Raw genomic sequence first — 53,558 nt, 5'->3', positions numbered from 1 at the left:
TCACCACTTTTGAAAATAGGTGTTACTTTTGCGATTTTCATATCATTCGGAAAAATCCCCTGTTTTTATTTTCCTGTATTACCGAGTTTATGTATCGGAGGATATCGAGGGCGACGGTAAGTGAAGTCGATACACAATGCCGGACAAAAGGTTGTAGACAAATGGAATTTCAGTAAAAAATGATGAGAAATAGAGCAAAATGACTCTTCAATGTGTCTGAAAGGGGATGGAAGTTAAGAAAAACACTTTTGAAGTCGTTGCATTGCTTTTGAATTGCTTTTGAGGGAACCACAAGCCAAAAATCAGCGTTTTGATACTGGTGTAAGCCAGTTAACCAAGCCCTTGTGGTTTGCCGCGAGCCTCTTGGGAACTTGTTTTTGATCGATATTGAAGTATTTTGCAACTATTGCAGAAGTCTACAAACCTTTTGTCCAGCATTGCAAAACAAAGTCGATAGTTGATGTACGGCTCTATATCGCCTTTGCTTTTTACCGTCGTCGAGCAAAGTGGACGGTGATTTTGGAGACATGTCAGCTTTGCTTTAGACCGTCCCCCTCGATTTATCTCAAATACATAAACTCGCTAATAGACCTTATCGGAGTTTTTAATTTTTCTAAAAAAGCGATGCATTGTGGGATTGTTTCGAGTGTATTACAATAGAATTCCCTCGAGGAATTCCTAAAAGATTTCTATTGTAATACACTCGAAACAATCCCACAATACATTGCTTTTTTAGAAAAATTAAAAACTCCGATAAGGTCTATTATATGTGTGCTCATAAAAATAAATTCCAATAAAATATCAGTTAGAAATTCTTTTGTGGTCTGCTTGTTTTAGTCCATACTCCATTTTTGCATTTCTTGTACTCTTAGGTGCCAAATAAACGGTCCCCCCCCGCTTGTTAATTTTTCGAAAATTTTCCAACCCCCCCGGACCTTATTAGGACCCCCCCGTTTATTAATTTTAAAGAATATTTTCACTTGGCTAAAAGAAGTCCCCTTATTTTGCTCCAAAAAGCCTGATTTTAGCCTATATTTACCTTATTTTTGGGTTTTCATAAGTACAATTTCCAACCCCCCCGGCAATTAGGTCCCCCCGTTTATTGAAATTTCAAAAAATTTCCAACCCCCCTTTATTCGAACCCCCCCGTTTATTTGGCACCTAAGAGTATGGATCTTTCCAATGTTTACCATAGACTTCCGTGTTTATCAAATTGGCATTTGTTGGACAGTATGTCTTATGTCCAAGAAATTCACAATCACGAGGTGCTAAATCTTTCCAATTAAACTCAGTTTTAAAACCATATTCTTCATGACATGTCATTTTCAAAACAGTATTATTTTTAATCAGTTTGTAACCTATAATTCCTATATGCAGTACTGGGCCTAGTATGAGACGACCTAGAGGATTGGGTACTGCACATTGGTCCCAACACGTGTTACTGTTTGGTCCATGGCTGACTTTGCCATTACAACAAATCTTGGTACGTTTTCGCCAATGTGTCTTATATTCTGGATGGATGCGAAGATGAATCTTGTTATCACCGACTGAGAAATTATCATCTATCATTTTTTGGAGTTTTGGCACCTCATCTTCTGACATCATAACGTCGTCGTCTAAATCATACGGGACGATGTTACCTGTAGTAATAATGGAAATTATATTTAGGAATTTAGAATATTAGATATCTTAGCCTGGAGATCCATGCTATGATTTCTTATTTTATATACTGATAGCGAAATACATAGCATGGTATGGGCTAGGAGTTTGAATTTCTTAGATCCAAATGACGGTTGAAAACACAGCTAATCAAAATTTGTTATTCTGTTACTGGTCACATTCATAGAGAAAGCGCAAGGTCCTAAATTTGGTTTTTATTTTAGTAAGTGAGGACAGCGCTAAATTCGAATTTCCCGCTATAAATTTTTTGAGGCAGAAATCTTCCTCATAGGTCATACCCGTCCTGTATATAGAAGATTATAAAAAAATACAGAACGGGTCTCCTGTCTATCAACCAAACTATATATTTTAAGATTTTAACGATTATAGAGCCTTATTTGAAGCTTCTTTGTCCAGAATTCTTTCTTGACTTCCTCCATGCGCTCATCATCAAAACAAAATTGCCATACAAAGCTTTATTAACTGGTTGTAATGTAAGTGGTCCAATACAGTTGAAATACGTTGCTCTGGTTGATTCTTTAGTGGTCTATTGTATTCATGATTAGCCCGGGGTCCACTTAAAGCTTTTTGATAGACTGGATGACGCGATAAAAGATTTGTACTAAAATTTTTCGTGTCGCTCTTAGATAAATAAGTTACAGTTACTTCAATACCGAATATTTTCAGTTCAGGTTAAAGAATACTTACGATCTCTCTCCGCTCCGATCAGCGATCCATATACGATAAAATATCGAATATTAAACAATTTTGCCATATGTGCCCATGCATCAAACAATTTGGTAAGTCCAGCGATTCGATTATTATTCTTACACGATTGATCTTCGCCGTAAAGTGGACTACGTACAAGCTTCGATCGTCTTTCTTCTACTTCTTTTTGTAAGACTTTCAAGTCTTGTCCACTCTTTGAATAAGCGTATTCTAATTTTGAAGTAAAATCATTTGCAGTTGAAGGGAACACAAGTGAATCATGAAGACTTGTCGGTGCTCGATCGACCGTACCTGAAACAATAAAGGGAGAGTAGTTACGTCACTACATATTCCTATAATATTACCGCAAAACGGTTACGCCGTTACACCTATATTTTTTGAGCTGAAAGTAAAATTATTTGATATGCCTATCTGGTAAACATTTCCCAGCCTTTAATTCAATTTAAACACCAAAAGTTGTCTTAAACAGGCTCGATATCTACGAAAACTTTAAAATTCATTGCCGTAGAGTTATGCTACGTTTACGTTAGATACAATCTGGTACAAAATACGTCAATGATTATGCAGAGTGATGGAAGAAAATATAATTTCCCTATGTTAATGTTAGCTAAGCCTATAACAAGTTTGGTAGAGGAACGACTGTCAATAGTGAAGTTAATATCGATAGGTTAAGTATCTATAGATAAATCACGACGACGGACGAATTTTCTCTAGCCTTCATTCGCACCACGGTACTTTTTTACAGGCTGATCGGAAAGCAAGCTAAACTTATCCCGTGTATTATATCTGCTTTGCTTCTAGAAGGGAAAATCAAGCGGAAAATCAAGCGGAAATTCGTTCTGGAAGCAAAGTTCATTTCATTGCGGGGAAAGTCTAGCTTGCTTTCCGATCAGCCTGTAAAACAGTGGCGTGGTGCGAAAGAAGGCTAGAGAAAATTCGTCCGTCGACGCGATTTATCTATAGATACTCACTATTCTGATCTTTTTTTTGTCTAATGACTTGTGCCAAAATATGACGTCATAAATTCAAAAAAACTCGAAAAGTTCTTTCAAAAGTTAGTTTTCACATTTTTGAGTATATTTTTGGGGGACATATTTGTCGTAGCTTGGGTTTTTCTAATTCGGGGGTCTCTCTAACTTCGGGTTTTCTGAGCCTCCTACAATCTGCTTTGAAATATACAGCGTGTTCCGCAAAAAAGTATGTTTAAAAACTAAGGTAGTTCTTTGAAAAAAATGACTAAACAAATAATTTCAATTCTTGGTATAGCTGAAAGTGTAGCTATTCAGCTCTCTGTGCTTAAAAATGTTCTTCAGAAGGTTTTTTAGTTTAAGAGATATCAAGTTTTAAGTACTCAAGGGTGCAAAACTTTTAAACATTGAAAATGGAGTAAGTTACTCCAGAGTAAGCTATGATAAGTCATAACTAACGTTAATTTGCAAAAGGTAGAAATGTCTAAGACAGTTAATTTTATATGCAGCAGAAAGAAAAATGTCCCTTCTTTTCATTGCTGAAAGAATTATATTCAACCAGCTTTTCACTAACGAGAAATTCGACTCGGAAGGTGAATAAGTTTGACCATTAAAATGGGAAATTTTTATCAAAATGACATAAGAGATAGAGAGAGCTATCAATCAAAAGTTTTAGCTTTTTGCTTTGAAAATCTCTTTTCTATTCTTCTATCTTTTTAAATCTCCAACTTGGTGTGCTTGAAGCTTTATATCTGTAAAACAAAGACTTCTCGCACTGTAGAACGCTGAATAAATGTGTCTTCAGCAAATTTAGAATTTAAGTTGGTTAAGCTTAAAAACTTTTCATAATTCTATTTTACTTTTTTGAGTATACTATTTTGCAGAACACACTGTATTGAGCATATTGGTTATTTCCTCGTTTTTCGAAATTTGAAGCTCGGGTGAGAAAGTTGCTTTTGGGCTATTTGTTAAATGTAATCAAATATTTCAGTTCGGAAGGGTTCATTGACTTCCAAGCTATATTCTGAGTCTTATTGGACCATTTTTGAACTTTTGGATATCTTCAAGTCCTAAAACTAGCGTTAAAACCCTTTCAACATAAGTTAGAGCGCTTCCGAATCGTTTGTGGCCACAAGATTTCGTGGGAATTTCCCTTTTTTTTCTCAAATATTAGAACCCTGATTGTAAGTGGTTAAGGTTTATGTAGTAAACCCTACGTTAGAATCTAGTCTGGGAAGTGGAATCTTACTGCCCCCCCCCCTCCTTCAACGGTGGTAAAAGGGGGTCTCCACTTCACTATCACAACACATTTTAAATCAGTGATAAATTTTAGATCAGAAATTGTTTTAACTATTACATCTAGTAAAATTTAAATCCCAACGTCTAGAATAAATATGTTGAAGCTATGTTTTCTATCAATAGCGCAGGCAGAGTAAAAATTGTAAAATAAATATCGAAATTTCATTATCTATCTGTTGCATGGACAAAAGTAGCCTAGATATCCAGCCCGTAATTTTCTTTTTGATTTCTTATATTTACGGTCTGGTTTACCTAGATCGTGTGCATTCTGATCTGAGGATTATCTGAGGATGATTATGCAGATATTCTGATTGGTTGGGTCCAAGCAAATCAGAGATCTGAATGGTGGCGAGCGTATAGAAATTATGCGAGCCGACTTGAAGTGTCCGCCTAAGTATTTGGATGGATCGCGCAGGCGATCAGAAAGGCGTGTATGCTGCTTTGCAAATCTCCCTGATTTTTCTTCTTCGAAGCAAATAACAATAGAATGCCTAATTATCTCCCTTGGGTGTTTGACCACGCATCCAAATAAAAATAACAATAATGGTAGGGAAGAAGTGGGAAGATCAAAAGATGGGAATTTTTAGATGTTCTGGTTGTTTTCTTTTCATACTTGCTTAGATATCATGTTTTAATTTTCTTATTGACTTTGTTGCACCGTGTAAAGAACTAAAACTATAAAAGGTATATCTTTATTTTGCTTCAATTCTTCTTTTCTGTTTGCCAATTTTGTAGTGCTGTTTTGGGTTGAAAGTTTTGTTTTGATGATTCTTTTTCTCCAAAATTCACTTTGCACTTTCTGTCTAATAGACTCCACCACACTGTCTATGTTTTATGGTCAAGGCTGCCATTCTAAATTGATTTATCACTGCTGGGGTACCATCTTGAAATTATGCATGTCATTATGTGCATATATTTATTTGCAGCCATGGGATTCATGCAGGAAAATCTGTCAACATGGGTTCACCTAATTCCAAGCTTTATTATTTTAGAACTTTGTCTGGCTGAGGTAAAACTTATTTTTTCTAAAATTTTTAGCTTGGATATCCAGGCTAGTACAAAAGTGGTTGCTTGTACTATAACCATGAAGGTAATAAAGATAGATGGAGAGTCAATGCCTTTTGTTCTATTCTGATTTATCATCGGAAGCAAAGAGCTGTTTGGTTGCTTTGGGAATAAGATGATTAATTTTGGGTATACTCGTGGGAATATTTAAGATGAATGAAAAGACATTACATTTTTAACAAGTATAATATTGAAATATAATAGCCTTGTCATGAAAAATTGAAAAAAACTTCACATAATAAGCTCTAATAAGCACAATACTCCAAACTTCTAGGGGAAGCTGCCCATAAAGTCATCGATAGAGGCTAAAATTAAGTTTTTCAAAATCAACCAAACAGTCTCTTTCTGTTTCACGTTTGGCAGAGGAGCGGAATCGGCCCTTTTTTCGGACGGAGTGACGGAATTTGGCGAAAATTTAGACGGAATTACGGAAATTGGGTTCTCTGACGGAGACGGAAAATTAGACAATTTTAGTGTGGAAAAACGGAATTTAGCAAAAAAAATTGCGGAATTTCGGAATTGGTAAAAGATATTCCAAATTTGCGGAATTTTCGACAAAAATATTGAATTTCAAAGGAATTTTCGGTGACGGAATTTTGGTTCAATTTAAGACGGTTTGACGGAAATCGGAAGAAAAAATTGGCGGGATTGCGGAATCTGGTAACCCCTGAAACCCCCCTGATGTTTTTTGCTTCCAATGATGGTACATCAAAGAAAAGCCGCTTTGAATAGATTTATAAAAGATTTCAACGACCATTTAGATCATTACCGAGACGTTTTCTCTCCATCTATATCTTTATTACCTTCATGCTGTAACAAGTAATTTAGATGAAATGATCAATTTTAAATCAAATTAAATCGATCAAACCAAAGGGTTAAGGGTGGGTTTACATCTAGGAGAGAATCGATTACAGTATATGGCCCCCAAAACGGAGACGGCCCCCAAAACGGAGGTTTTCATTAAAATGAAGATTCTGACTTGTAGATTTATCAGAATTAAACGATTTTTGTTTATTTTGAAAAAATGATAGCTATACTAAAAAATGAGCATGTTTTTGATGGTTTGAGACAGATTCAAAATAACATATTTTGCGTCTAAAGGAAATATTTTAACACCCAAATTAGATAAAAATTGCATATAACTCACTCTAGCTCCTTGGATATTGAAAATAAGTTATGAAAACTGGGTATAGGAAACTTTCTACACCTAATGCCGTTCAGAAAATCCAAATATATCTGTGACTTTAGAGGCTGGGTAAAAGATATAGCATCTTGAAGGTCAACCAGTATTTTGGAGCCCTCGAATCAGCATTGACAAAACCGAAAATTCTAAATATGAGAAAAAGCAAAAAATCTTGGAATTCTATTCCTATCACCTTGAGGTAATAGTTTATAACAAAAAATTAACATTATAAATAAAATTTTTCGCTGAATCAGCAAAAACGGCAAATTCTGTCATTTTTTTGCAAAATATAGGAGAAAAATATCTTTAAAGCTTAATATTTTCAGTTTCAGTTAAGCTTTTTTTCTAAAATTTTCACAGCTTATTCCATACATGAATGGAACTATTTTCAAATAAGATTTGTTTTCAAAAACTTAATTAAGACGTTGTTAAATCAAAATTGTCATTTTGAAAATTTCTAATTTTTCAGTTTGGACTTTGCAATATCGAAAATCTTGAAATATTTCATGAAAATCATAAATTTTACATCCATAGGGTCGTAAATCTAAGGGAAAACACAAATATGTTCATAGTTTTTCCCCCTATTACGACTGGGCTTAATAATTTGATTTTAACTACACCTCCAATTTGGGGGCCCCAAACCTGCATTTTGACAACCAGGGGTATACTGTAAAGATTTTATCAAATAAATTTATACCCAAAACCCTCTAAATCATATTTCAAAACTATGGTCAAAATTTTGTATTCATATCTTAAAGATATCTCGAGAAATCGCTAAAATTTCAAACCTCCGTTTTGGGGGCCATTAGAAAAAAGCTATCTATCTTTAAGCGATTGAAAAATATTGTTGAAATTGAAAATTTTGAAAAATAACTTCCAGGAAATAAAGTAGAGATGTTAAAGGTTTTCATGCAGCAAAAATTTTTGTAAAATCTCTTTTCCTCTAGATTTGAGAGAAATTTCAAATTTGATCGCCGTTTTGGGGGCCACATACTGTAAGGAATACAATGATAATCGCACGTTTTCTTTTGATTCCATCCCAATTCCTTTTTTAAGTCATAGTTAATTTTCCCTAAGCTTTCGGAATGGTTCAAATTTTATTATAGAATGGGAATATTATGTTTTTCTACAGGGTGTCCCTAATTAAAGTATCGAACATGCGATTGAGTAGAAAGGTTTGTGTGTGTTATCGCTGAAATATAAGAACGTTCTCCATCACACAGGCTTATTACAAAAGGTAGTTACAACGTACAAATTAATCGTAATGACAAAGAAAAAAGAGGGAGAGCTTAAAATACAATTTTGTGAACACGCACATAAAACTTTCTACTCATAGTTGTGTTTCGACTCGATACTTTAATTAGGGACACCCTGTATATTCATCAGTCTATGGGTGCTTTTTCACTACGCTAGATAGATAAGTGGTTCTCATCAACGGTCCTTTTCATAAATTTCTAAGGGTTGTAAAAAATATACAATGAGGATTCGTGCTTAACATCAGATTTTGATCGCTTCATATCAGCATTCCAGATTTAACGTCGAAAATTGGTCATTAAACCTTTTGTTCTCCAAGAGAGGGATAGACCTCTCTTGGCTTAATGACCAATTAAGCAAAAAAGACAGCATAAATAAATTGATTGTCATAAAAGTAGCAGAATGTGCAGTGGGATTCTTTTGTAAAAAATTGGTCGTATGGGAAAAGTTTTTTTTTCCCCGATAGAGTCGAAGAGCAAACTTTCATGTGTATGGATTTGATAGAAAAGACGAGGAATCTTGTCACAGAAAATGTTCATTAGAAGGCTGTAATTCTAAATCCTTTGATATGCGAGCTGATGATTTTTAATAAAATTTTCTTCAAATTCAAAGGGTTGTAAACGCTTAGACAACTGTTTTGGGAGTCAGTAATGCTTTCCTATCAATTTTCTTTGTTTCAGCTAATCGATTTTCGCCAGACAGTCTCAGTGAAAAACCACCATGTTGCATAGTAACGCTTTATTGAAAAAGTCATTTGCGTAGTTGTCATCATCGTCATCGAAATCATTTTCCAATTATTTACTCATTTAAAAGGAATTGGAAAATTTCTTTACACAATTTATTTTTAAAACTTAATGGATTTTCTCATCGTTACGTCCTTTGTCTTTAGAGGTACCCAAACCTACCTTTTGTAACAATGGCAATAACGAGATCGATATGTTTATAAAAGAATTCGTAAAAGTGATTTTGAGTTTTTTTGTGTGTTGTTAATCGATTCTCCCCTACAGATGTAAACCCACCCTAAATGTCATTGCTTAAAATTTCGAAATGGGTCGTTAAAAGATCTAAAAGGCGATCTGATAAAGTTACAATAGGTGCCAAAAGTAATGGAATTACTCTAATTGCACTAATTTTCTACAACATCACGGTTCATACTTTCAATAGCTTCGTTTCTGGGCAAAGTTAGTCTGAAATAGTGTCATTTCAACGCATATAACACGGTCAAAATCTAAATGTTTTTCCTGTCAGCGTGCATTCTCAGTTTTCTTAAGTGAGTTTTGCTCTTGTGCAGAATTACGATTTTAACTTTTTTTTCAATCGCTGATAACTTTTCTTTCATAAATGATTTCGATATAATTTTTTCTTAGATAGACAGATGAAAGACTGAAATTAAAGATACCCGAAAATTTTATCATAGAAGCTAAATCTATTAGGGAGAAATTGACCAAAACACCACAAAAAAACCATGATTTTTTAGTATTTTGCTCCCCGGGTGTCTAATTTCGTTTCGTTCGCCTTTAAAGTTTCACCTAGGTATCCTCTTATTTTGTTGGGCACAAAACCACCTCGACCGCTCAAAACCTTAAGGGAACTATTTTTTGCGGGAACTAATTTTTGCGGTTCGCAGTTCAAGATTTAATATTTAATATTTGCGGGAACTTAATTTTGCGGATTTCTCACTAGAAAGAAAATTAAAGCCGTACTGTGAATTATTCGACCTTTGTTTTTTGCATTTGAAAAATTTTGTGGGAACTAAATTTTACGGTTTGGGCCTAAATCTGCAATAACCGCAAAATTTAGTTCCCGCAAAAATTAGTTCCCTTAAAGGTATTTCTAATTTGATGCGGAGATATGACGGGATAAAGGACGTTTACATCCCTTGTTTCAATTCCAAAAGCGTATTTTATATTTATATTTGACTATCAAAAGTTACAGGCATTCTTGTTTCCACTGCCAATTATATCTGGAGAGACTTTAAAAGCGTATTTCACAAAGAGTCACAAAGTTTTTTTTTTTTGAGCAGTCAAGATGGTTTAGTGGAGACAAATCTATAGAGATTTGGGACAAACTGGAGTTTTAACAAGCTCCTATATGATTTGGTTGGTTGTTTTTCCTACACAGTATTACTGTGGCTGATTTAGACAAGTGTGTTTGTGTTCTGTTTTAAACGTCCGGTCGCGTGTCTTAAACGTCCGGCCGAGAGTTTCAAACTACCGGCCGAGAGTTCAAATTACCGGCCGATAATTTAAAACTACCGGCCGGATGTCTAAACTCTCGCCTGGTAATTTGAACTCTCGGTTGGTAGTTTAAAAATCTCCCAGGAGAGTTTGTCATGTAGTAAATTTACGTAGGACGGCCAACTTATGTACTATAGTATCCTCATAGCATATAATAGACGTATTGATCAGCCACGGTACAGTATGCAGCACGTAATTGGATTAAAACAAACTTCTTTAACAGATTTGGGTTTAAACATCATTAATTCCACGAAACCTCGTGTTATGAGCCTACTCGGGTACAAAAAGAGAGAATAAAGTAAAATACGCTTGAAGTAACTGAATTGTTCAATATGCGTTTTTAAGGTTTGCCAAAGTACACTGTACGAGTTGAAATGCGAGAAAGTACACTCTAAGGGCGTAAAAAATGAGAAAAACGGAGTTTTCGGGTCAAACTTTGGAAAATCTGACCAATCTGTGCTTCAAAATGGACAAGGATTTTCAAGAAAATGACACCCCCGGGCAAAGCACTTGAAAAACTATCGTACACCTCTACAAAAAGTCAAAAAAGTCAAAAAAGTCAAATTAAAGTAAAAAAATAGTCTTGAAAAAGTCAAAAAGATTCTTGAATAGGCGGATGGGTGGAGCAAAATCTATGGGCGGTGGGCGTTTTTGGAAAAACTTCGTTGGAAAATATTGGGCGCCCGAGGGCGATGGCCGTTTTTGTCGGGAAAAAGTGAAAATGAAAGTTTGAGAAAAGTCAAAAGAAAGTCAAAAAGATACTGTAGAATACTGTAGACCTACTAGATGATTTATGAGTCGTGAAATATTGTTATAAATTCATCATAATATACCTTTCTTTGCAGCAACTTCATTAACAATCTTCTTTTTTGCCTTGTATGACTCGTGTATTCGTTCTTTTTCAACGAACTTCACATTTTTTATTGCTTTGGAAGTTTTGAATAGAGTCAAATCAACATTAGCACCAGTGTAAAAAATATGATAAAATCCCAATAATAACAATATGGCAATACCAATAAATTTTTTTGGTCGCAACATCTTTTCTACCAATTTCCTTCCCTCTGTTTCTTGTTTCTCTTCTCTTAAATCATCAAGAAACAACCATGTATTACTTAGAGGGGAAAAGTATTTAAAAAAGTGCATCGTTTGTCGTCTTTTGATAATCACTTTTGTTCGTTAAAAAAACAATATATGATACAAGTAATTTTGTCAAATGGTCTTAATGGGGTCGTTGTGCTTTTATGACCGTACACCGCAATGAAGTTATGTAACCGACTGAATATACTGGTCGTGTTCCCGGGGGGGGGGTACTTAGGCAAATGGAGAGTACGGTATGTGCCGCCCTTAAGGGTACCTTTTTTGGACTTCCAAAGTCCCGCTAAGGGTCGGAATAATCAGAAAATCAAATTTCAGTCCCAGTAAGGGTCGGAAAAATAGGAAAATTTCAACTTTTTACCCCCTGAAAGATCGAAATTTGGTCAATATTGGTCAAATTAGTCCCGTTAAGGGTCGTAAAATTCCCAAAATTTTCCTTTGTTTTCTCCTTTTTAGTCCCGGTAAGGGTCCAAAGTTCGAAAGTCGGGTGGCACCGCGGATTTTTTTTCCATCAACGAACGAAGACCTACGCTAGCGGCCGAATACCTTTAAAACTTTAATGCGCGGTTTTCCAGCGGCCGAAGACCTACGCTAACGGCCGAAGACCTACAAATCTAATGTGCAATCAGTTTTCAGCGGCCGAAGACCTACACAAACGGCCGAAGACCTGCAAAACTTTGAAATTTGAGAATCTAAATCTGAGACAGCGGACGAATTCCTGAAATGTTCAAAAATAAAATTATTCACACCGTCTTGGCTATCAAACTATTAAAGTCTTTGTTTGAAGCGGCCGAATACCCACAAAAGTATGGCATCCTTTTGTTCTACATCGGGATGTTAAAAGTTGAAATTCCATACATTGTATTGAATAAATGTGAAAGTTAACATTATAACTGCGGGGGAGTGCACTGTAAAATTCGAACGTTCGAACGTTCGATGTTGTGTTTTTTTTTCTGTGAAGTAACGAATCAAGTCTTTCTTGTTGTATTGCTAGAGCTGAAAACATGTGCTCCAAACTTTTAACAATGGTGAGTACCCTTTTTTGTATAAAACATTTTATTGGAAATTTATTTTATCCATATCATAGTACATCATATTGATCCGATTAGATCGAGGGTGCACTTACTTTTTTGCATGATTATTGCACTCTTCTCATTTGTGCCTTATTGTAGAGGGGCTGTTATTAGTGGGGAGATTGTTTTTCATCTTCCCTACACCCTAGTAAAATAATAAAGTTTTTGAGACTTTTTAGCAATTTTTGGGCAAAAAAGTTATGAAATTTCGGGGTTTGATGAGATAAAGTGATACCTAGGTAAAAAATCAGAAAAATTGCAATTTGAGCTCCCTCCCCCTACAATTTGGCACGAAAGAGTGCCATTCAATGCTTATGTCTTCGTACAATTCATCATGATTAATCAGTCGTAACATTATTAGATAAAATGTTAAATGTTTTATTTCTTATATACTTTCTTTCGTTACTCATAATTGGCCCTATGATTACTTGAGAAAAATTTCAGTTCTAAATGCACTTCATTAAATTTAAAATTTAAGGAACTCGCCAAAGACACAGAACGTCGTTATTCGATCAAAAGGATAGAACTCCTTGACTATGAAATACCTAAGACCGTGAGACGAGGAAAAACTACAGACTATGTCAGCAGGCACTCGAAAATCGAAAGTTTAGAGAACGGACTAAAAATGAACTTGTTACCATCCTTGAACGACATTAAAACAATGATCGACACTATAAAATCAAAGAAAAGTAAACTTGTCATTCTCGATGAAAAGTGTTTTTTCGATTTGAATGATCTTTACGCTCTGCCGGTGGTACATGAAATGAAGGGAGTGAAGGAGGCTGTTTTGGAGGAGAAAAAGTGGTTTGGCAAGCTTGAAAAGGGTGTGAAATCACCCCCGAATCTAAAGAGGATTGGATTTGAAGATTCTTTGAACGGTTTCAAAGATATTCTTTACAACGGCCGTGATCATGTTTATGCGAGAGAAGAGAATAAGAAGTTGGTGACCGGGTGTCTTGCATATTTGGTGGGTAGAATATGGATAGATATTTCGTTCGTTGACGGAAAAAAAATCCGCGGCGGCACCCCCCGTCAGCTCGCAACCCTAGTACCCCCACCCCCGGGTCGTGTTCACACTACAGACCTTCCTTAATAAAAATGTAATTAGGACAATCTTTTGTTGACTACAATACAGAACGTGCATTTAACAAAGAGTCGAACCCGTAGTATTGTAATTTTTAATCGATCTTCCTTAATTAAGAGTCGTAAGCTCTATTGTCTTAAGGGTAGGGTAGAGGCTTCCCTTAAAACAAAAAATTCTATAAGGAAGCATAAACAAAGAATGCGTGCAGTGAACAAAAAGTTTTACGATTTCAAAAACGAATGAACTGAGGAAAAAATTAGAAATAGTGCAAACGGTGTTGTGGATGTGTAAGATGAATGCAGTTAATGAGTAAAACCATTAGAACAAATATGTTTGCGGATTTCAAGTGATGTATGGATACCAATATCAACCAATCACAGGTGAAATCGAAACTCTCAATACAAAATCAACCAAATGAGAAGCCTAAGCAAACTCAATTACCGTGTTATAATAGATCTCGTGAACCTACAAAGAACTGTAATAAACCAGTGTATTCATCCATCATAAATCTCTTTGTTTAACTTTGATAGATTTAATTAGGTAAACTTTCCAGTGTGAACACGCCCACTATCTTTTAAATATAATAGATACGTAACATAATAATATGCACCGTGTTAGCTATAATAGAAGAATACAATATTGATAATGAGCTAAATTTCAGATACTTACAGAACGATCAAACCTAGAATTAGACTATGCTATAGTCTAAGACGAATCATTATCTAAGAAAAAAGCCCAAAGCCGAAGAAAATCCGCGAACGGATCTTTTTGCCGAAAAGAGTTTACAGTCGGTAGAGTTGCCAGTCGTTTCTTCGAAACTCTCCCGCCGATTTTTTTCCGTGTATCGCCATAACGCCATATACCGCCATTTTTCCCGCCTTTACTATCACTGTAACGGACGATAACATCGTCTAACCTAGAATTCGTGACTGAAACTCTTACTCTTCCTAAATAAACAACCAAACTTATGACGCAAATACCAGCATGGCCAAAACCACATATTTCACAATTTGTGGCTAAACACCAATCACTCGAAGTCAACACCAAAAGACAAGCTTCGAAAACACATCTCTAAGTGCACGCCAGTTAGAGCATATACGTCAGAACTGAACAAACATCCTAACCTAAAAGCACATGACATTAATAATGAATAACGTCAAATTCTACAGCAATCGACAAATTCAGAAGACTTCAATCAACCACGATAAACCATTACATTATTGATAAACTCAGATCCCGACTTACTACAAGGAAGCGTAAGACGTTCCATATAAAAGCTAAGCGCTAGGACAATGGACGTTGGTTGTTGGGTCGGTGAAAGAGTAAAGCTTTTAACATTACTGAAGTAGTTGAACTAAAATTTAAAGAAACATTGAACTGTTAATAACTGGGATTTATCAGAATTGGTAATAATTAATATTGGACTCTGTACCTTAATTGGAATTAGACAATTCGCAGTGACTCTGGTTTGTTCGTAAGCGACAACTATTATTATCTTGAAAAATATAAAGAATATCTTATGATAACTCACGTGTACTGACTACTATTCTTAGAACCCCAGCTTTCCGGAGTCGCAGATTCAAATCCAGAATCGGCGTAATAACAATATATAGAAATATGCAACACTCCCCACCACCGAATGAGTTTAAAGATACCGAAGGAATAAAGTAACAAAACTAAGTTTCTAATATAAATTATATGTACCGTAAAAACCGAAATATATAAGGACTGTATAATAAACTACTCAAAATTTTTAATTTCTTCTTTGGCGTTTTGTACGAATTTGACGCCTTGAAAATCAATCTCTTGTTTCTCGTCTTTGGCACTTTCAATAATTACAAGTTTGTTAATGGGCCGACGCAAAGGGCCATTAGTTGTCTTTACGACTGTTGCACGAATTTGATTTTCTTTACCACTAATAGTTTCTTCGACACGACCCATTTTCCAAGTATTTCTAGAGCCTGTGTCTTCGATCAAACAAACGTCACCAATTTTGATACTGGTATCAATACCACGCTTGCTTTTAACATAGTCCCGTTCTCGCAAGCTGGTTATATATTCGACTTTCCATTGTTGCCAGAAGAAGTTAAAATACATTTTAAATTGTCACATGTTAATACGTCAGCGTTGTCGTTGCTGTCCATATTTACGTTTGTTGTTTCGATCTTACGCCCGTAAATGAGATGGTTGGGCGTTAATGGTGGATGTCCAACTTCAGAATCGTAAACGTAAGTCAACAGTTTGTTGTTCAGAATGTTTTCAATTCTCTTCAATAACGTTAACAGTTCGTTATAAGTTAGTATCTCTTTTCGTAGAAACTTCTTCAAAATTCGTTTCGTGGATTGAATCATCCCACAAACATACCACCCTGCCAGGGGGCGGCTTCGATGTTGTATATAGAAGACTTTTAAACAGGTATAGCCGATTTCATAAGCTTACTCGAGATATCTCATGCGCAAGTTCCACTTTTCACCACATTTTGGTCTAAAATTAGACTAGCAAGCGTCTGTCTTTCCTTGGACACAGGAACGCGGGGACAGTGCTTATAATAAAGAGTTCTTATAAAAAATAGAAATTGCCGTGGTAGAAGAGTGGTTTTGGAAAGACAGTTGTATTATAATATAGGTATATAATTATATTAATATATAAGTCTATTGAAAGTTGTATTCAGTGAACATATAGACATGTATCCCATTGCATGTTTAATCTACAGCGAAATACAACGACGTGGTTTACTAGTCTAGTCTAAAATTGACCATAAATTGCATTTTCTGCGTGAATTATGAAATGAATAAATTATGGTAAGCTTGAAATGATTGAAAATTGCCGAAATCTGTGAAATTAAATAAATGTGAAATATTGTTCGTTTTGGTGCTGATGTTGGGGATGTACCATGCAATATGAGGTCTAACTTAAGCGCCTAAGACCATAAGGATGACGGCCTGTCGAAGGATTGTAAGGAGGACAGTCATATGAGCGTGGACTGTAAGGAGGACAGCCTTTACTCCTAACATTTTGAGCGTGAACTGTAAGGAGGACAGTCAAATAAGCGTGTACTGTAAGGAGGACAGCCTTTACACCTAACATGTATGTGCATGTAGATACTATATAAGCTAGCCACTAGGTAGGAGTATGGGGTTCCGAAGGGACCCACACCAATGGAGAGCATATTGTGTGATACATCCCAAAAGAAGACAAAAAAGACTAGTCCCTGGACTAAAAACACCTTTTGGGGAAAAAACCTGGCTGGGACTAGCTGCGATGCGGCTACTTGTGCGTCCTCGACATCGGACGTGGGCATCGTCGCCAATCATCCTGAAATGAGACAGAGAAAAAAGCAAGCAAAAACTGGTGCATACAAGTACCATGTCCCTCCCTAACTCCATGTATGGAAGGGGAGGGAGGGTGGAAGGGTAATAGCATAGAGGTATAAAGAAAACAGGAGTTGAATGTGTCGGTAATTGGTCGTTAAAGTCTTTTGATTTCTTTTATAAAATGTATCAAAAGAAATTCTAAGCTCGCCCGATGAAATAAGACTTTTTAGTAGAACTCAAGTTTGCTCTGAACATTCTAATAATCAGTATTGAAGATTCTAGCCTTTTAATATACGAAAATTAGATAAAACTTCGTCCACGAAACAAATTTATGTTCCATTTCGCTATCCGTTCAATTTTGTTTTGAAAAGATATTTTCTCAAGCCAGAAAATGAAAAGTTCTTTATAAGCACACACGATTTCAGATTCAATTTGTAGACATAAAGTCGCTGGAGAATTTTGGAGGAAAGTATCAAGCAATAGAGTTCACCTGAAAGAAAACATTGATCGAAAAATCTTATCATTTGATGAAGGATTGCCAAGTTTACAGGCCTTTTTTTAGTCCAAATATTTTCTTACACTGATCTCAGGTGAGTTAAGGCAAGTTCCAAACACATTTTGCGTGACGCGCACCGCTTCCCATTGTTCCTTAACTTTCGTATATAGCTCAAAAGAAGCGTATTAAGGAGAGGATTTCGGAAAGTGCTGGGCCGAAAATTTAAATTAAGCCAATCTCAAGATATCGGCCAAAAACTGATTTTTACGTTAGGAAATACGTCGAAAAAACACGTCAAAAAGACAAGTTAAATGAAGTCATATTTAAAAACAGCGATAACTTCGATTACATTACTAAAATTACCACCAAATTTTGACCGGAGACGTAGATTAACGATTCTAAAATATTTGTTGAGAAATTTTCAAAATTTTTAGATGACGTCATTTACTGTCGGTAAAAATTAAAATACGTCAAATATCGTCAAAATACGTTTTTCATGCAATATTTCAGAATTAACTCCAGTCAAAATTTGGTGTTTATTGTAGTAATGTAATCGAAGTTATCGCTGTTTTTAAATATGACGTCATTTAACTTGTCTTTTTGACGTGTTTTTTCGACGTATTTCCTAACGTAAAAATCAGTTTTTGGCCGATATCTTGAGATTGGCTTAATTTAAATTTTCGGCCCAGCACTTTCCGAAATCCTCTCCTTAATACGCTTCTTTTGAGCTATATACGAAAGTTAAGGAACAATGGGAAGCGGTGCGCGTCACGCTAAATATGTTTGGAATTTGCCTTAACTCACCTGAGATGTCAGAAACAATGAATCTCGTCTCATCTAATTTCTAAAGCTTAAATGAGCCAATAAGATTTAACCTATGGATAAAAGAGCTCATTAAAAATGCACGATATATGAGATTATGAGCATGCATACATCGTAACTTTTTTAATCGTAGGGCGAGCTTGGTTACAATAGCATTCTTCTCCTGTCTTTCTTTATACCTCCATGGTAATAGCTAAGAAAGGCTAAACGCGATTTCGCTCACGTATAAATAGTCATACTGGGATTTGAGCAATGGCTTCTAGAGTGCGTAGCATGAGGGCGGAAGGGTGTATTGCAGGCATTAATTTGTCTTCCTTAAAATTAACATAAGCTAACTAAAGTTAGCTCTAATTTGTCAATAATAACAAAACATGGCTCCCCTACTAGATATTGTATATACTTTCTTCTGTAGTATAATTTGCACACCTCTATATGAAAAACTATTTTGTTAGAGGGTGAACAGAAGCTCAACTTTACGGCTGTTCATTCCAACTTTCATACTTGAATAGATTGAATTTTCTAAGAATCATTCATTCATTATAAAGAGCTTGATTCAAAAAATTAAACTTCCTTGCTTGTATTGAAGTTATTTTCGCAATTTTGATTTAGTTAAAGAGATCTGGAGAGGGGCTTGGGTTGGTGAAATTCACTTCTTTTAACCAAAAAAAAATGGCAAAAAGATCCTTGTTTTCTCCTGAATTTAATAAACATTTTGTAAGTATAGTACAGCGGGCCCACGACACCGGGGGCCATGGAAAAATATGTAGAATGCAAAGCATAATGTGGGCCTGATATAGGGACAGATACTTGCTTATAAAAAACATGTATCTATCCTCTTTCCCACAGGACATGATGAACAGACAAATCTCAATGAGGATGTTATTGAAAATTGCCAAAGAACAAATGTAACATTTATTGATAAGTAAATACCTTGGTAAAATCATCCCCTGCCAGTGGGCTTTTCCCGAAAAAAATTGTACCCCTTACTTTGAGGAGATATTTTTTTAAGAAGGTGACCCTCTGGATTTTTTTCTAATTTTTCAGGACCCCCTTGGATTTTTTTCTCCCATCTCTTTGGACCACCCTGGATTTTCAATCCGATTTTAATGACCACCCTGGATTTTATCATTAAAAAACCAGACCACCCTGGACCACCTTTATTTTCCAGACCACCCTGCTGAACGTCACATCTCCTCAACATAGAGGGTACAGACTATTTCTGGAATAGCCTGAAATGCGGTTCTTTCTGCGGACCTTCAAAGTTGCAACCTTGTTTTTTTTTGGTACTTTTTATTTTGCTACTTACCTGGAGATTTGATTGATGTTTATTACGAGAAAACAAGAGGCTGTATTATGAAGCTTACCATCTTCTTTTTGAAGGAGAAGAAAGTCTTATCATCGGTCTCCAATATTTGATAACAGACGTTGATATGTAGATGTATAACCCTCGTCGTTATAATTTTCGATTCCTAGCATGACGCACAAATCTCGTACTTCCTGCTAAAAACGATTTCTGATAAGATTTCGACACGCCTTAGGGTTTTGATGTGCCTTAAGTTTTCGATGGTTTTGACGGACGGAATAATGGGACCGGTCTAATCATACATGGTTGGTATATAAAAGAATGCCGGTGTTAGCAAAATGATCATTTCTTAAGAGATTAGCCTAAAGTCGACCCGTTCCATTTATCGGCTGTACACTTTATGTACGCTTTATTAGTCTATTTCATAGAATTTGTGCATGCTACACGTTATTTCTATTCAATTTACAGGGGAAAATGCACAAATTTGTCCCTTCACAGAAAACCCAACTTTTTGTAATCATCTTTGACTTGGGAATTTTTGAAAAGTTTTCCATTGTCGCTGTCTTTGTTAAATGTACATCTCAATTTGGAAAAGGGGTTGGTCTAAAAAGCAGGGTAGCCAATGGGGTAGCCAATTGGGCTAGGTTATGGGGTACCTCTTTTTGCCTAAACTTTTTAAATCTGAAACCTGTTTTCATGTGGAAATAACTATACAACATCTTGTTAATGATTCCATGTAATAAAATTTAAGATTCCTTTCGAACTTCAGCCACAATAGCCTTTTTTCCAAAGGTACTGAACTTTGTTACTTCTCAAGAGACCTGGCGCCATTTTGTCTTCCTTCTTGGCTTCGTTTGAAAATTTACAGACCCGAATCAAAAATATATACAAATCAGTTTTTAATATTTTAGATTTAGAATTTATGATTTTTAATGTTATTTCCGTGAAGCTGTAATTCGATGATAATAGCTTTGGAATTGCCTTTGGGCGCCTTTGGGCCATATGATCTCTAATCTTGTCATATCTTAACAATCCTTTGTTATTGAATCTATTGTTTAATTTATATCATGTTTAGATGTTTCAAACAATTAATTCCTTTCAAAATTTTTTAATATGGCAGCTTATAATAGGTACAAAAAGTCTTTTGAAATAGCTCTATTATAATGAAGCTCTATTTCTTACTCCTCGTGCATTAACACGTGGTAATTTATATCTTTGTTTATCTTTGTAATCATACATGATCAATCTAAGTATCAATCAGATTCGTGCTCCCTGGTCAGTAAAATGTGGTTCTATGCATTCATTTTCGGTATTTCTATTCTGGTCTGTAAAATATTTAGGTACCCCACAACCTAGCCCAATTGGCTACCCCAATTGGCCACCCTGCTTTTTAGACCAACCCTTGGAAAAGAGTGATTTAAAATGATAATTTGATTACTGCAGTGACGTAGAAAAAAATCATGTACTGAAAACACGAATTATGGCTTGGTAATAAGATACTCGGGAAAAAGGTTTGTATCCTCAATCGCCCATAGAACGACACTGGGATAAGAACAACATTCTTTATGAGACATGATCTTCAAATTACTGATCTTCATTACTAAGTAACTAAACTTAGGTAGTGTCAAATTATCAGGGCGCGTCAAATTATCAGGGCGCGTCGATTTTTTAGGACGCGTCGATATTTTAGGGCGCGTCAAATTACCAGGGCGCGTAGGCGCGTGGGCGCGTAACATTTTAAGGCGCATGGGCGCGTAAGGCGCGTAAGGCGCGAAGGCGCGTTAAAAATATGAGGGCGCGTGGGCGCGTAAGGCGCGTCATTTAGCAGACTCGTATTGTATACTTAGGAAATGTATAAACTAACCCTATCTTTATGATATACAGAAACACCATATATAACTAGCTAACCGCCAAGTTTCCTGTATTGGGCTTTTCCAGGTAAGTGACCTACCGGACGTGCGGCCCTTAAGGGTAGGTTGTTTGGACTTTGGAAAGTGCACTGTAAGGGATGATTTGTGAGCAAGTGGGAAAAAGTGCACTGTAAGGGTGTAAAATTTGAGAAAATACCAAATTTTGAGGTAAAATTTGAGAAATTTCAAAAAATTTTGTCCTGAAAAGGGCAAAACATTTCGAAAAATTGCACTGTAAGAGTCGATTTTCTGCCAAATTTTTACTGAACTGTAAGGGTCCGATTTTAGAGACCTGGTTTTTGGCCGAACGTACGGTCGTTTTCAAAATCGAGTCCCCCAGGGGGTATTTTCTCAAATTTTACACCCTTACAGTGCACTTTTTCCCACTTTTTCTCACAAGTGATGTGAAAACGTTAAATTTTCGATTCTTTACTAAATCATCATCAGAACAAAAATTTGTTATTCAATCTAAAAACAAGCTTTTATAAAATAAAATTGGAGCTATCCCCCAAGGGTTTAAAAATTGCGAAACAATTGGATGAGACGATAAAATTAATTACAATTAAAACAGTTTAAAATCTCTTGAGGCTTTTACACCTTTGTTTAGAGAAGGATTTTTCTCTTTTATGTGAAAAGCTTCTTTGAATAGAACGTTCCAATTATTGCTTTGGTCTATTATCGAAGTATTGTCACGAACAAGGTTCAATCTAAAGTTGTCAATATCAACATCGTTTTCAAATGTGTTGAATAAGTTAAAAATGTGTTCAACTCCAGAGCAATTAGTCACATAGTACTACAGGGTGTCCCTAATTAAAGTATCGAGTTGAACATGCGATTGAGTAGAAAAGTTTGTGTGTGTTACTGGTGTTATCGCTAAAATATAAGAACGTTCTCCATCACACAGGCTTATTACAAAAGGTAGTTACAACGTATAAATTAATCGTAATGACAAAGAAAAAAGAGGGAGAGTTTAAAATACAATTTTGTGAACACGCACATAAAACTTTCTACTCATAGTTGTGTTTCGACTCGATACTTTAATTAGGGACACCCTGTACTAATTGCTGATTCGTTGCATGAGGCATCCTATATTCTCCACCCCCCCCATGTACGAACATTTTCTGGAAGAACCAAATATGATAATTCGAATGAAACTTTGATCGTTTTGATTCGGTAACTTATTATTATCTCTAATGTTCAAAATGGCTGCGTTTAGACCAACTGGCATTTGTAATTTGGCATTTGCTCATGAGGGATTTGATTTTAATAGCTTTTCCATTGTATTTTCTGTCATGGCATTTAAGGAATCGTCTTTTTAGAGTCATTACTGAAAAGATGATTCCCTCAAGTTCAACTTTGACAGATCAAACAATGAAAAACATAGAATTTCTCAAAAACTGCAGTCATTAAGACTGAAACTTTTTGCCGTAGGGCTAGGCTATGGCAAATCTTGCAAATTTTACAATCTATAGAAAGAACTGAATAAAAAACGTGCAAATACTTTGGAAAATCAAAAATGTCATTTTTTCTCTTTGTTTTGGTTCCTTTGTTTGATTTGAAATGCCAGAAAAGGGGATTCCTTTGCTCAAAATGGCATTTCAAATGCCAACGAAATGCCAACACGCTGGCATCATTAGGCATTTGACAAACCGAGCAATTGCGCGGAACAATAGAATTCAAAAGAATACTGCAAGCAATTACAAATGCCAGGCTGGTCTAAACGCAGCCAATATTTTTACATGAAGTTACATGAATGAATATTCTTACAAGAAGTTTAGTATATGATTATGTTGTTAACGCAATGATTGAAAGTGTACGACAAACAGTCATTTATAAATTGATTGGAAGGTGTACTACTAGATTAGATGGAGATGCGTTTCTCCGTAGTCAGGTGATAATTATGTGTTCTCGTAAATAGGTGTAGTGGTTTGGTGGTCATCACTCTTAACACACCCGTCTAGGAGGTCTGAGTTCGATTCCCACTGTAGTAATACGATTCACTTGGTAACTGAACACACCTTCGCCCTGATCAACCCAACCTTATGAGGGGAATTGGGCACCACTACTCTGATCAGAGGAATGTAAAGAGATGAAAAAACAGATTCATGAAAACAATGGAAAAACGGCTCTTCATATACCAGGTCTCTTGCCCTTAAGGGAGTTTATGTCGAGTAAATAGGTTTCTTTTGTTGTCGCTATAAAAAATCTGCATAATTAGCGTGTTGTGACAAAAATTTTTTGTTTCAAGCCTGATTATGCGCAAACTTTTAGGCCTATATTTTGGGTACACCTCTCCTATACGAAAAGGTACCTATATCTTCTTGCTCAGAATTTCCTAGCGATTCTACTGATATAACCGCATCATGACCGCACAATAATATGGAAAGCTAGAGCTCGAGAAAATTATAACTTCATCTTGATTTTACTCGACTTCTGACAGTTTTACAATTTAATATCATTGCGTTAAGAATTTCATTTCATTCACATTGCTAAAAATATTTCTCCTTATTCTTTAGTTCGAGTGTCACCACTATTCATCATGGTATCTGTGTTTTGCGTGCTAAGCGTTCCAACTTGAAAAAGGAGGAATTCCTAATTCGTAAGGAGTAGGACCCATTCCCCAGTGGGGATGGCTCACATTATATCATAAAAATAAATTCCAATAAAATATCAGTTAGAAATTCTTTTGTGGTCTGCTTGTTTTAGTCCAAATTCCATTTTTGCATTTCTTATGGGGATCTGTCCAATATTCACCATAGACTTCCGTGTTTATCAAATTCGCATTTGTTGGACAGTATGTCTTATGTCCAAGAAATTCACAATCACGAGGTGCTAAATCTTTCCAATTATACTCAGTTTTAAAACCATATTCTTCATGACAAGTCATTTTCAAAACGGTATGATTCTTAATCACCTTGTAACCTGTAATTCCTATATGCAGTACTGGGCCAAGTATGAGACGACCTAGAGGATTGGGTACTGCACATTGATCCCAGCACGTGTTACTGTTTGATCCACGGCTGACTTTGCCATTACAACAAATTTTGGTACGTTTTCGCCAATGTGTCTTATATTCTGGATGGATTCGAAGATGAATCTTGTTATCACCGACTGAGAAATTATCATCTATCATTTTTTGGAGTTTTGGCACGTCATCTTCTGGCATCATAATGTCAGTGTCTAAATCATAGGGGATGATGTTACCTGTAGAAATAATGGAAATTATATTTAGGAATTTAGAATATTAGATATCTTAGCCTGGAGATCCATGCTATGATTTCTTATTTTATATACTGATGGCGAAATACATAGCATGGTATGGGCTAGGAGTTTGAATTTCTTAGATCCAAATGACGGTTGAAAACACAGCTAATCAAAATTTGTTATTCTGTTACTGGTCACATTCATAGAGAAAGCGCAAGGTCCTAAATTTGGTTTTTATTTTAGTAAGTGAGGACAGCGCTAAATTCGAATTTCCCACTATAAATTTTTTGTGGCAGAAATCTACCTCATAGGTCATACCCGTCCTGTATATATCAGATTATAAAAAAATACAGAACGGGTCTCCTGTCTATCAACCAAACTATATATTTTAAGATTTTAACGATTATAGAGCCTTATTTGAAGCTTCTTTGTCCAGAATTCTTTCTGGACTTCCTCCATGGGCTCGTCATCAAAACAAAATTGCCATACAAAGCTTTATTAACTGGTTAATGTAAGTGGTCCAATACAGTTGAAATACGTTGTTCTGGTTGGTTCTTTAGTGGTCTATTGTATCAATGTCCTTGATTGTATTCATGATTAGCCCGGGGTCCACTTAAAGCTTTTTGATAGACTGGCACTGGGCGAAATCATAGATTTCCCAAATTGTAAATATAGTAAAAATATGTATAAAAAATGGTATTTCAATGAATTTCAAGCGGACTTTGAAAGTCCATCTTTCGAACGTGTAAATATCTGAAATATATTGAAAAAATATGATATTTCAAGGATTTCCATCTATTTGAAAGATGATCTTTACTATATTTCAATAATTTGAAAATATGAAATTTTCATGTCGTTAAAATCTCTTGAAATATGATATTTCATTAAATTTTCGCTAAATTTAAAAATTGAAATTTCCATCAAATGGGAATTCTTGAAAATATCATATTTCACTAAATTTACAATTTTTGAAATATGAGAGCGCCAATCTAAAATGGCGGCATAGATCTTAAACCGGGGGTCAATAGAAAACCAATATGTTTCGTATGATATCAATATTTACAATGTAAATATGTTTTAAATCCGTGACCCGAAAGTATCATTTGATTTTTGATTTATAATCAAATCGAATTTCAGAAGAAAATTGATTTTCAATTATCCCTCACCAATTAAAAATCAAATTTCAAACCAATTCTTGATTTTTGATTTTCAAATCAAATATTGCATTTATCTGAGATGAGAGCCTGTTCTTGGGAAGCACACTTGTCCAAATGTGACTCGGTTATCTTTCCATGTCACTGACACACACACATGGTACATGAAATTTTGTCCGACTAAGTGTTACTCTGAAGCAAGCGTACAATAATGCATTTCAAAAATCACTTTAAATTTATAATATTTGATTTAAGATTTTTAACCTCCAGTTTAGTTTTAAATTCACTCGAATAATTTTAATTCAGAGAACACCTAATTGTATGGTGTTTATATTATATTTTTGAGAGTATCTTAAGTAAAATTTAATAATGTAACCCCCGGACAAGATGCCAGATTCGCTTTACGAAATCAAAACATTGAAAACCAGTTTTCAATTTTGTGGTTTCTTTGAGTGTTAAAGTTGGAGTGGTGGAAGTGATAAGCTGATGTGGAGTCTGGTGTAAGAACAATGGAAAGGAGAAACATAATTCAACCACAAAATCATGATGTGTAAGTATTACTTCACCCATTTATATCAACAAATGAGTCTAGTTAGTGCTATTTCTATCTATCCTAAACTAAGGGTCGATCAGACAACACTCATTTAACATTTAAGGATTTTTTTGTATCTTTTTGTTTCTTTAATTTGCCTTTGCGATTTGTCATGTTCACCCAGATCAGGGGTATATTATCTACTTTTTTTTTACTTTTTTGTAAATATTGTTTTCCTTTGCTGTTCATTTTTTGTCAAAATGTTTGACTCTTTTGTCTTTCTACACTACAGGTCGTGATGCTGTATCATAACATAAACTGCACGAAACCATTTCTCGTCAAGTAAGTTTTTTTTTGAGCAGTGCAGGGAATTTTTTCAAGCACTTTGAGCTACTACCGTTTTTGATATTTAGATTGAGTTTCAGATGTGTGACAACACGTGAACGAAGCGAGCCCGATTTTGAGTTGGGGGTCTTGGGGCGCTCTAAGACCCCCTAACCCCTTAATAAATGTTTTCCTACTGAATAATTCTATCTATTCATACTAAAGGCATCTCTTTCAGCATGATTGAAATATCCAGCTTAATAAAGTTTACAGACGTCATACTTACTGACCCTGTCAATATTTTTATCAAATAGTCCCTAGTGTACAGAGATGCCTTTAGATCGCATTAAAAGATGCAATTTGAAAGGAATCAGAATGGTATCTGATAACAATATGAGAAAGGCACGGGAAAGGCATCCGTAAGCCACTTTTGTCAAGAAAATGACTGGTCATTTTCTTCTAGTATTTTGAGGACTTAAACGTTCTCTTCGGTGGAGAAAGCAGACAAACTCAATAACCCAGTTGAGTTTCATAACTCAATCTTGGATTGAGTATTTTTGCCGGTATACGGTAGTAAAAAAGTGCTTAGAAAAATCCCTGGCAGTGAAATGTTTTTGCAAAGCTTTCTTCTCAATTTTTGACTATTCTGAGATATGATCAAAATTCATGATTATCTTTGTTTGTGAATGAATGATGGAGCAATATACATCAGTTTTGTTTATTTCTATACAGGTTAAATGACTTTATCAAGCACTGAAACTGTACAACTCTCTGCACCATAAAGAACCTACACTGCATGATGTGACAGACAAAACGAGAAAGGTATTTATCACAGAATTCAATTCAATTTTTTCAACTATTCCTAGTCCATTTGCTTTACAAGGTAACCTTTTCTCTCGAAACTAGAGATCAAATGTATATAAAGTGATATTACTAAACTGTTGTTTTATAGCCAATGTTTTGTTAATTTCCCGGAGGGGGGCACTTAGTCAAAATTGGGCATGGGGACGTTCTGCTGGGCAGGGTGTGCATAGCACTACTTCGTTACATATCCTTACTTCGTCTCCTATTGTTATTTTCTTTTCTACGTCATAATTTATGCTTAAAAATTAAACAGCTAAATATACATGGTTTCTACTAGATTATTGTGAATCATTTAAAACATGACGTAGCATATGCTATTATGCAGGCTAAGAAGTTGATTGACAGATATCTTTGAATAAAATATGGAAGATTGATTGACAGATATATTTTTCTAGAATACATAAAATAATTACCGTTAGGTGTGAAAATGATGGGCGCAGAGGTAAATAAAAAACATACTTTGACATTATTGCCACCGCAGGAAGCCAGGATGGCATTCATAGCTTCACGCATAAGGAAGTTGGGCAAACATCTCATAATTGCTGCGCGCGTTTTTCAGTATTTTAGTTCTGGTTAAATGGTGTACCGGTAACATTCTTAGCTTGACTGTATTTCTATTGTTTTATCATCATTAAAAACACTTTTCCGGATTTGTTTTGATCTGATTACCCATTTTCAAAGCTCTACTGTATATGTCTTTTTTTATTACCTCAGAGAGTCGAATTAAGGGAAATTCCTTTTTTGTTGGGAATTTCCCTATTTAAACCACAAGTAGTTATTAGCCGCTCTGAGCAATGCAAATTAGAAATTTTTATCCTTTCAAAAACTTGTCGTTTGACTATTACAGTAAAATGGCAGTTTAGTACTGTAGCGTTTAGTATGATATAAACAAACCATTATATACCATTATTTTGGTAATAAAAGAGGTGACAAAAAAACAGATAAGTAACTTTATCTTATCTCTATAACTATAAGAAGATATCTATGAGATGGACACATTTGATCGTTCTTCTGCGGTGGCACTTTAATGAAAATTATGGCTAGTACATTTTTTTAACTGACTAATCAAATAACTACTATACATGTAATATTTTGAAGATTGAGTGCACGATGAACAATCGTGATTGAAATTCTAAAGAAATATCTCGAAGAAACCATAATACGCAAGCGCAAATGCTATACACATGGTCACATGACTTGAAAGTTAGATTTTGCAGATCAGTCAAAAAAAATTATCCTTACTTGGTCACATAACTTGAAAGTTAGATTTTGCAGATCAGTCAAAAAGATTTATCCTTACTTGGTCACGATGCATTGCGTATAAGTTCTTTAAAAAGTTCTTTAAAAATTTTGCAAAAATTTAAATTCTCACTACACGGTGACGTGATTTAAAAGTTAGATTTTACAGATTAGTAAAAAAAGTTTATCCTTACTTGGTCACCATGCATTGCGTAAGAGTTCTTTAAATCTTTCGCAAAAATTCATATTCCCACTACACGGTCACGTGATTTAAAAGTTATATTTTACAGATTAGTCAAAAAAAATTTCATTACATGGTCACATGACTTAAAAGTTAGATTTTGCAGATCAGTCAAAAAAATTTATCCTTACTTTGTAACATGACTTGAAAGTTAGATTTTGCAGATCAGTCAAAAAATTTTATCCTTACTTGGTCCCATGACTTGAAAGTTAAAATTTGCAGATCAGGCAAAAAAATTTATCCTTACTTGGTCACATGACTTGAAAGTTAAAATTTGAAGATCAGTTAAAAAAATTTTCTTTACTTGGTCACATGACTTGAAAGTTAGATTTTGCAGATCAGTCAAAATAATTTATCCTTACTTGGTCACATGACTTGAAAGTTAGATTTCGCAGATCAGGCAAAAAAATTTATCCTTACTTGGTCACATGACTTGAAAGTTAGATTTCGCAGATCAGGCAAAAAACTTTATCCTTACTTGGTCATGATGCATTGTGTAAGAGTTCTTTAAAAATTTTGTAAAAATTTATCCTTACTTGGTCACATGACTTGAAAGTTAGAATTTGCAGATCTGTCAAAAAAAATTATCCTTACTTGGTCCATGAACATATAAACGACTGGACATCCATCTTTTATTATCTCTTTGAAGCGAGCTTCGTTGCCGCCTGTATTTCAAAATTGCTATAAAAAATCCGACAATAATCCGTCGTAATTTTATTTCTTTGAATTGTTTAGGTAAAATGATTGATAGAGCTTGAACATTACTCCTAATGCACAAAAAAATTATTTTCAAATTTTTTCACGAGTTTGCAATATATTTTATCAACATTTTCAACTCTGAAATGCAGAATTTCAACGGCGTGTATACTTTTGAATCCCTTTTGTCACTCCAATAATTTTTCTTATGACTTGAAAAAAATAGCTTGTCAAAGTTGAGAGCCTGTGTCATAAGAATATCGAAATTAGAATGCGACACTCTCTAAAATTATTCGACACTTTTAAGTCAAAATTTTGAAATATTAGTCGGAGTTTTGACAAGCTGACGATGATTTTGCCTCTGTTATCTTTGTTATGATATGATAAAAGACTTGAGAAATAAAGTAGAACAACAGAGACTTTTGTCGAAATTTTGACGTTGGTAGCAAGGTATTCCCAAGAGGTATACCATCAGAATTTATTGTTTCATTTGATGATTTTAACGAGGCGGCAACGAAGCTAGCAGTGTTGACTTCAAAAATACAAAGGAGATGGATGTCCAGTCGTTTATATGTTCATGCTTGGTCACATAACTTGAAAGTTAGATTTTGCAGATCAGTCAAAAAGATTTATCCTTACTTGGTCACGATGCATTGCGTATAAGTTCTTTAAAAAGTTCTTTAAAAATTTTGCAAAAATTTATATTCTCACTACACGGTGACGTGATTTAAAAGTTAGATTTTACAGATTAGTCAAAAAAGTTTATCCTTACTTGGTCACCATGCATTGCGTAAGAGTTCTTTAAAACTTTCGCAAAAATTTATATTCCCACTACACGGTCACGTGATTTAAAAGTTATATTTTACAGATTAGTCAAAAAAAATTTCATTACATGGTCACATGACTTGAAAGTTAGATTTTGCAGATCAGTCAAAAAAAATTATCCTTACTTTGTAACATGACTTGAAAGTTAGATTTTGCAGATCAGTCAAAAAATTTTATCCTTACTTGGTCCCATGACTTGAAAGTTAAAATTTGCAGATCAGGCAAAAAAATTTATCCTTACTTGGTCACATGACTTGAAAGTTAGATTTTGCAGATCAGTCAAAAAGATTTATCCTTACTTGGTCACCATGCATTGCGTAAGAGTTCTTTAAAACTTTCACAAAAATTTATATTCCCACTACACGGTCCCGTGATTTAAAAGATAGATTTTACAGATTAGTCAAAAAAAATTTCATTACATGGTCACATGACTTGAAAGTTAGATATTGCAGATCAGTCAAAAAAGATTATCCTTACTTGGTCACATGACTTGAAAGTTAGATTTTGCAGATCAGTCAAAAAAATTTATCCTTACCTGGTCACATGGCTTTAAAGTTAGATTTTGCAGATCAGTCAAAAAAATTTATCCTTACTTGGTCACAGACTTGAAAGTTAAAATTTGAAGATGAGTCAAAAAAATTTTCCTTACTTGGTCACATGACTTGAAAGTTAGATTTTGCAGATCAGTCAAAAAAATTTATCCTTACTTGGTCACATGACTTGAAAGTTAAAATTTGCAGATGAGGCAAGAAAATTTATCCTTACTTGGTCATATGACTTGAAAGTTAGATTTTGCAGATCTGTCAAAAAAATTTATCCTTACTTGGTCACATGACTTGAAAGTTAGATTTTGCAGATCAGTCAAAAAAATTTATCCTTACTTGGTCACATGACTTGAAAGTTAAAATTTGAAGATCAGTCAAAAAAATTTTCCTTACTTGGTCACATGACTTGAAAGTTAGATTTTGCAGATCAGTCAAAACAATTTATCCTTACTTGGTCACATAACTTGAAAGTTAAAATTTGCAGATGAGGCAAAAAAATTTATCCTTACTTGGTCACATGAGTTGAAAGTTAGATTTCGCAGATCAGGCAAAAAAATTTATCCTTACTTGGTCACGATGCATTGTGTAAGAGTTCTTTAAAAATTTCGCAAAAATTTATCTTTACTTGGTCACATGACTTGAAAGTTAGAATTTGCAGATCTGTCAAAAAAAATTATCCTTACTTGGTCACATGACTTGAAAGTTAAATTTTGCAGATCAGGCAAAAAATTTTATCCTTACTTGGTCACATGGCTTGAAAGTTAGAATTTGCAGATCAGGCAAAAAATTTATCCTTACTTGGTCACATGACTTGAAAGTTAGAATTTGCAGATCAGGCAAAAAATTTATCCTTACTTGGTCACATGACTTGAAAGTTAGATTTCGCAGATCAGGCAAAAAAATTGATCCTTACTTTGTCACGATGCATTGTGTAAGAGTTCTTTAAAAATTTTGCAAAAATTTATATTCTCACTACACGGTCATGTGATTTAAAAGTTAGATTTTACAGATTATTCAAAAAAATTTATCCTTACTTGGTCACCATGCATTGCGTAAGAGTTCTTTAAAACTTTCACAAAACTTTATATTCCCACTACACGGTCCCGTGATTTAAAAGATAGATTTTACAGATTATTCAAAAAAATTTCATTACATGGTCACATGACTTGAAAGTTAGATATTGCAGATCAGTCAAAAAAGATTATCCTTACTTGGTCACATGACTTGAAAGTTAGATTTTGCAGATCAGTCAAAAAAATTTATCCTTACTTTGTCACATGACTTGAAAGTTAGATTTTGCAGATCAGTCAAAACAATTTATCCTTACTTGGTCACACGACTTGAAAGTTAGATTTTGCAGATCAGTCAAAAAAAATTATCCTTACTTGGTCACATGACTTGAAAGTTAGATTTTGCAGATTAATTCAAAAATAGGTGCTAATATGTTTCCACGAAAACACCAAACACTACTTGGTCACGCCTTTTCACTCATAAGAAATGTTCATTATTTGGACCAAAACACCAAACACTACTTGGTCACGCGTTTTTACCCATTAGAAATGATCATACTTTCCACACAAAAACACCAAATACTACTTGGTCACGTCTTTTTACTCACAAGAAATTTTCCTAATTTGCTTCCAATACACCAAACACTACTTGGTCACATTTTTTCCTTCTTTAGAAAAGTTCATAATTTGGACTAAAAACACAAAACACTACTTCGTCACGCCTTCTTACTCATTAGAAATATTCATAAATTCGACCAAAAACACGAAGCACTATTTGGTCACGCCTTTTTACTCGTGAAATTTATTTTCATTGTTTTGTCCAAAAACACCAAACACTACTTGGTCACGTCTTTTTTCTTATTAGAAATGTTCATAGTTTGGATCAAAAACATCAAATACTACTTGGTGATACGTCTTTTTAGTCATTAAAAATGTTTATAATTTCGACCAAAAACACCAAACACTACTTGGTCACGCCTTCTTACTTATCAGGAATGATAATACTTTCACACGAAAACACCAAACACTATTTGGTCACATTTCGCTCTTCATTAGGAAGGTTCATAATTCGGACTAAAAACACCAAACTCTACTTGGTCACGCCTTTTCACTCATAAGAAATGTTTATAATTCGGACCAAAACACCAAACACTACTTGGTCACGCCAAGAAATATTCCTAATTTGCACCCAAAACATCAAACACTACTTGCTCACGCCTTTTTACTTGGTCCAAAGACATCAAACACTACTTGGTTACGCCTTTTTTCTCATTAGAAATGTCCATAGTTTGGACCAAAAAGACCAAACACTACTTCGTCTCGCCATTTTACTCATAAGAAATATTCCAAATCTGGACCGAAAACACAAAATACTACTTGGTCACGTCTTTTTATTCATTAGAAATCTTTATATTTTGGACCAAAAACATCAAACACTACTTCGTCATGCCTTTTCACTCATAAGAAATGTTCATAATTTTGATCAAACAAACCAAACACTACTCCGTCGCGCGTTTTTCCTCATCAGAAATGTTCATAGTTTGGACCAAAAACACCAAACACTGCTTGGTCGCGACTCTTTACTTCTTAAAGGCCTCCGGACATACCCAATTTTTCGATTTTACACCAACTTAAATGGCAATTTCTGCATTTTGAAAAGATTAATGTATAACTTTTTTTATATGTCCTGTTGAACCTACTTTATTAGAATTTAAAAATCGAAAAATTGAGATGAAAAAATTAAATGAAGAAAAAAACGAAGAGTTTTTCGAAGAAGAGTATTTCACCTTTCAAAGCCCTAATCTCGGTAAAAATCAAACATTTTGGAATTTTGGTTCAGGTGACGTATCTATTTAGTATCTAAGAATACAATTTCGGAAATTTTTTGTGGAAGTATTTTTCCTTTAAAATCTCCAAAAAATCTTATTTTTGGCAATTTTTCCCACTAAATTTCCATACGAAAACAGCTATAACTTTGGATGTAGCCAAATAGAAAATTTTTCCGAAAAAATCTAAATAAAGAAATTATTTGTCATTAACTTAAAAAAAGTTTGAAACAATAAAATGATTTCCCCAAGGAGATTAGGCTTTTTTTGTGAAATGTATATGGATAGCGTTGTTATGACGTTTTATTAAGGTCCATGCCACACTTATTCCTTAATTACTCATGATGTAATTACTTAAATTCATTTTTTCAAAAGCAATTTGTTCTTAAACATGTCAAAGAAACGAAAACATAAGATTTTATCTTCAAATTCTGAAATTGATTTTTCACTATGAACAGAGCCCTTAAACATTCAGGTGTACTACTAGATTAGATGGAGATGCGTTTCTCCGTAGTCAGGTGATAGTTATGTGTGCTCGTAAATAGGTGTAATGGTTTGGTGGTCATCACTCTTAACACCCGTCTAGGAGGTCTGAGTTCGATTCCCACTGTACAGGGTGTCCCTAATTAAAGTATCGAGTTTGAACATGCGATTGAGTACAAAAGTTTGTGTGTGTGTTATCGCTAAAATATAAGAACGTTCTCCATCACACAGGCTTATTACAAAAGGTAGTTACAACGTATTAATTAATCGAAATGACAAAGAAAAAAGAGGGAGAGCTTAAAATACAATTTTGTGAACACGCACACAAAACTTTCTACTCATAGTTGTGTTTCGAGCTTAGTTTCGGCGAAGAAAAAACATTTTGAAAAATTTTTCGCAGTAGATGGTGTATCTTTTACCGAACAATAAAAATTTTTGCGGAAATTTTTTGTAAATGCTTCTTTGTCTCGAAATCTTCAAAATAGTGGTTTTTCATCAATTTTTCATATGGATTTTGCTTAAAAAAACAGTCATAACTTTTGACACATCTTTTTAGAAAAATTTTCCGCAAAATTTAAAATAGTTCAATTCTTTGCGGACAGTGTAAAGAAATTTTGAAACAAAAATGTTAATTACCCATTAAAACTAAGCACTTTTTGTAAAAGAGGGTGATGCAACATATTATTAACATCTTTTTAAAGTTCATAACGTCATTTTTGCAATTAAATTCTTAATCACTCTTAAGGGATTCGATTAAAAAGCAATTTATAAAGGCAATTCTTTGTTAAAAGTATTAAGGAACCTGAAATATAACTTTTATGTTCAAATACCAAAATCAATTTTTGGACTATGGTCAGAGCCCTTAAGGGAGTTTATGTCGAGTAAATAGGTTTCTTTTGTTGTCGCTATAAAAATCTGGGAAAAATCTGCATAATTAGCGTGTTGTGACAAAATTCTTTTGTTTCAAGCCTGATTATGCGCAAACTTTTAGGCCTATATTTTGGGTACACCTCTCCTGTACGAAAAGGTACCTATATCTTCTTGCTCAGAATTTCCTAGCGATTCTACTGATATAACCGCATCATGACCGCACAATAATATGGAAAGCTAGAGCTCGAGAAAATTATAACTTCATCTTGATTTTACTCGACTTCTGACAGTTTTACAAGAGCCAATTTAATATCGTTGCGTTAAGAATTTCATTTCATTCACATTGGTAAAAATATTTCTCCTTATTCTTAAAAATTGAACTAGTAATCGGCAAAAAAGGAAAAACAAATTTTCATTTTTATCGTCAAATCATGTAGTCTGATTTGTCTGGCGAGCCGTTTTTTCTGGACTTTCATTTAATGACCTAATCAACGTTTTTACAATAGAATTTTCAATAGAAGTGATCGTTGAACTTTGAGTAATCAGAAAAGCTGTTTTTGAATCTCTTTACATTCCTTTGCTCTTAGACCAGCGGCCGAGGCAGTGGATTGTGTCACTTCGTAGGGCACCCCTTAGATCAGGGCAAATTTTTGATATTATGCTCCTAATAGGGTGTAGAATTGACAAAAAAAATTTGTCCTTCGAATCTCCTGCAGTTTTCGAGTGAATCGATTTTTAGTTAATCGATAGAACTTATCAAGGGTCCCTCCTTTACTAACGGTTTTTTCGAAGTCTGAAAATCAAATATCTGAGGATACCAACGGATTCAGCGTGAAAAGTAGATAAAGAAAATGGGGTTATTTGTTAAGTTTCGACCACCTGGTGCCGAGAAATGGCATTTTTAAGGCGAAAAATCGACGTTTTTGGCGTTTTCCGATGACGTCAGCATTTTCCTAGGAGCATTTTTAGAAAAAATCATTCCCACAACTGGATAGCCCTGAATTAGTAGTATCCAAAAATGGTATGGTTTGTTAACTTTCGATGTCTAAATCTCGAGATATTTTGGTTTAAATATTGAAAATTATCGATATTTTTGTTTTGCGCCTGCGACGAGCTATATGCTCTCCCGCGTAGTTCGAGTGTCACCACTATGCATCATGGTATCTGTGTTTCGCGTGCTAAGCGTTCCAACTTGAAAAAGGAGGAATTCCTACTTTGTAAGGAGTAGGACCCATTCCCCAGTGGGGATGGCTCACATCATATCATAAAAATAAATTCCAATAAAATATCAGTTAGAAATTCTTTTGTGGCCTGCTTGTTTTAGTCCAAATTCCATTTTTGCATTTCTTATGGGGATCTGTCCAATATTCACCATAGACTTCCGTGTTTATCAAATTGGCATTTGTTGGGCAGTATGTCTTATGCCCAAGAAATTCACAATGTCGAGGTGCTAAATCTTTCCACTTAAACTCAGTTTTAAAACCATATTCTTCATGACAAGTCATTTTCAAAACGGTATGATTCTTAATCACTTTGTAACCTGTAATTCCTATATGCAGTACTGGGCCAAGTATGAGACGACCTAGAGGATTGGGTACTGCACACTGATCCCAGCACGTGTTACTGCTTGGTCCACGGCTGACTTTCCCATTACAACAAATTTTGGTACGTTTTCGCCAATGTGTCTTATATTCTGGATGGATGCGAAGATGAATTTTGTTATCACCGACTGAGAAATTATCATCTATCATTTTTTGGAGTTTCGGCACGTCATCTTCTGGCATCATAATGTCAGTGTCTAAATCATAGGGGATGATGTTACCTGTAGAAATAATGGAAATTATATTTAGAATAGTAGATATTTAGAATAGATATCAGCCAAACTATTTTGAAGACTATAGCGCCTTTTTTGAAGTTTCTTTGTCCAAAATTCCGTCGGAACTTTCTCAACGCGCTCATCATCAAAACAAAATTGCCATAATTGATATGTATACAAAGCATATCATAAATACTTCGGCTGTAGTCAATATTTTCCTACATTGACCTCTTAGTCAGTTATTATCCTATTAATACTAAATCCTCATAAAGTCTAGTGAAAGTTGCATTACATGTTGAATGGGAATCCTGTCTCAAAAGTTTATAAACACTAGTAGCATGGTGGCAGGGAGCAGTGCCCCCCCCCCCACCCCAAGCGGCCGATTATTTTGAGGGGACGCCAAAATAAACGCCTCTGATTACTAATTACGGCGCCCTGTTTTACACCTTAAAAATGGCAGTTTTCGGCCAAAAAGAGAGAAAATTTTCGTGGCCGCGTAATCCGCGTAAGTTATTTATACTTTAAGGGCAGAAACTTTCGCGATTTTCGTCCTTTTTCGCGAAAATTTCTGCCAAGTAAGAAATTTCAGGAGAAATTCGTCAAGTTTTTTCCACGAAAAATACACTTTTGTTGCTATTTTATGCTTTTTTACCTGCAAAATGAAATGATATTCTAAAAATTATATCCGCAGAACTCGTTCCAAAAGTAAAATTCGCGAAAGTTAAGTTCGTGCAATTTCACGATTTTGTAACATCGTGAAAGTTTCTGCCCGCAAAAGTTTCTGCTCTTAAGGGCTCTTACCATAGTCGAAAAATTGGTTTTAGCCATGTTTTGGTTTCTTTAAAACTTTTAACAAAGAATTTGCCTGTACGCAAAGAATTGAACAGTTTTAAATTTTTCGGAAAATTTTTCTAAATTGAGACAAATAAGATTTTAGAAAATTTTCCGAAAATCTATTTTTAGTTCGGTAAAGGTTACACCATCTACCGTAAAAAATATTCAAAATGTTTTTTCTTCGCCGAAACTAAGCTCTTCAAAGTTGAAATACCCTTCTTCGTAAAAATCTTCATTTTATTCTTTATCAATTTCAAATTTTCAGGCTCAAGGACAATTGGCCTAACATAAAATGTATAATATGCCACAGTTTTGTGTGCTACATCAAGTAGAAATTTATATTTTTTACGTGGCAAATATTAAAAATTCACTATGATGGTATGAAGTATTTCATAGGGGGCGGGGTGCCAAAAGTCATAATATTCAAAATTTGCCTCCCCAGTTCACCCAAATTTTTGTCGACCCACTACTCTACTGATAGACACTTTACTTTTTAAGGTCTGGGGCCACTTGAAACATTTTTCATCAAATAGAAATATTTGAAAACTGAAAAACGCAAAAAGTTTCACTTTGATGAAAAATTGCTACAATCAGTGACAAAATACTTGGCACCTCGATAAATAATAAATCCCTCCCAGATCGAAATGATCGATGAAATCAAGTTGAAGGCCTAAAAATTGACAGTCTCGGTCGAACTTCAATTTTCGAAAAATGGTAAATTAGCCAAAAGTGCCAATATATTATGGCACTGATTGTAGTGACCCCCCCCCCCCTCAAATGATGGAAAGAAAACATATAGTTTTCTAAAACAAAAAATGTTTCAAAAAATTAATCAATAGTTTCTGTTTAGACAGAAACAGGTGCAGAAAATGTTTTTGACATTTTATTACAGTGACAGAAATGGTTTTTTGAGATTTCTCTGAGACGGGTTTTGCTATTTGCAATAAAGTTTAGGAATTTGAAGAAATTAATTTCAAGTGGGCGCAAGACCTTTAGAAAAGGTATTTTCATCTGGGGGGCATTATCTGAACTGCTAATTTTGTTAGATATATCGAAAGATGAACAAGATTAAAAATTAAGATGAAAAAGTGAACGAAGATTGTTTCTAAAATCATGATATCGCACCAAATATTTTCAGTCCAGGTTAAGAGGTTTTAAAAAAGATTTTTGAACTTACGATCTCTCTCCGCTCCGATTAACGATCCATATGTCAAAAAATATTGAATGTTGAACAATTTTGCCATGTGTGCCCATGCATCAAACAATTTGGTAAGTCCAGCGATTCGATCGTTATTCTTACACGATTGATCTTCACCGTAAAGTGGACTACGTACAAGCTTCGATCGTCTTTCTTCTACTTCATTTTGTAAGGCTTTCAAGTCTTGTCCACTCTTTGAATAAGCGTATTCTAATTTTGAAATGAAATCATTTGCAGTTGAAGGGAACACAAGTGAATTGTGAAGACTTGTTGATGCTCGATCGACCGTACCTGAAACAATAAAGGGAGAGTTACGTCACTACGTATTCCTGTAATATTACTGCAAAACGGTTGCGCCGCATACCCTATATATCTATATGCCTATATCTTTTTAGCTGAAGGTAAAATTATTTGAAATGCCCATCTGAGAAACATTTCCCAGCCTTTCATTAAATTCAAACACCAAAAGTTGTCTTAAACAGGCTCAATATCTTAGAAAACTTTAAAATTCATTTCCGTAGAGTTACGCTACGTTTGCGTTAGACACAAGCTGATACAGAGTACGTCAAAAGTGAATATTTATTGAGACAGGGGCGCAAGAAAATATAATTTCCCTATTCCCTATGTTAATGTTAAGCTATGTTATGTTAATGGTAAGCCTATAACAAGTTTGATGAAGGAGTGACTGGCATTCTGATCTTTTTTTGTCTAATGATTTGTACTAAAATATGTTTAACGGTAAGGTCCATTAGCTACGAGCAATATGACGTCATAAATTCAAAAAATTCGAAAAGTTCTTTCAAAAGTTAGTTTTCACGTTTTCGAGTATTTTTTTTATTTGGAGGGGGGGTGGGCATAGTTTTAAGTACACAAGGGTGCAACTTTTCAACATTGAAAATTGAGTAAGTTACTCCAAAGTAAGCTATAAGTTATAACTAACGTTAATTTGCAAAAGGACAGTTAATTTTATAAGCAGCAGAAAGAAAAACTTTTATTGCTGAAAGAATTATATTCAACCAGCTTTTCATTAACGAGAAATTCGACTTGGAAGGTGCATAGGTTTCCATTAAAATGGAAAATTTTATCAAAATGACATAAGAGAGAGAGCTATCAATCAAAAGTTTTAGCTTTTTGCTTTGAAAATTTTCTATCTCTTTTCTATTCTTCTATCTTTTTTAATCTCCAACTTGGTGTGCTTGAAGCTTCATATCTCTAAAACAAAGACTTTTCGCACTGTAGAACGCTGAATAAATGTGTCTTCAGCAAATTTAGAATTTAAGTTGGTTCAGCAAATTTAGATTTTTTCATAATTCGATTTTACTTTCTTGAGTATACTATTTTGCAGAACACACTGTATTGAGAATATTGGTTATTTCCTCGTTTTTCGAAATTTGAAGCTCGGGTGAGAAAGTTGTTTTTGGGCTATTTGTTAAATGTAATCAAATATTTCAGTTCCGATAGGTTTATTGACTTCCAATCTATTCTGACTATATAACTGCCTATATTCTGAGCCTTATTGGACCATTTTTGAACTTCTGGATATCTTCAAGTCCTAAATCTAAACCCTTCCAGAGCGCTTCCGAATCGTTTGTGGCCACAAGATTTCGTGGGAATTTCCCTTTTTTTCTCAAATATTAGGAGCCTGATTGTAAGTGGTTAAAGTTTAACGTTAGAATCTAGTCTGTGAAGTAGAATCATACCCCCCCCTCCTTCAACCAGGCCCGGCGGAAGCGGGGAGGCTGGGGAGACTTCAGCCTTCCCACTTTTAAGCAACTGAGATTTTTTCACGAATTCCTAGCGAATCTTATCTCATTTTGAGCCTTCAGCCTCCCCAATCTTACGGTTGTTCCGCCGGGCCTGTCAACGGTGGTAAAAGGGGGCCTCCACTTCACTATCACAACACATTTTAAATCAGTGATAAATTTTAGATCAGAAAATGTTTTAAAATAGCTATTACATCTAGTAAAATTTAAATCCCAACGTTTAGAATAAATATATTTTAGCTATGTTTTCTATCAAGAGTAAAATGTAAAAAAATATCGAAATTTTTCATTTCCTATCTGTTGCATGTACAAAAGTGGTTGCTTATAACAATTAATTTTAGATGAAATGATCAAATTAAAATCAAATTAAATCAATCAAACCAAAAGATTAAATGTCCTTACTTAAAATTTCGAAATGGGTTGTGAAAAGATCTGATAAAGTTACAATAGGGGCCATAAGTAATGGAATTACTCTAATTACACTAATTTTTTACAATTACTCTAATTACACTAATTTTTTACAAAAACTGCCAGTCTCCCCCTCCCTTCTCCCCCTCTTGTCTCTTCCTCGCTGATGATGAATTTGAGAATGAGACGTTGTGGGCATGGAAAATGGAGAACAACAGATACAGCGTTCGTTCTTTTTCTAAACCCCGTTTATGAGAAAACTTTGGCTGAAATTCAGGGAAAAAATAAAAAAATAGAAGTAAGAAAATGGACATCAGTAAGCACGAATAAAAAAGTTCTAAGGAGAAAAAAAGGTGTAAATCCAGTTAAGGTGGGCAATGAATGAGAAAATTGAAAACATTTTTCATCAATCTGGGGGAAAGACAATGAAACTTTCCAGAAATGATAGGGATTGTAAAAAAAATGAAAAATAAGCCAAAAAGGGTTGTGCCAGGGGGAGAGTATGGGAGACTATGGAGGAATGAAAAAGTTTTTCAAATTTTTTTGGAGGGCGGAAAAAGCTGGGAATGAATGGAAATTTTTTTTCAAAAATTCATTCCATAGCAAACCTAAAAAAAGGAAAAGTCATGATAAGTGATTTTTCAAAAAACTTCATGGGCAAAACCTAAAACTCCTAAATTTCACGAAGTCAAATGGAAAAAACTTGCCGTAGAAAACCGTTTCATAAAATTCCTTTTTTCTGTTTTTGAACGTAAAAGGACTAAAAGGAATAAGCTACTTTATATCTTAGAAAGGGCTCTGAAATACCAAAAAGTCCAAATTCCAAATTATCACGTTCACGTGATGCGCGCCAATCTTTGGCGCCAACCCAGTCAACATCGATTTAAGCAATTTTATGGGCACAAAAACCCACATTTCAATGTAATAGATCACCGAGAAGTTTCCGCACTGCACTGTCATTATAGTTAATTAAAGTTTCTGTATAATACAATAAGCCACTTGGACGTTGGACATCACGCCATGCACAATCTCCTCGTGAAGTAAATAATCCAGAGGGTGGCCAGACCTTCAATTATCAACAATTGTAAACCAGCCTCCGGCCAATATCTTTAACACTTGATCTTTGAGATACAGCATTAAAGGGCCTTCGGTCCATTAAAATTTGCTTCGAGGTTTTTCGGTGTTCCAAAACGTTGAGTTTGGGAATCAAGTTTTGGTTTCACCGCTCAGCTTCCTAGTTGAGAAGAATGACTTAAAGAGCTAAAAATGTCATCAGTCCAACATTCCAAATAAAACAGCTTTCATAGTCAAAAAACTGCTGACGTGACAGCCTACAAATTTGTGTTTTTTAAAAATATTACTTTTTTGGGACCATCTTAATTACGTCTATTAGGAAATCCCAGCGGAAAAAAGGCGGTATTGACTTAGACGCCCGAAAAGGGCGTAAAAAGATCTTTCGTTTGGTAATGTCAATGATCCTATTTTAGATCAGCGATAACGAAGTGGGCCCTAGAAAGGGTATGATTTCGTTGCAAGGAAATACATCAGATCAGGGTCTAGAAAAAACTTATACCAGGAAAATATATATCTACGGCCTAATTTCAAGGTGTGTTCGCATGTTAGGGGTAAACCGCAAATCTCGAACGTAATTTTTTCACCAAATCTCAAAGCTTCATGTGACTCCCACCTTAAACGAGTAAAAATTACTTTCAATTTTTTCCGTCAGCGTAAACCACGATTGCACCTCCTTAGCCATTATATATTTTTGGCCCCTTCACTCTCCAAATAACGGCATGGAGGACATTCTCAGTTTGCTTAAGTGAGTTTTGCTCTTGTGCGGAATTGCAAACATGGACTTTAATGTTTGAGAAAAACACTGGAAAATGCTCTGGAAAATCCATCATTTCACTTACCGTCGCCCTCGATATCTTCCGATACATAAACTCGGTAATGTTTAGTGCGAACGAACTTCCCAACGACTTTTCCAATGCCCTTCAACATTGCCACTGGGGGGAAGGGGGGGGAGGAGGGTTGTCTTTCAATTTTCGTCCATGATTGTGCGATTGCGATTTTTTTTCAATCGCTGATAACTTTTCTTTCATAAATGATTTCAATACAACTTTTTCTTAGATAGACAGATCATAGAGGTATAAAGAAAAACAGGAGATGAATTTGTCGGTAATTGGTCGTTTAAGTCTTTTGATTTCTTTTATGTAAAAAATCAAAAGAAATTCTAGGCTCGCCCGATGAAATGCGACTTTTTAGTAGAACTCAAGTTTGCTCTGAACATTCTTACTATCAGCATCGAAGATTTCTAGCCTTCTAATATACGAGAATAAAATAAAATTTAGCTCCACGAAATAAGTTTGCGTTCAATTTTGTCATCCATTAAATTTTGTTTTGAAAAGATATTTTCTCCAGCCAGAAAATAAAAAGTTCTTTATAAGCACACACAATTTCAGACCCAATTTGTAGACAAAAAGTCGCTGGAGAATTTTGGAGGAAAGTATTAAGCAATAGAGTTCACCTTGAAGAAAATGTTGATCGAAAAATCTTGTCATTTGATGAAGGATTGCAAAGTTTACAGGCCCTTTTTTAATCCAAATATTTTCTTACACCAATGTCAGAAACAATGAATCTCGTCTCATCTTATTTCCAACACTTAAGTTAGCCAATAAGATTTCACCTATCAACAAAAGAGCTCATTAAAAATGCACGATATATGAGATTATGAGCATGCATACCTCGTAATTTTTTTAATCGTAGGGCGAGCATGGTTACAATAGCATACTTCTCCTGTTTCTTTATACCTCCATGGACAGATGAAAGACTGAAATTAAAGATACCTGAAAATTCTATCATAGAAGTTAATTTTTTATGGAGAAATTGACCAAACCACCACAAAAAAACATTTTAGTATGTTGCTCCCTCCTGGCAGTATAGACTTAAACTCGTATATCAAGATTACGGGATTTCGAGTACGGGCCGATTTTATTTTCGTTTTGAGTGATTTCATTGGCCCAGCGTTATTGGCCCAGCGTTAGCGAACGGGCCTTTCAAAAGCAACTGTCTGTTTGTCCGTCCCACTTTCGTTTTCGTTTTTACAAAAACCGCGCTCCTTCTAAATTGTAGACTAGCAAGTGTCCGTATTGCGTATTGTATTCAGTGAAGGGAGTGAGTCTGTTGCAAGCGGAGCTACAGAGTGAAATACAACGATTAGTTACTAGTCTATCTAAGTTGTTGTTGTTGTAGATCTCGCGCTCTTTGCATTTTATAGCTCAAAATGGCGGATTAAGTGGAGACAAAGTTTTTTTCTCCTCCTGAAATATCAGACCAACTCTGACATTTTCAGACGCTGTTGTTTCATTGATTGTTGCTGTTTACAGATTTATTGATACACAATCGTTATTTTTCGTGATTATTCATCCTTTTACTGTGTTGTTTGCTGCTTGCTCATTTGTAAAACAAGAGGTATGTATTTTTTTTGGAATAAAATTTTTCAGATCGAGTAGAATAGGCCACAAAAAGTCTAATCCTGACCACTCCTTTCTAATCCAGACCTACTTCTAAAATAAACAATTTTTCCAAATTTAGATGGTATTTTATATTGGACCAGTAGATTAGTTCTTCTTCATACTATTCAATTAAAGTTTTTAAAAAGTAAAGACAGTATTTTCTGTAAATTAGTATCCAGACGGTGTCAATCGAACAAATCGAGCGCCGAATCAATCAAACGCAATTGAATGCAATCGAATAATTGCAATTCGATTGTCAAACGCAATCCAATCACAATCGAATATTACCCAGGATTTACTGTTCGATTGCTTCGATTACGTTCGAATTTATTCGATTACGTTCGATTGTATTCGATTACGTTTGATTGATTCAATTGTGTATTAGATTTTATTCGCTTTGGTAGGGTACTTGAGCACTCGGCTGCCCACGCTAAAAACCTCTAACAGAGTGATCCAATTTGATTTAATCGCAATCAAACTCATCGAACATAATCGTAATCGAACATTAGTCCAATGTAATTGACAATCAATCGAACCAATCGAACATACTCTTGGGTACCTAATAGCCGGGGGGGGGGGGGGGGTTGGGATAAGCAGGGGGGTTGGAAAATTTTCTAAAATGAGGCTAATACAGCAGAATTAGGGCAAAAGAGGGAACTTTCAAAAAAAAATTCCCAAAAATCAATAAGTGGGGGGGGGGAGGTTAGAATGAGAATGTCCTTATGGGTGGAAATTTTTCGAAAAATCAATTTGCGCCCCCCCGGCTATTAAATACCCTAGAGTAGTCAACTATCAATCGAACATTACTCGAACGCAATCGAACACAATCGTATATTACCCAGGAATAGGCCGTTTGATTAAGATTCGATTACGTTCGACAATCAAATCGCAATTATTTGATCGCGTTCGATTACGTTCGATTGGTTCGATTGCGATTTTTGTTCGGAGTTGTTCGATTGACACCGTCTGGTAGTATTAGAGGTAGGTCAGGATTAGAAAGGGGTGGTCAGGATTAGACAATCTGGAAGCTGAATGGTGAACAAGAACTCCTTAGGAAACTGCATCTTTGTCTTTTCTATTGTTAACTGTTCATAATAGAAACCATCTCTGTACCTTTTAAGTGTTCTATTTTTATAAGAAAAAAAGGCCAGGAAAACTTTTCATACTGTAATTCTGCTCAGATTTTAACTGTTTTCATGGAAAAAAGTTCCCAGTAAGTAAATAGTCAAGAGCTTTCTCGTAAATGAAGTTTATTTTTATCAGCATGTGCCATGAATTTTACTGGCTTTTTGTGATTTTTCTTGAATAACTTTGCATGTAAATATTTTCTTTGACTAATTAATTTCCAATTGATGTGATGATGAATAGTATACATCTTTCTAAATTCCTTTTTTATTTCTTTTTACAGACTTCAAGACCAAAGGGTTACTAAACCCCTACTGAAGGGTTAAACCCTTCAAACAACCTACCTCAGATTACTTGGCATCACCAGATTACCTGGAACAACTGCAGATTACACGGCATTACTAGATTACTCGGCATTACTAGATTGCATGGAATTACTAGATTACTCGGCTAATCAAAACTTGCGACATTATCAGATTACTCAGCTTACGAAATCGACTCAGCTTACTTAACTTACTCTTCATATTCAGCTCACTTAATATTTATCTACTAGTATCGCTATTTAAATTAAAAACCAAACTTTATTTTACATTGGAAAAACAAGATTTATTTTATATATAATAGGAAAAACAAACTCTATTTTGCATAGGAAAAACTAAACTTTATTTTACATAGGAAAAACAAACTGTATTTGATCTGGGGTTATTAGAGACAATGGAGTGTTTGAAATTTTTTCTTTGTTTACGAAATGTTATTTCTTAATTACATGCATTTTCTGTTGAAAACAATTTTAACTTGAGAATCAACTTTTAGACCTTTTATTGCATGTGTCATAAAAAAGTTAAAATAGTTAATTTTTTTGTAAATTAATGTCCCAAGAGAATTTAATTGGCTTTCTTTTGCAGATGACAATAAGAATTTCGCACTTCACTTAGAGGCTTTTTGAAAACACGCTTCACACAAAATCTCTCTAAACGTAACAAACACTACTATCGTCAGCTACATAAAGAAGTAGGGTTTGGTACAGGTAGGGTAGATCGTCAACTACCATTTTTAGCATGATGTCAAAAAATTCAAAGTGTAGTATTTTTTTGTGAAAATTTAATCTATTGTAAGACATTTTGCGCAATTTTTAACCTCCTAGGTCAAAAATCCAGCATTCCCCAGGGGGGTCTTTGATTCGCACTAAAGCGAAAAATGAGTAAAAATGGCATTTTTTGCCCATTTTAAGACTATGAAAGCCCAGTAAAGGGTCAAAATGGTTTCTAAATGGTGTCTTGTACTAATATTCAACATAAAAAGACAAAATAACCCCAACAAAATCGCTCAATGTTTTATTTTCAAGCTAAAAAGGCTGATTTTCTCCGATTCTGGGTAGCAAAATGCATGAAAGCAGCATCTTTGAGGACCCACAACTTTTAAACTTTTTAAGGTACACACTTGAAATTTTCAGTAATGAAATTCTTCAGAGAAAGCTCCAGGAAAAATCAAACTTGAGTTTTCAAAAATTTCCTTTAAATCCATAATGGCGCCCTAGAAATTGAGTTTTCATGCTAAATGCCCATATTTCAAGCTAAAACTTGGTTTTCTCAGGCTAAAATCTCAAAAATGGTTTCAAATGGTGTCCTGAAATTTTTTGGTGTTGAAAGTATTCTGGAAATACTCTTGGAGAACCAAAATGGTTTGGGTAAGAAATTTGCCAAAGTCTGCCATTATGGTATTGCATTTCCCACTAAAACGCAATATTTAGAGTTAAAGTCTGATTTTCTCCGGCTAAAATCTCAAAAATTATTTCAAATAGTGTCCTGAAATCTTTTGGTGTTGAAAGTATTCTGAAAATTATCTGGGAGAATCAAAATGGTTTGGGTCAGAAATTTGCCCAAGACTGCCATTATGGTATTGCATTTCCCACTAAAACGCAATATTTAGAGTTAAAGTCTGATTTTCTCAGGCTAAAATCTCAAAAATGGTTTCAAATGGTGTCCTGAAATCTTTGGGTGTTGAAAGTATTCTGGAAAAACTCTGGGAGAATCAAGATGTTTTGGGTTAGAAATTTGCCAAAGTCCGCCATTATGGAATTGTATTTTCACTTAAAACGCGATATTTAGAGTTAAAGTCTAATTTTCTCAGGCTAAAATCTCAAAAATGATTTCAAATGGTGTCCTGAAATCTTTTGGTGTTGAAAGTATTCTGAAAATTATCTGGGAGTATCAAAATGGTTTGGGTCAGAAATTTGCCCAAGACTGCCATTATGGTATTGCATTTCCCATTAAAACGCGATATTTAGAGTTAAAGTCTGATTTTCTCAGGCTAAAATCTCAAAAATGGTTTCAAATAGGGTCCTGAAATCTTTTGGTCCTGAAGTCTTTTGAAAGTATTCTGGGAACACTCAAGGAAAATCACAGTGGTTCACAATGGACATATATATGCCAAAGTCTGCCATTATGAATTTTATTTCTTTAGGAAGAACACTCAAGCTTACTGAAAATATTGTGTTTTAGAATAAAATATAATTCCATAATGGCAGACTTTGGCAAATTTCTGACCCAAACCATTTTGGTTTTCCCAGAGTATTTCCAGAATACTTTCAACACCAAAAGATTTCAGGACACCATTTGAAATCAGTTTTGAGATTTTAGCCTGAGAAAATTAGACTTTAACTCTAAATATTGCGTTTTAGTTGGAAATGCAATACTACAATGGCAGACTTGGGCAAATTTCTGACCAAAACCATTTTGGTTTTCCATAAGTATCTCCAGAATACTTTCAACACCAAAAAATTTCAGGATATCATTTGAAATCATTTTTGAGATTTTAGCCCAAGAAAACCAAGTTTTAGCTTGAAATATTGGCATTTAGCATGAAAACTCAATTTCTAGGGCGCCATTATGGATTTATAGGAAATTTTTTAAAACTCAACATAAATTTTTCCTGGAGCTTTCTCTGAAGTGTTTCATTACTGAAAATTTCAAGTGTGTACCTTAAATAGTTTAAAAGTTGTGGGTCCTCTAAAATGCTGCTTTCATGCATTTTGCTACCCAGAATCGGAGAAAATCAGCCTTTTTAGCATGAAATTGAAACATTGAGCGATTTCGCTGGGGTTATTTTGTCTTTTTGTGTTGAATATTAGTACAAGCAGGTACAAGACACCATTTAGAAACCATTTTGACCCTTTCCTGGCCTTTTATAATCTTAAAATGGGCAAAAAATGCCATTTTTACTCATTTTTCGCTATAGTGCGAATCAAAGACCCCCCTGGGGAATGCTGGATTTTTGACCTAGGAGGTTAAAAATTGCGCAAAATGTCTTACAATAGATTGAACTCTCACAAAAAAATATTACACTTTGAATTTTTGGACTTTGCCATTTGACGATCTACCCTAGTACAGGTTAACCCTATTTTTATCAGGGGGGGGGGGTGTTTTCCACCAGGCTGGCACTCTTTTGTTAATAGCTCACTGAAAAAATTTTTTAACACTCTGAAAGTTCTTGACTTTTAATATAATCCTATTAGCAGCATGTATACCAAATTTTACAATTATACACCGACTAGATCAGGTTTTATGACTTTTTTGTGCAGGCATATCATAAAATCCAGCTAAAACCTTGTAAAATCCAAAAATCTTAAATTTAGCATAACTTTTGACCTAGTCATCCAACTGACTTCAAATTTTGACAGGTTTTAGGTATCAATAATAAATTCTAAAATATATTAAAAAAATTTTCAAAAACTGCTGACCTCATCAAAAATGAAGTCATTGTTTTTTGAAAAAATTTACTCATTTTCTGCATGGATTTTAAAGGTCAATTTTATTAGTATGTTTAAAACCGGCAAATATGTTTAAAGATATTTATTTTGGCTTTTAGAAATTCAAAACAGAATTGAAAAATCTCCATTCGTTCAACTTTAATTGCTATTTTATTGAATAGTACTTTTTCATTAGTAAGCGATAAATGCGAAAGTTTGTGATGACGTCACCACCTTTATGATGACGTCATCAACCCAAATTTTTTCTATGAACTCCTTTTATGGTAGAGAACATTTATGCCAAATTTCAAGTCCATATCTTTTATAGATCAAAAGTTATGCAAGGCTGGTGGAAAACACCCCCCTTGAGAATACAAAATCCGAAAAAGCCTGATAATAATAGGGTTAAGGAAAAACCAAACTTTATTTTACATTGGAAAAACCATATACACAAAAAACCGTTATATTTAAAGGTTATGTACTATAGTTTATGTACTAACATAAGTATTCCCGTTTCATGTTGAGCACATATTTCGTATCAGACCAGATATCGGCTTATTGTTCTTTTTTGCTGAGATAAACAAATATTTTGGATTTCTCTCTGTTTTCTATCAAAAATTGCTTCACATTTGTATCTATTCAATACGAAAGAGCTTGTAATCTAAAAAAGCTGAGTTAGCAAACGAAATCATTATACCTAACTTTATACTTTGCATAGGAAAAACTAAACTTTATTTTACAAAAACCAAACGTTATTTTATAAAAGAAAAACTATTGAACAAAAAATTATACTCTGTTGTTGCATTTGATATAGGTGATGCGCATCGTCTCGTTTATTGTTGCCCCAGCTAACCCCCGCCTTTGTATTTTTCTTTTTTGATTATGCAACATTGTAGAGCATTGTACGATGACCCCTAACACGTTTTTACTACTTTTCGCTTTTGCTGGGCCTTCACGCCCAACGGGCTACTTGTTTTCTATTTCAAGCCAACCTCTTAGCAACGGGGTGCTTGCCCATAGTTACAGGGTTTGTGCAAAAAACTAAACATTTTCCAAAACCCCCATTTTGATTAAAGCAATGAAAAATGAAACTTTTCTATGTTTCACTTTTTTGCACTATTCTTCAAAATGAAAATATTTAAGATTTTAAGTTCTTCTTTTATTCAATGATTTTTTACGGCACTTTGTCGACAATCTAACTCTCGCTTCAAATTCCTGCTTTCTTCAGTAAATTGAAGATGAGAAAAAACCTAAGCCACGGATCACGGATTGAAACAAATATATAAAGGGCGGGATTTTACAGCGCCCGTCGTGCAAGCCACTGAGAGGCCACGGGTGCCAAAAAGAAGGGCCGTTTGAAATGCGGCAACCTTATTGGTGGAAATTTGATAAACAGCTGCGAAGGAACGCCTGGGAAGCAATCAGTAGAAGAGACCACTTTCGTTTTTGTTGCAGATTTCGATATAAACTTCTCTCAGGGATTACTTGTCAATGTGCATGTACACATGTGTTGTGTCAACTTATCAGCATTGTATTGTTGTAAAGGAAAAGATAAAAGAGGTAAGACTAGTCTAGTTTCTAATCCTGATATAGGAGTTTAATTTTAGACTGCCGGGTGTCTAATTTCGTTTCGTTCGCCTTAGAAACTTTCGTACACCTCTACAAAAAGTCAAAAAAGTAAAAAAGTCAAAGAAAAAGTCAATAATTCATTGAAAAAAGTCAAATAAAAGTAAAAAAAAGTCCTGAAAAAGTCAAAAAGTTTCTTGAATGGGCGGATGGGTGGAGCAAAATTTATAGGCGGTGGGCGTTTTACTGTAGATCTACTTGATGATCATCAATGGGTCATGAAATATTTGTTATAAATTCATCATATAATACCTTTCTTTGCTGCAACTTCATTAACAATCTTCTTTTTTGCCTTGTACGACTCGTGTATTCGTTCTTTTTCAACTAACTTCACATTTTCTATTGCTTTGGAAGTTTTGAATAGAGTCAAATCAACATTAGCACCAGTGTAAAAAATATGATAAAATCCCAATAATAACAATATGGCAATACCAATAAATTCTTTTATTGGTCGCATCTTTTCCACCAATTTCCTTCTCTCTGTTTCTCGTTTCTCTTCTCCTATATACTCCTATATCTGATATCACAAGATACTGTATCATATCATCAAGAAACAACAACGTAGTATTACTTCAGAGGGAAAAAGTATTTAAAAAAGTGCATCGTTTGTCGTCTTTTGATAAGTACGTAATCACTTTTGTTCGTTAAAACAATATATAATACAATTACAAGTAATTTTGTCAAATGAGATGCTATTATGATCTTCGAGATAAAAATGGCTGCTTTATTTTTGTTATGAATATACTTATTGTCAATGTTAACAAAACTTGGCTTCCCCTACTAGATTTTGCAAATACCTTCTACTGTAATCTAATTTGCACACCTCTATAAGAAAAAACTATTTTGTTAGAGGATGAACAGAAGCTCAACTTTACGGCTGTTCATTCATATTTCATACTTGAATAGATTGAATTTTCTAAGAATCATTCATTCAATATAAATTTTTCAAGCTTGATTCAAAAAATTACTTGTATTGAAGTTATTTTCGCAATTTTGATTTAGTTCAAGAGATCTGGAGGGATGGCTGGGCCCGGGGGGGGGGTACTACCCTTGTCGACCGACGGGGGTGCTCCGCTGAGGTTCGAAAAATGGACCCTACGTGGGAACTCGAAATTTGCGAAAAAAGTGACCCTGAATGACTGAATGGGACTGAAATTCCAATATTTTCTCAAATTTTCTACTTTTCCCCGAATTTTCCAAAAATAGGCACCCTACGAGGGACTGATTTTTCAATTTTGGTGTTTTTGCGACCCTACCTGGGACTCGTGGAGGTTAAAAAAGGTACCCTGACCGGCGGAGCATCCCCGTAACCCATCTTGCCCTAGTACCCCCCCCCCCTCCCCGGGTGGCTGGGGTTTGTGATCCAACAGCATGTACGGCAAAAGATTTGGTGAACAGCGCAGTGAAATTTTAACCAATCCAAGGCAAAGTCAGTCTGAAATAGCGTCATGTTAAGGCATACTAAGATGAAAAATCAAATTTTTCTCCCGTCGGCGCAAACCAAGGTTGCACCTCCTTACTTAGTCCGAAAGCAGTCGGCGAGGCGACCTTTTTTTCCGATGTGTTCTAAGAATATGTTTCAGGATTTCAGCTAGGAATTTTGATCTGTTCTGATAAGATCTTCGAAAGTTAATCTGGCGAGACAGGGGTATAATCAAGGTCATCAAACGTGTTCTTGTTGACTATTTAACCCTAGAAAGCTTCAAAACACATCTTTTTAAGGAAACAGGGGTATAATCAAGAGAAAATTGATGTGATCTTGTTGCCTAGTAACTTTAGAAAGTTTCAGAACACATCTTTCGTGGAAAAAACAAATATTATATCTTGGCAAAATGTTTTTCCTAGATCCAACCATAAAATAGTAATAAGTTTAGGGAGACAAATACTTAGTGCGATGAAGGTTTCCTAGAAATCACGAGTCTCGTAGCTCTACTGTGATATGAAAATTTTTTGGCGAAACGATGTGGCACGTTGGCTTTTTTGAGTCAACGCTCAATTTCTTAGAATGTTTTTGCATCTTTCTCACAATAAGGGCGTTTTGATGAGAAATGCAATTAAAATGCTACAAAAAATCATTTGATGGTTTAAGTAAAGTGAACAATAATGCCATTACTGCTGACGAGGCTTGTATTTGAGAATTCCATGGTTGCAGTGATAGTAAAGACGGGTAAATATTATACGCGCGGAGTTTACAGCCGTTATGGCGGTAGAGGGAAAGAAA

The 53,558-nt window shown here is 34.8% G+C and overlaps 2 protein-coding genes across 3 annotated transcripts; both read right to left on the bottom strand.

The window, feature by feature from the left end:
• Nucleotides 1–1,161: 1,161 nt before the first annotated feature.
• On the bottom strand, nucleotides 1,162–11,545 carry LOC136803767 (uncharacterized). The gene is made up of 3 exons (XM_067060494.1): nucleotides 11,228–11,545; nucleotides 2,368–2,679; nucleotides 1,162–1,640 (listed from the first exon to the last, which is right to left on the bottom strand). The coding sequence occupies exons 1-3, from the start codon at nucleotides 11,535–11,537 to the stop codon at nucleotides 1,162–1,164; spliced, it is 1,101 nt and encodes a 366-aa protein (XP_066916595.1). The 5' UTR covers nucleotides 11,538–11,545.
• Nucleotides 11,546–23,202: 11,657 nt separating this feature from the next.
• LOC136803702 (uncharacterized) lies at nucleotides 23,203–51,988 on the bottom strand. 2 transcript variants are annotated; one of them, XM_067060422.1, is made up of 3 exons: nucleotides 51,590–51,986; nucleotides 39,132–39,443; nucleotides 23,203–24,695 (listed from the first exon to the last, which is right to left on the bottom strand). In XM_067060422.1, the coding sequence occupies exons 1-3, from the start codon at nucleotides 51,792–51,794 to the stop codon at nucleotides 24,166–24,168; spliced, it is 1,047 nt and encodes a 348-aa protein (XP_066916523.1). In that variant the 5' UTR covers nucleotides 51,795–51,986; the 3' UTR covers nucleotides 23,203–24,165. The 2 variants fall into 2 exon arrangements, with proteins under 2 accessions (XP_066916523.1, XP_066916522.1); XM_067060421.1 differs by lacking the exon at nucleotides 23,203–24,695 and adding an exon at nucleotides 35,113–37,126 and having other exon boundaries at nucleotides 51,590–51,988.
• Between the last annotated feature and the right edge of the window lie 1,570 nt (nucleotides 51,989–53,558).

Source organism: Clytia hemisphaerica, unplaced genomic scaffold (genome assembly GCF_902728285.1).
Source record: "Clytia hemisphaerica strain Z4C2 unplaced genomic scaffold, Clytia hemisphaerica genome assembly, whole genome shotgun sequence".
Taxonomy (NCBI): domain Eukaryota; kingdom Metazoa; phylum Cnidaria; class Hydrozoa; order Leptothecata; family Clytiidae; genus Clytia; species Clytia hemisphaerica.
The sequence above is the reverse complement of the archived record's forward strand: the minus strand, read 5'-3'. Positions and strand labels throughout refer to the sequence as shown.

Coding starts and splice junctions, on each gene's coding strand:
- LOC136803767 (XM_067060494.1), bottom strand. CDS start 11,537: ATGCACTTTTTTAAATACTTTTCCCCTCTAAGTAATACATGGTTGTTT. Junction 2,680..11,227: donor TGAAGTTGCTGCAAAGAAAG/GTATATTATGAT, acceptor TTATTGTTTCAG/GTACGGTCGATCGAGCACCG. Junction 1,641..2,367: donor GATCGGAGCGGAGAGAGATC/GTAAGTATTCTT, acceptor TTATTACTACAG/GTAACATCGTCCCGTATGAT.
- LOC136803702 (XM_067060421.1), bottom strand. CDS start 51,794: ATGCGACCAATAAAAGAATTTATTGGTATTGCCATATTGTTATTATTG. Junction 39,444..51,589: donor TGAAGTTGCAGCAAAGAAAG/GTATTATATGAT, acceptor TTATTGTTTCAG/GTACGGTCGATCGAGCATCA. Junction 37,127..39,131: donor AATCGGAGCGGAGAGAGATC/GTAAGTTCAAAA, acceptor TTATTTCTACAG/GTAACATCATCCCCTATGAT.